Consider the following 71,422-nt stretch of genomic DNA (forward strand, 5'->3'; position numbering starts at 1 on the left):
AGAATTTCCGGATGGCATCAATCCTGTTACGAAAGAGAGAGGCGGACCCAAAGGCCCTGAACCAACTCGCTATGGAGACTGGGAACGCAAAGGACGCTGTATAGATTTTTAAAGGGCTGTTAAAATGACATCATATTTGGGTGAAGGAAAACTAGTGAGGAGACATTTATGTGCTTCGGAGTGTTGTATTTATTTAATGGCAATTGGGAAGGGATACTTTCTGTGAATAAATATATCTTCTACACAAGGTTAGCAGTCTGTGGTTGCCTTTTTTATTTTTACCTAGGTCCTTGGTGGTGATGTAAATATGAAGAAAGACAATAAGCAGACTTAATGGCCCTTACTCACCCTTCTTTCTGGAAATGCACAATAAGGGAAAAGTAGCAGATACAATTCTGGGCTGTATTAACAGAAGTGTAGTGTGATGAGAATGGTACCTCTCTATCCTGTTTTGGTCAGACCTGGAATACAGTGTCTTTTTTATATATATAATTTTTTATTAATTTTTTAACATATCATTTCCAACAGTCATTTAACATAACTTCTTATCTTATACTATAAGGTCCTCGGCAGCTGTGAACAGTCACAGCTTCTTTTGTGGTTGACGTGACCACGACTGGTGTAAATTTTCCAAGTTTGGGATGCCTCAAAATATCCCCAGTATTCCCAGTTGTGCCCTCCAGGGGGCAGAGCTGCCTGCCAGCACTGAAGCCTCACAAGCTTTCGAATTCGCAGGCCAGCGATGGGTTCTGTTGGGTGCCATGTCCCAAAATGGTGCTTCCCTCTTCGGCTCTCTGCCTTCACAGTGGACTCCAGTCCAGGAATGGGGATCCTCTGACCCTCCAGATGTTTGCTGGACCCTGACCCTCACCAGCCCCAAAACATCTGGAGGCCTGGGGAAGGTCAGGAGCAGGGATGGAGGACCCTTTGACTTTCCAGATGTTTGCAAGTATGGGTGGAAAACTGATTTAAAATTTACAGATTGTTCCCTATTGAAGGAGAGTTACATGAAGATGATGTACAGATGGTACACGACACCAGTGCAGTTAGGGAAAATGTACAAAACTAGTTCAAATATATGTTGGAAGTGTAAGGAAAAGGAGGGGACATTTTATCATATGTGGTGGGATTGTAATGTAATTAAAACAATTTGGGAAATGATATACAATGAATTGAAGAAAATGTTCCCTTTAACATTTGTTAAAAAACCTGAAGCATTTTTGTTAGGGGTTGTAGGGAAAGATCTGCCAAAAAAGCTGGAAAACACCTTCATGTATGCGACAACGGCCGCGAGAGTTCTAATAGCACAAGGATGGAAGACTGAAGAAACCCCAACTAAAGAATCATGGCAAGAAAAATTGATGGACTATGGAGAACTGGCAAACTGACATATAAGTTACGGGACAAGGATAACTGTGATTTTAAAGATGAATGGGAACCCTTTACAAAGTATTTGAAGACGCAACAAAGCAAACTGGACTCCTTGGCTGGCTTTGAATAAACATTCACAAACTTTTTATTGATAATAATCAGCTAAATAGTTTGAGGATCTATGCAACAGTGTAACATGCAGAAAACAGCATTTTTAGAGAAATCAAAGACTGGAACTGAGGGAAGTCGGGAGTGGGGGCGGGTGGGTTTTGTGTGGGAGGGTGGGGGGGAGGGAGGAAAAATGGGGGGGGGAATAAAGGTGATATGTTTCTGGATAATATGTTTTGTTTTAATTTTGAATAAAAAGAAGTGTGTGTTTTTTTAAATAAAAAAAGCAAGTATGGGTGGGTGCAGGGTCGGATTTAGGTTTGATGAGGCCCTGAGCTACTGAAGGTAATGGGGCCCTTTATACGTCCAGCTGTCCTTTGTCAACAACCAATTGTCGCTGTTTTTTGTGTTGAATATATGCTATATGGTAATTAATGAACCTAATAGGTATCTCGAGCCATTTGCACATAACAAAATATGTATTTTATCTTAGCAATTGCTGAACTGAAATAAAATTAAGAAGGAAGTATATTAACAGTGAAATATAATAAAGAAGTATATTAATAGTGAAATAATTATTAAGCTATTAAGGAGCCTACACAACACAAAACACTGTTGCTGTATATAGGTTTTATTTTATTTGTTTTTTATCTTATATTTTGGAAATGTACATCTAGTTTTTTTTTTCCTTTTAAAATTTGGGGGGGGGCCAAGAGAGTGGGGCCCTAAGCTATAGCTTGTTTAGCTTATACGTAAATCTGGCACTGGGTGGGTGTCTGCACCCAGCAAACATCTGGAGGGCCAGAGGGCCTCCCATCCAGTGTCCAGAAAGTGGTGGATGAGTGTTCAGACCCCTGGGCTCTCACTTGTGGGGTGCCTCAGGGTTCCGTCCTCTCCCCCATGCTTTTTAATATCTATATGAAGCCGCTGGGAGAGATCATCAGGGGGTTTGGGCTGGGTGTTCATCAGTATGCGTATGATACCCAGCTCTGCCTCTCTTTTAAATCAGAACCAGTGAAGGCGGTGAAGGTCCTGTGTGAGTGCCTGGAGGCGGTTGGAGGATGGATGGCGGCTAACCAATTGAGGTTGAATCCTGACAAGACAGAAGTACTGTTTTGGGGGGACGGGGGTGAGCGGGTGTGGAGGACTCCCTGGTCCTGAATGGGGTAACTGTGCCCCTGAAGGACCAGGTGCGCAGCCTGGGAGTCATTCTGGACTCACAGCTGTCCATGGAGGCGCAGGTCAATTCTGTGTCCAGGGCGGCTGTCTACCAGCTCCAGCTGGTACGCAGGATGAGACCCTCCCTGCCCTCAGACTGTCTCGTCAGAGTGGTGCATGCTCTGGTTTTCTCCCGCTTGGACTACTGCAATGTGCTCTATGTGGGGCTACCTTTGAAAGTGACCTGGAAACTGCAATTAATCCAGAATGCGGCAGCTAGACTGGTGACTGGGAGCAGCCGCCACCGGTCCTGAAAGACCTACATTGGCTCCCAGTACATTTCCGAGCACAATTCAAAGTGTCGGTGCTGACCTCTAAGGCCCTAAACGGCCTCAGTCCAGTATATCTGAAGGAGCATCTCCACCCCCATTGTTCAACCCTGACACTGAGGTCCAGCGCCGAGGGCCTTCTGGCGGTTCCCTCCCTGCAAGAAGCCAAGTCACAGGGAACCAGGCAGAGGGCCTTCTCGGTGGTGGCACCCGCCCTGTGGAACGCCCTCCCACCAGATGTCAAAGAGAAAAACAACTACCCGACTTTTAGAAGACATCAGCCCTGTTTAGGGAAGCTTTTATTATTTAATGCTGTATTGTTTTTAACACTTGATTGGAAGCCCCCCAGAGTGGCTGGGGAGACTCAGCCAGATGGGCGGGGTATAAATAATAAATTATTATTATATTATTATTATCCCTGGCCCTGTCCTCTCTCAGCCTCCAGGGGTTTGGGACTCCAACTCCCATCAGCCCCTGCCAGCTCCGTGGGCGGGGCCAAATATTTCCATAAAGAGAACGCGACTTCCGGTCTGCCCGCCGGCGGCCATGTTTCTCCCTGGCGCCGCCCTCCCGCCTCAGGGCGTCGCCAGTAGTTGGGCCCGCTTCCGCTTCCGGCCCGACTTCCTGGAAGGTTGGCATTTAAAGCCCCGCTGCCCGTGCGGGAGGCTGCTGGGCTGCGATTCAGCTGCGCGACGTCGCCTGCGGCCGAAGGAGTCGCCTTTGCGGAGGCAGCCCTCGCCCTTCCCTCGCCCAGCCTCGCCCGCTTCGTCAAAGCGAAGCTCCTCGAGCAGAAATTGCCTTAGAAAATCGGAGTTTTCCTCTCTTGGTGCGTTGCAACAGCCATTTTTTATTTTCCAATAAGCCTTTGCAAGCAGTTATTAGCAAAAAAAACCACCCCTATTTATTTTATTTTTTGCATTTCATTTTATTTTTTGCATTTCATTTCATTTTATTTTTGCATTTCATTTCATTCTGTGCATTGCATTTTCTTTCATTTTTTATTTTTTGCATTTAGCAATCGAAAGCAATTTTTTTGCGCTTGCATTTTTATTTTATTTTTTGCAATAGCCCTTCCAAAGCAGTTTTTTTCTGCTTGCATTTTTATTTTTTGCAATAGCCCACCCTGCAGCCGGTAGCAGGACAGCGCGGGCACATCTTTTCCTGCAAGGGATCTAAAGATCTTCCCATCCCCTACTGGTGCCTGTTCCCCTCTTCCTCTACCTCCCCACCGATTTTTTATTTTGCGATCGAGCGATTCCGTTTTCCCGGCGGCTCCGCCTGCAGCTCCTCGTCTCTCCTTCCATTCATCGGCGAGCAGATTTCCTCCCGGAGCCCAGGATCTCCTCCTCGGCCCCGTTTGCAAGATGTTCAGCTGGCTGGGCAACGACGACCGGCGGAGGAAAGACCCCGAGGTGTTCCAGACGGTGAGCGAGGGGCTGAAGAAGCTCTACAAAACCAAGCTTCTCCCTCTGGAAGAATACTACAAATTCCACGAGTTTCATTCGCCCGCCTTGGAAGATGCCGACTTTGACAACAAGCCCATGGTCCTCCTCGTGGGACAGTATTCCACCGGCAAGACCACCTTCATAAGGTAAAAACTGCTGGGTCTTTTTTTAATATTTTCAAAGATCTTTACTGAAAATCAACAAATATACATAATAACCAAAATTCCCAAGGATTCCCTCACATAAACTAGAATATCTAAATTACAACAGCTGCACAATTATACACTTAATTATAAAACCCACCACCCACCCTCACAGCAATTCGACTTCTTTATATTTCTTTCTACCTTTCCCCCTTGCATTCTGTAATGAATTATTTTTGTTAAATTCTGGTTTTTCCTTCTTTATTTGTTTTGTTTTTGCTTACATTTTTTATTCTAAGCCTATTAACATGTCATTTTTAGAACAATGTTTTGACATGTAATCTTCGAAAGACTTCCACTCCATTCTTAACTTTTGATTTGATTGATATATTATAATTTTGCCAATTCTATATACTCACTTAATTTACAAATCCACTCTTCGTTTCTTGGTATGTCCTGAGATTCCCATTTAGTAGCAATCACTACCCTGGCAGCTGTTGTTGCATATAAAAAGATTGTTTTTTCATATGTGGTATGTCAATTGCTGGGTCTTTTTTATTCTTATTATTTATTCGATTTCTAAACGTTTTATTATTATATTTTATAAAATCACATATACACTCCCAAACATAAAGACACCTCCTGCTGTTTTTAATTTCTCCCTCTTGCCGCACCCTGTCTTCTTCCTCTTATATTATAACAACTATGCAATAATCTCTAAGGCTTTCTGTGGCTCATCGTTCAAATTCTGCTCGCAAATTTATCATGCTATAACATTTCTTTAAATGTTCCCAAAAAAGGCTTCCATTTTTTGCTGTTAGCGTGGCCAATTCTGCATAGATCCGGGGTAGGCAACCTAAGATACAGGGGCCGGATGCGGCCCAATCGCCATCTAAATCCAGCCCACGGACGGTCCGGGAATCAGCGTGTTTTTACATGAGCAGAATGTGTCCTTTTATTTAAAATGCATCTCTGGGTTATTTGTGGGGCCTGCCTGGTGTTTTTACATGAGTAGAATGTGTTCTTTTATTTAAAATGCATCTCTGGGTTATTTGTGGGGCATAGGAAAGGACCTTTCTCGTGTTGTCACCCACTAAACCTCTTGGGGATAGGGGACACAGAGAAGGGTATCGGATGACACATGCAGGGTCCGGGTCGGTTCATATGGGGAGAGGCAGTCCTATAATAATATTAAATTTATTATTTATACCCCACCCATCTGGCTGGGTTTCCCCAGCCACTCTGGGCGGCTTCCAACCAAATATTAAAAACAATACAGCATCAAACATTAAAAACATCCCTAAACAGGGCCGCCTTCAGTTGTCTAAAAGTAAAATAGTTGCTCATTTCCTTAACATCTGATGCGAGGGTGTTCCATAGGGCGGGTGCCACCACCGAGAAGGCCCTCTGCCTGGTTCCCTGTAACCTCACTTCTCACAGGGAGGGAACTGCCAGAAGGCCCTCGGCACTGGACCTCAGTGTCCAGGCAGAACAATGGGGGTGGAGACGCTCCTTCAGGTATACTGGACCGAGGCCGTTTCAGGCTTTAGAGGTCAGCACCAACACTTTGAATCGTGCTTGGAAATGTCCTGGGAGCCAATATAGGTCTTTCAAGACCGGTGTTATGTGGTCTCGGTGGCCACTCCCAGTCACCAGTCTAGCTGCCGCATACACCTTGTATTTAAAACACCTTCATTGCACATATAAAGTGCATGTCGTTGCCCAACGAATCCTGGGAATTCTAGTTACTCACCCCAGAGCTACAATTCCCAGCACCTGTATCAAACTACAATTCCCAGGACTATTTGGGGCAAGCCATGTGCTATGAAGTTGCTTTAAATGTATGTTTTGGTTCTGCCTGTGGAAGGCTGGGTGTCATACCAGGCGCGTGAATTAATTTGTCCTGGCTATCAGAACATTGGCAACCATACCAGAAAATAATTTGCCGTGATTCTTTTCTAGAGGAAACTGTGCTCTTGGCCTTTGTATACAGTCCCATGTAGAAAAATTGCGAGATCACTGGAGCCTGTGAAAACCTTTGTGGTGAAAATTAGCATGAATGGGCACGTATGACATACCAAGACCATAGTTTGCTGACCTTTTAAAAAAGTGGCAAAATATTATGGGAATCCTGAAGAAGAAGAAAATCCAGGAGGGTTGGTCTGTTGCAGGAGAAATTAGAAAGCGACTTGTGGCATCTTGAAGACTCACAGATTTTATTATGGCGTAAGCTTTAATGATAATCCTTAAGCAAGACTGTTTTCCCAGGGAGCAAAGTTTCCGACTGATGGTGTTCAAGGCAAGGGGGTGTCTCATGTTCACACAGCAAGTGGTGTTTACATGAGAGGAGTCTGTGGAATGCTGAGTGGACAGATTCTGAGAAAATTATGGGCTGCTAGTATGCTTAGATCACGTCTTCCGTAATTGGAGGATATTTTGGAGGAGAGAGAGGGTGGGGGAGAGATTTTAGGTGCCTTAGCTGCGTGCATAGCAATTGCCCGGTGGCCCCTGGAGATTCGAAAAACGCTTTTCAGGCTTCTCTCAAGTGGTAACCATAAACTTGCAGGTGCAGAAGAACAAAGATGGTCCACTTTGAAGAAGTGGAGGCCTAAAAACAGGATCTGGGCACTCGTGGCATCCACAGTGGGAAGAGTTACTGAAGAGCCACAAACCCCATGGAAGATCACTAGTAGAGACCTATCTACCTGTGTCACCCTGAGACGCTTCAGGCTTAGTTCTCATTGAGTTGGCAAGGCTGCGTTTCACCACGTGAGACCACAGATGGGGTCTCGTATAACTGAAATAGCCAGACATAGACTTCTACCCTCTTGCTGAAAACTAGGCGTTGGGTCAGGGTTTGACTGTGGAACCTTTCCTGAGACTAGATAAGAAGATAGAGCGAGCTTGTTTTCTCCTGCTCTGGAGGGTAGGACTCGAACCCATGGCTTTGAGTTACAAGAAAGCAGATTGTGTCTAAGTGTCAGGAAGAACTTTCTGACGGTAAGAGCTGTTCAACAGTGGTACGGTCTCCCTCAGGAAGTTGGGGACTCCTTCCTTGGAGGTTTTTAGCTTGGATGCTTTAGCTGAGATTCTGATCCTGAATGGGTTAACTGTGCATGCTCTAGTAATCTCTCGCATGGACTACTGCAATGTGCTCTATGTGGGGCTACCTTTGAAGGTGACCCGGAAACTACAATTAATTCAGAATGCGGCAGCTAGACTGGTGACTGGGAGCAGCCGCCGAGACCACATAACACCGGTCTTGAAAGACCTACACTGGCTCCCAATACGTTTCTGAGCACAATTCAAAGTGTTGGTGCTGACCTTGAAAGCCCTAAACGGCCTCGGTCCAGTATATCTGAAGGAGCGTCTCCACCCCCATCGTTCTGCCCGGACGCTGAGGTCCAGCGCCGAGGGCCTTCTGGTGGTTCCCTCACTGCGAGAAGCCAAGCTGCAGGGAACCAGGCCAGAGGGCCTTCTCGGTGGTGGCACCCACCCTGTGGAATGCTCTCCCATCAGATGTCAAAGAGATAAACAACTACCTGACATTCAGAATACATCTGAAGGCAGCCTTGTTCAGGGAAGTTTTTAATGTGTGACATTTTAGTGTATTTTTGGTCTTTGTTGGAAGCCGCCCAGAGTGGCTGGGGAAACCCAGCCAGATGGGTGGGGTACAAATAATAAATTATTATTATTATTATATATTCCTGCATTGCCGGGGCTGGACTTAGATGACCCTACAATTCTATGGTTCTAGATCTAATCCATAGGAACAAAGGAAGCTGTCTTCTCCCAGTGGAGTCCTTCTTCCTAGTATTGGAGGTGGTTTGCCTCTGAACAGAAATTGCAACAGCTGGAAAACAGCTTATGAGTTTTCCCCATAGGTACCAGGTTAGCTGCGTCAGGCACATAATGTGAATCTAGGCTGGCCTTTGGCTTGATCCTGCGGCCAGGTTCTTCCTACAGTGCGATCATGGAAGGAATCAAATGTATCTGACCTTTTTCTTTGTCCAGTGCATCTTCCAACGGGGAAGATTTTTCCAGGTATTCTAGCCGGTTGTTATTTGTTAAATTTATGAGTCAGGTTTTCTTTTCTTTCTTTTTGCCACAGCAATTCAAAGTGACTTACAATACGTTAAGCAAGAAACCAACCAACCAACCGGCGTTAAAATATATAAATGCAAAAGGCGATTCTCTTTAAAAACAACACACCCAAACTAAATTAAAACTTCCCACCCATGCGGAAAGGCTGTAGATAATTAAAATGATGAATATCTCACGTGACACATGTCTACACCGTCTGAATTTTCCTCATAATAGTATGCGTAATAAACCCCTTAGACTTTTACTGATACTGGTGTCTCTCTTCTGGATTAGTGAAAATACAGCACTGCTATAAAACTGACCTCCTGGGCTGAATTACGTAGCTTCTAAGAGCGATTTTACAGCGGGAGTGGCTGACTTGTAAAACCACCCTGTGATGCTTGGATGAGGGGAGGTATATCAATTTAATAAGTAATACAAAATAATAATAATAATAATAATAATAGTAGTAGTAAAGGTAAAGGGACCCCACACCATTAAGTCCAGTCATGGCCGACTCTGGGGTTGCGGCGCTCATCTCGCTTTATTGGCCGAGGGAGCCGGCGTACAGCTTCCGGGTCATGTGGCCACCATGACTAAGCCGCTTCTGGCGAACCAGAGCAGCGCACAGAAACGCCGTTTACCTTCCCGCCATTGTGGTACCTATTTATCTACTTGCACTTTGACGTGCTTTCGAACTGCTAGGTTGGCAGGAGCAGGGACCGAGCAACGGGAGCTCACCCCGTTGCAGGGATTCGAACCGCCGACCTTCTGATCGGCAAGTCCTAGGCTCTGTGGTTTAACCCACAGCGCCACCCGCATCCCTAAAAAGTCTCAAAGTGGCTAACAATCTCCTTTTCCCTTCCTCTCCCACAACAAACACTCTGTGAGGTGAGTGGGGCTGAGAGACGTCAGCGCCACCCGCGTCCCAATAATAATAGTAGTAGTAGTAGTAGTAAATTGGCTGAAGGACCACCTTTGTCCTTGACCTAGCTTTGGGGGACTTCATTGCAGAGGTGGGTATGGCCCATTCGCGCCCCCCCCCAAGGATGCACACACAAAACCTAACTGCCCTACCCCACCCTCAGTTGACCTGTGCGTGAATTGGGTTCATCACCCGCCTCCCCAAATCTGATGACTGAGAGGTGGCAATTTGTATCCCCATGGGGCACTGACCTGGGCAGGGAGATTTAAGCTGTTTCCTTTTGGCTGCCAAAATCTTTGGGATCCTGAAAAAGATGGAATAATTGCTGGGGAGAGGAGCTGCAACAGCCTGGTGTGGGTACTAGCGGTAAACTCTACGTGGGGCTGCCCTTGAGACTGACCCAGAAACTCCAGCGGGTGCAGAATGCCACGGCAAGACTCCTTACGGGGTCCTCGCCGTGGGATCACATTCACCCGGTTCTCTACCAGTTGCACTGGCTCCCGGTGGAGTACAGGATCAGGTTCAAGGTGCTGGTTTTAACCTTTAAAGCCCTATACGTACCTACGGGACCGCCTCTCCTGTTATGTCCCATGGAGGACCTTACGGTCTTCAAACAAAAACATCTTGGAGATCCCGGGCCACAGGGAGGTTAGGCTGGCCTCAACCAGAGCCAGGGCCTTTTCGGCCGTGGCCCCGATCTGGTGGAACGCTCTGTCCCAAGAGACTAGGGCCCTGCGGGACTTGACATCTTTCCGCAAGACAGAGCTGTTCCACCAGGCCTTTGGTCAAGGCGCAGTCTGACCCCCTCCTTCTGTAATCCTCATAGAACTCTAGCCCAATGGTTGCCATTAATTTGATTCTGAATTGATTTTAGAATGAATTGGTTTTAAAATGCTGTATTACTTTTACTGTCATGAGCCGCTCTGAGCCCGGCTTCGGCTGGGGAGGGTGGGATATAAATAACATTTTATTGCTTTTATTATTATTATAAACTGCTCCTGGCTTAGGGAGTTCTTTTAGCGCACCGTTTGCCTCCATATAAACCACATAAGAGTTGCTGAGTTTAGCATCAAGGAATGGAGTTTTAAAAGAAAATATTGGGGAAGGCATGTAGCCCAGCATTGAAGATTTCCATACAAAAAGACCCACCCCTGGTGGGGCTCAGAGAGACCCTTGCCTAAAAAAGCTTGAGAGCTGCTGCCAATCTGTGTAGACAGTATTAATCTAGGTGGGTCAAATGTTCTGACTCGGTTCCAGGCAGTTTCCTCTGTTCCGTGCGGTCCGCGGGTTGTCGTAATCTTCTGCTGAATGTCCTTACGAATCACGCTCCCTGTTTTTTTTGACCAGTAGCCTTGTTAAAATGTTAATATTCTGGTTCTTCAGGGTCCAGCTCCCTTTCCTGGCTCTGTAGAAGTGAAGTCTCAACGAGTGTGTGCTTCCTGCTTTTCACGCGCGTGTATGTAAATACTGACACGGAAACATTTAAGACGAGGATGGGAAGAGGACAGAATCCTCAAATTGTTGGGTTGGAAGGGACCAAAAGGATAATCTAGTCCAACCCCCTGGAATGCAGGAATCTTTTGCCCCACGCGGAACTCGAACCCACAACCCTGGAATTAAAGAGTCTTATGCACTACCGAATGAGCTGGATGTGCCTTAACTCTGTTTATGTGCGCAAAACAACAACAAACCTCTGGTTATGTGAAACATTCAATAAACACACAAGACGTAACCGGCTATACGTTTGAGAAAATAATATATACTATTCATTGTGTTGAATTGTAGATTTCAACAGAAGTAGCTCATAAAGTTCAACGAAAAAAGTAGAAGACCCAGTTGGATCAGTTCATTCTCTAAATCAGCATAACGTCCATACATGTGAAAATGCAGTTCCACAGAATCCTTTCAGAGTCTAAGACGAGGATTTCTGGAATATTAGCCTTGTTTCGCCGTCCTAGGCTTCATCAGTAGTACAAACTCATATATGATATCACAGGACCTTAGCATAGTAGTAGCTGCTGTCATGTGATATCACATATGAGTTTGTACTACTGATGAAGCCTAAGAACTGCCACAATCTTTCGTGTGGAATGTTGGACTCTATGAACAGACAGGTGGAATAGACATTTTCACGTATATGAACCTTATGCATAAGCTGATTAGAGAATGAACTGATCCACTGGGTCTTCTACTTTTTCATTGAATTGTAGATTTCTTTTTTTTTTTTTTTTAATGATATTTATTAAAATTTCAGAAAAAAGAATTACATAAAAACAAGAAACACAAAAATAAAAAACAAAAGTCAAAATACAAGAAAAATACAAAATACAGAATAAAAGAATAAAAACACTTAAAAAGGAAAAAATAAATAAATAAATCTTTCCATACCTTACATTCATATCCTTGTTTCCCTGACCTCCTCATACCTCCCTTTTTTGTATTCCAATTCAATTAGTTAATTCAGCAATTTCTTTCCCTCTTTGTTTTCTCTTAATCCTTTAACTTAATATAGTATAACTTTAAATTTTCACCTGTTATCAATCCATTTTTACATAGACCTTTATAGCATTACTGCTTAAACCACTTAACTTCATTCTAACATCATTCTAACATTCATTAATTTTACAATATTTCTGTAGATAGTCTTTAAATTTCTTCCAATTTTCTTCCACCAACTCTTCTCCCTGGTCTCGGATTCTGCCAGTCATTTCCGCCAATTCCATGTACTCCATCACCTTCATCTGCCATTCTTCCAGAGTGGGTAGATCTTGTGTCTTCCAATACTTTGCAATAAGTATTCTTGCTGCTGTTGTGGCATACATAAAGTTCTATCCTTCTTTAGCACCAATTGGCCGACCATGCCCAGGAGAAAGGCCTCTGGTTTCTTCAAAAAGGTATATTTAAATACCTTTTTCAATTCATTATAGATCATCTCCCAGAAAGCCTTAATCCTTGGGCACGTCCACCAAAGGTGAAAGAATGTACCTTCAGTTTCTTTACATTTCCAACATTTATTATCGGGCAGATGATCGTTGAATTGTAGATTTCAACAGAAGTAGCTCATCAAGTTCAACACAATGAATAGTATATATATATTTTTTCAAACGTACAGCCGGTTACGTCTTGTGTGTTTATTAACTCTGTTTATGGCATGAGAGCTAGGTCCGCTGACCCCAGACTGGGACTGGGCAAAGGCAGGAGTTTTGATAGGACCCTGGGGAGTGTGGCTCAGTGGTTAGAGCGCCTGGCTTTTCATGCAAAAAGTCCTAGCTTCAGTCCCCAACCTCTCACAGTTTGACTTGGAATGCCCCCTGGCCGAAACCCTGAAGAGCTGCCAGTCAGTGCAGACAATATTAAGCGAGATGGACCAGCGACCTGACTCTTTATGAGTCTGCATCCTATGTTCCTGCTGTGAGATTCTGGGGAGCGGATCCTCCCCGCCATAACCTCCTGCCAGCCACTCATTACTTGAATGGAGAGAAACTCAAGTCTGTGTACAGACAGCGAGAACCCACGGGGAGGTAATAAAATCTCCCGTACCTGGTGATTGTTGACCTTGAAAGGTCCTGGAATTTTTTACCTGCGCTGGTGTTTCGGAAACCTAATCACTTGCATGCAAGAGCCAAGTACAGAATGACCAAGCAGTTCAGCTGACTGCTTTTTCTTTTAAAAAACAAAACAGGAGCAGATCTTTTCCAGCCAGAAAATAGCAGGTTCCAAGATGGCAGATATTTTTAAGGAGGACTTAATATTTTTTGGGGGTGGGGTGGGGGGAACGGGACTGTGTGTAAAACATGGAGGTGGAGTGGAAGAGAGAAACAGTGCAAGTAAAACTATTATTTTCCTGACTCCATCTTAAATTTGGCTATCCCACCCCCCCCCCTTGCAATATTGTTGTTGTTCTTGTCATTTAGTCGTGTCCAACTCTTGGTGACCCCCTGGACCAGAGCACGCCAGGCACTTCTGTCTTCCACGGCCTCCCACAGTTTGGTCAAAATCATGCTGGTAGCTTCGAGAACACTATCCAGCCATCTTGTCCTCTGTCGTCCCCTTCTCCTTGTGCCCTCCATCTTTCCCAACATCAGGGTCTTTTCCAGGGAGTCTTCTCATGAGGTGGCCAAAGTATTGGAGCCTCAGCTTCCGGATCTGTCCTTCCAGTGAGCATTCAGGCCTGATTTCCTTCAGAATGGACAGGTTTGATCTTCTTGCAGTCCATGGGACTCTCAAGAGTCTCCTCCAGCACCATAAATCAAAAGCATCCATTCTTCGGCAATCAGCCTTCTTTATGGTCCAGCTCTCACTTCCATACATCACGACTGGGAAAACCAGAGCTTTCCCAACATCAGGGTCTGCTAAGTCCAGTGATTCTGGGCTGCTCTCTGCCACAGACTCTTCCCGCTCACGAAGCCCTGTTGCCTCAGCTTCCAGCACCTCCTTCTCCCAATCTTCTCCCTCTGACCACGTATCATCGTTCCTCCATCCCTCCCTGGGCTCTGAGTCTTCTTCCCTGGGGGGGGGGGTACTCCAGCTCGTTCCCCACCACCACCATTCCTCTACGTCCGACCAACCCATGACACCCACCGCTGGCATTCGGCCCCCTAAAGTTGGGAATGTGGCCTTCGGTTTATTATAATAATAATTGATTATTTATACCTCGCCCATCTGGCTGGATTTCCCCAGCCACTCTGGGCGGCTTCCAAAATAATATTAAAATACAATAACCTATTAAACATTAAAAGCTTCCCTAAACAGGGCTGCCTTCAGATGTCTTCTAAAAGTCAGACAGTTGTTTATTTCCTTGACATCTGGTGGGAGGGCGTTCCATAGGGCAGGCGCCACCACCGAGAAGGCCCTCTGCCTGGTTCCCTGTAACTTGGCTTCTCACGGTGGGGGAACTGCCAGAAGGCCCTCGGAGCTGGACCTCAGTGTCCTGGGAGAACGATGGGGGTGGAGACGCTCCTTCAAGTATACTGGACCAAGGCCATTTGAAAAAGCTTTCCCCCATCTCTGCACTAGGCCATAGCCGCTATTTACCTTGTTCAATCTAGCCTGTTTCTGTTCAAAACTACCGTATTTTTCGCTCTATAAGACACATCAGACCACAAGACGCACCTAGTTTTTGGAGGAGGAAAACAAGAAAAAAATATATTCTGAATCTCAGAAGCCAGAACAGCAAGAGGGATCGCTGTGCAGCGAAAGCAGCAATCCCTCTCGCTGTTCTGGCTTCTGGGATAGCCGTGCAGCCTGCATTCGCTCCATAAGACGCACACACATTTCCCCTTACTTTTTAGGAGGGAAAAAGTGAGTCTTATAGAGCAAAAAGTGCGTTGTGCGTTGATCCTCTGTCTTTCTTTCAGGTAGATAGTGCGTTGTGCGTTGTGCGTTGATCCTCTGTCTTTCTTTCAGGTAGAGACTGTCTTCTCCTCTTATTCCAAATACAATAGCAAAGAGATAGGCGGTCTTTTTAAATGCTAAGAAGGGCTTTGGGAACCGCAATTCAGAGGGACCAGAGTGACTCCATTTATGCTGTTGATAATGCCTGCTGAATAATGGGCTCATTGTGCATTTTAATTGCATACAGACCTGACGGATTTTTCTTAAACGCAGAAATCGTAATGGATATCAGCAGCTGGATGCATTTGGAGACAATTCTGAATCTCAGTTTAGATCCTCAATTCCCTGCACAGAATTTCAGAGCTGGAAGAGAGACCACAGGGATCAGACTTGGGTCACAGTCGAGAGGCTGAAATGGAATTGCCCGATAGTTGAAGCTAGATCGGGGAAAGCTGGGTGGGAGGTTGTCGAAACGGGGAAGTAAGGAGGCATACTGTGCTGAAGGTCGGTGAAGCAAGATGTTTGTGTCCGTCTCGTTCTGTCGATGTGCAACTCAGCCGCCCAAGGAGGTGTCGTAACTCTGCGGCGAAGCATTCGCTGCGTGCGCAGAGGGTCCCAGCTCCAGTCTCGCCTGCCTGAATCCCTGGAGCGCTGCTGCCAGTCCGTGCAAACAGTGCTGAGCTAAATAATAAAAAAATAATAATTTATTATTTACACCCTGCCCATCTGGCTGGGTTTCCCCAGCCACTCCGGGCGGCTTGCAACAGAAGATTAAAATACAGTGGTACCTCGGGTTACATATGCTTCAAGTTACATACGCTTCAGGTTACAGACTCCGCTAACCCAGAAATATTACCTCGGGTTAAGAACTTTGCTTCAGGATGAGAACAGAAATCGTGCGGCGGCAGCGGGAGGCCCCATTAGGTAAAGTGGTGCTTCAGGTTAAGAACAGTTTCAGGTTAAGAACAGACCTCCAGAACGAATTAAGTTCTTAACCCAAGGTACCACTGTACAATAACCTATTAAACATTAAAAGCTTCCCTAAACAGGGCTGCCTTCAGATGTCTTCTAAAGGTCTCGTGGTTGTTTTTCTCTTTGACATCTGGTGGGAGGGCATTCCACAGGGCAGGCGCCACCACCGAGAAGGCCCTCTGCCTGGTTCCCTGTAACTTGGCTTCTCGCAGGGAGAGAACCACCAGAAAGCCCTTGGAGCTGGACCTCAGTGTCCGGGCTGAACAATGTGGGTGGAGACGCTCCTTCAGGTATACTGGGTCGAGGCCGTTTAGGGCTTTCAAGGTCAACACCAACACTTTGAATTGTGCTCAGAAACGTACTGGGAGCCAGTGTAGGTCTTTCAGGACCAATGTTATGTGGTCCCGGTGGCCGCTCCCAGTCACCAGTCTAGCTGCCACATTCTGGATTAATTGCAGTTTCCGGGTCACCTTCAAAGGTAGCCCCACGTAGAGCGCATTGCAGTAGTCTAAGCAGAAGATAACCAGAGCATGCACCACACTGGCGAGACCGTCTGCGGGCAGGTAGGGTCTCATCCTGTGTACCAGGTGGACCCAGTGGCCTGACTCTGTAAAAGGCATCTTCCTATGTTAACCGAGGGGTTGTGTCTCGTGTGGGGCACAGATGGCAGAAGGGGATAGTCATGAAGTCATAGAGCTAAGTGGCACCCTGAAGGTCATCCATCTCAACCCCCTGCAATGCAGGAATCCTGTCCACAGCTGTCCCTGGGTGGGCTTGATCCACCAGCCCCCTCTGGTTAACAGCCAGGCGCACGGACGCATAGCACCACGGTCCAGCTGGCTGTCGCTGTGATTTGCTATAGTTGGCTGCGGCGAGTTGCTGTGGTTTGAGCCTGTCACCCCTCTTGATAATAAAATAAACACAGCTGTCTCCAGGAGTGCTGGCTGCCAGCGCTGGCCCAGTCACTCCCTTTTCTTTATTTGTTCAAAGCCTTTGTATCCTGCTCTTCAGCCGGAAAGGCTCTGTGAGCAGTTTGCAGACCGGCGAAGGCAGCCCAGCCCCGGCTTGTAATCCAAAAAGGACGCGACACAAAAGGAAAAGGGGATGGCGAGGGAAGAAGAAACAAGCGGACTCAAGGCGCCAAAATTCTTAACCTTGCGAGATTCTCGTAAATAACCGCTGTGGTGCAGAAACAGGCTGCTTGCGGTTGAGAAACAGGCCTTGGCAGGCCCCGAGAAATAGCTTGGCAGTGACTCTACCCTGGAAGCAGCAGCTGGAATTGACCATCCAAGGTGAGGCCTTGGCTGAACTGACTGGGGCTGATGGGAGTTGTAGTTCCAAACACCTGGAGGGTGCCATGCTAGCAAAAAACTGCCCTAGCCCTAGAGCCCTGAAAGCTCTTGCACTGCTCTCCTCCTAGACGCTTTCTTCTAGTTTGGCCAATGTAAACACACTCCTTTCCCTGGGCGTATCGATCCCGTCAGGTTGAAAAAAGTACCGTATTTTTCGCTCTATAAGATGCACTTTTCCCCTCTTAAAAAGTAAGGGGAAATGTGTGTGCGTCTTATGGAGCGAATGCAGGCTGCGCGGCTATCCCAGAAGCCAGAACAGCAAGAGGGATTGCTGCTTTCACTGCACAGCAATCCCTCTTGCTGTTCTGGCTTCTGAGATTCAGAATTTTTTTTTCTTGTTTTCCTCCTCCAAAAACTAGGTGCGTCTTGTGGTCTGGTGCGTCTTATAGAGCGAAAAATACGGTATTTCTATCGGTTCACATAGAAAGCAGTCTTCCCGCTGTCTGTCCCACAACGTCTCTGCCGTCTGGAGGTGCCTGCTTGGGGATCCTTGTATCTGGAATATTTTCACACACCAACAACACATCCTGTAGAATTCTATATTTTATCTGCACACTTGGAATGAATTTGTGGAACCAAAAAGTCGCGTTGAAAAATACGACTCTTGAGCTCTATTTTGGCCCCAAAACAGCAACTTAGGGATTCTGTTTTGGCGATTGTAACCTCGGTTTAAGGAGCTATTTGGCACCTATCTTATATACCTCAGGTTACAGACGCTTCGGGTTACAGACGATTCAGGTTACAGACTCCGCTAACCCAGAAATAGTACCTCGGGTTAAGAACTTTGCTTCAGGATGAGAACAGAAATTGTGCAGCAGCAGGAGGCCCCATTAGCTAAAGTGGTGCTTCAGGTTAAGAACAGTTTCAGGTTAAGAACGGACCTCCGGAACGAATTAAGTTCTTAACCCGAGGTACCACTGTATATAACACTGAACTGATGATCGTTGGCCATACAGCAGCACTTTTAACCACTTCCAAATTGAGGTGGGGACCCTGGAGCCTGGAGTGGAGGTCAAATGTGGCCCTTCTGTTCTCTCTTTCTGGCCCTTGAGATCCTCCCTGGGCCACCACCCCCTTCCTCAGCCACGCCTTCCCTGACTTATTTCTGCTGGATGTGTTTCCTTGAACTCCGAGACTGCCTCTTGCTCGCCTGGTTGGAGAGATGGGTGTGCGACTGTATTTTAGGGTTACCAGACGTCCCCGTTTCCCGGGGACAGTCCCCGGATCTGCGAATAAATCCCCGGACAAATTCCATCCCTGGAATGTCCCCGGATTTCATCTAATGTCCCCGGAAAATGCAGTCTCTTTTATATATATAATTTTTATTAACTTTCCAATAAAAACAAATTTATAACACAATTAAACATTAGGAACTCATCACACGTCTTTTTTCTTTTAGACTTCCATCAACATGTCTGATAATTTTCCGTAGTTATTACATATCTTCACATTTCTTAATTTATATTGCACTATGTATATCTTATCTTACCATGTTATTTAAACAATATTTCTACCAAACCTTCTTACAGAGCTTCTTGGAAACTTAGAAACGTTATATCATTATCACAAATATTTTTAATATATTCTGTAAATTTATTCCAGTCCTCAGTGAATCTTTGGTCCCGTCGGTTGCAAATCCTCCCTGTTAATCTGTCCAGTTCTGCGTAATCCATTAATTTCGTTCTCCATTCTTCAGTTGTGGGCATTTCTTCTTGTTTCCATTTCTGGGCCAGAAGAGTTCTAGCTGCTGTTACTGCATACAAAAATACTTTCTGATCCTTCCTTTTTATCTCACCACCTAGAATTCCTAATAGGAATGCTTCTGGTTTTTTAACAAATGTATATCTCAATATTTTCTTTATCTCATTATATATCATTTCCCAGAAGCACTTCATTTTTTTACATTCCCACCACATATGATAAAATGTCCCTTCTTTCTCCTTACATTTCCAACATTTATTACTCACTTTATACATCTTACTTAATTTGACTGGTGTTATATACCATCGATATATCATTTTCATAACATTTTCTTTAATTGTGGTGCACGAGAAAATGCAGTCTCAGCAGCCCGGAGCAGTTGGCTCTGTCTGGCTTCAGGAGCTGCTCAGAAATCCCCATGTGATGGTAGTGCAGGGGCTCTAAGATGCCGCTTCCGGGCTGCCTCCACCTTCCCTGACCCCAGCAACTAAGCTGCGAAGGGAGGCTTCATGCTGCCTATCGGAGCAGCCTCCCAACTCCTACTTGTGTGCAAGCAGGGATCTCTCAGCTGTGAAGGGAGGCTTCATGCTGCCTATCAGAGCTTGTGTGCAAGCAGGATGGGGCAGGGATCTCTCAGTTAGGCAACGGGAAGCCAGCTGAGGGATCCCCGCCCCCTCCTGCTTGCACGCAAGTAGGAGTGGGATTGGGGCTGCTCTGATGGGAAAGGGGGCATCGCGCTGCCCTAGCTTCGCCGCCGCTCTCGGCCCTCCTTCTCCGCCTTCCATGCCTGACCCACCGCACACTGCTTCCCCACCACCACCGAAGAACCAACAATTCGGGCTCATGGAGAAAGGAGATAGAAGCCTCAGAGGAAGGGGAAATGTGGCGGTTGAGGTCAAGGCAGCAGCTGCCCCTCTGCCACTGCCATCGCTGCAACATCAACGTCCAGAACGTAGTATTTATTCACCGTATTTTCCGCTCTATAAGACGCACCAGACCATAAGACGCACCTAGTTTTTGGAGGAGGAAAATACGGGGAAAAAATATTCTGAATCCCAGAAGCCAGAACAGCAAGAGGGATCGCTGCGCAGTGAAAGCAGCAATCCCTCTTGCTGTTCCTGACTTCTGGGATAGCTGCGCAGCCTGCATTCACTCCATAAGACACACACACATTTCCCCTTACTTTTTAGGAGGGAAAAAGTGAGTCTTATAGAGCAAAAAGTATGGTATTTCATTTAAAGTGTCCCCAGATTCATTGAAAAAAATCTGGTAACCTTACTGTATGTGGCCCTTCGGCTGCATATGTTTTCTCGCTGCCTGGTCTAAAACAGTCTTCACGGGCAGACCCGCGTAGAGTGCGTTGCAGTAGTCTAACTTGGAAGTTGCCTGTTTCGTTCGACCAGGCTGAATTCAAAGCACCTTCTGTCGTCGTCGCTGCCTATAACAGTACGCAGAATATTAACTTGCCGGCATGTGATTCTTCCACCGGTTGTGAGTACATCCTGTTTTCACTGCTGTGTTTTCTAAGCCTTTGCACTTGTATAGATTGTGGCTCACAAGAAAGTCCTTGTCTCTCTCTCTCTCTCTGCCCCCCCACCTCCTTCAGCCATCACCCTAGTACAATGAAATCCTTGTTCTTTTGAGATCTTGGGTACAAATTGCTCAGGTCTCCTTGGGTAGGGGGTGTAAATGATACTGTCCAGGTGTGTTTTTTCCGCCGCACCTGCGCAGGCTGGCTGCAGGTTTTGTCTTTTGTGCATCAAGTGTCCAGCTTTTCCTCATATTTCCTGGTCCGCTTGTCCTGGGGGCTTGGGGTGGGGGTTTCGGCGCTGTGTACGGCAGAATGTCGTTGATGCAAAAATAGTTCATTGCTGGTGGATAGCCCTAGGGCCAGATTTAGGTTTGATGAGGCCTTAAGCTACCGAAGGTAATGGGGCCCTGTATATATCCAGCTGCCTTTTGTCAACGACAAATTGTCACTGTTTTTTGTATTACAGTGGTACCTCAGGTTACATACGCTTCAGGTTACAGACTCCGCTAACCCAGAAATAGTACCTCGGGTTAAGAACTTTGCTTCAGGATGAGAACAGAAATCGTGCTCCGGCGGGGCAGAGGAAGGCCCCATTAGCTAAAGTGGTGCTTCAGGTTAAAGAACAGTTTCAGGTTAAGAACGGACCTCCGGAATGAATTAAGTACTTAACCCGAGGTACCACTGTACATGAAATCAATCAGTAGCCATAAGACTCGTACCCTTAGTCTATGCTGCCTAATCATCAGTCTACAAACACTCTTTAATATTAGATAACAGCAGGGGTAGGCAACCTAAGGTCTACCGTCCCTCAGACCATGTGGGGGGCCGGACTATATTTTGAAAAAAATATATGAACAAATTTCTATGCCCCACAAATAACCCAGAGATGCATTTGAAATCAAAGCACACATTCTACTCACGTAAAAACACCAGGCAGGCCCCACAAATAACCCAGAGATGCTTTTTAAATTGAAGGGCACATTCTACTCATGTAAAAATACGCCGATTCGCAGACCGTCCATGGGCCAGATTTAGAAGTTGATTGGGCCAGATCTGGCCCCCGGGCCTTAGTTTGCCTACCCATGATTAAAACAAACCAGGGTTCGTAAGCCGACAGCTTCAAATGGTGTGTTGTTGGCAGTAATGAAACCATAATAAATGTGATAAAATAAATCACAATTTAATAAACCAAAAGGTAAAGGGACCCCTGACCGTTAGGTCCAGTCTGGGGTTGCGATGCTCCTCTCTTTACTGGCTGAGGGAGCCAACGTTTGTCCACAGTTTTTCCGGGTCATGTGGCCAGCATGACTAAGCCGCTTCTGGCGAATCAGAGCAGCACACGGAAACGCCGTTTACCTTCCCACCGGAGTGGTACCTATTTATCTACTTGCACTTTGACGTGCTTTCGAACTGCTAGGTCGGCAGGAGCAGGGACCGAGCAACGGGAGCTCACCCCGTCGCGGGGATTCGAACCGCTGACCTTCTGATCAGCAAGCCCTAGGCTCTGTGGTTGGCATTTTGTATGGGTTAGGAGCTGCCTGCTAAAGGAGGCATCATCTAGCTTCAGATTTGCAACTAGCGGCCAACCTCTGAGCACGCAGCATCTTAAGTGGAACCAGTGGCATATCTCATGCTTTTATGTCTGTTCCTAGGTACCTCCTCGAGCAAGAATTTCCCGGTATGAGGATTGGTCCAGAGCCCACGACGGACTCCTTCATTGCCGTGATGCAGGGCGACGTGGAAGGCATAATTCCCGGGAATGCGCTGGTGGTAGATCCCAAGAAGCCTTTCAGGAAACTGAATGCCTTCGGCAATGCCTTCTTGAACAGGTCAGTGAGGAGCGCTCTGCTCTCAAGATAGATGATAGTAATAATAATAATAATAATAATAATTAATTTTTTATAGCCCGCCCATCTGGCTGAGTTTCCCCAGCCACTCTGGGCGGCTTCCAATCAAGTGTTAAAAACAATACAGCATCAAGTATTAAAAACTTCCCTAAACAGGGCTGCCTTCAGATGTCTTTTAAAGATAGGATAGCTGCTTATTTCCTTGACATCTGATGGGAGGGCGTTCCACAGGGCGGGTGCCACTACCGAGAAGGCCCTCTGTCTGGTTCCCTGTAACTTGGCTTTTCGCAGGGAGGGAACTGCCAGAAGGCCCTCGGCACTGGACCTCAGTGTCTGGGCAGAACGATGGGGGTGTAGACGCTCCTTCAGGTATACTGGACCGAGGCCATTTAGGGCTTTAAAGGTCAGCACCAAAACTTTGAATTGTGCTCAGAAACGTACTGGGAGCCAATGTAGGTCTTTCAAGACTGGTGTTATGTGGTGTTGGCGGCCGCTCCCAGTCCCCAGTCTAGCTGCCGCATTCTGGATTAGTTGTAGTTTCCGGGTCACCTTCAAAGGTAGCCCCACGTAGAGCGCGTTGCAGTAGTCCAAGCGTGAAATAACTAGAGCATGCACCACTTTGGCGAGACAGTCTGCGGGCAGGGAGGGTCTCATCCTGCGTACCAGATGGAGCTGGTAGACAGCTGCCCTGGACCACAGAATTAACCTGCGCCTCAATGGACAGCTGTGAGTCCAAAATGACTCCCAGGCTGCGCACCTGGTCCTTCAGAGGCACAGTTGCCCCATTCAGGACCAGGGAGTCCTCCACACCCGCCCGCCTCCTGTCCCCCTAAAACAGTACTTCTGTCTTGTCAGGATTCAACCTCAATCCGTTAGCCGCCATCCATCCTCCAACCACCTCCAGGCACTCACACAGGACCTTCACCGCCTTAAAGATAAAACTTTATTCACATTATCCAATGGCCATAGCAACAGTAAAACATTACAGTATACGCAGAAAAGGAAATTTGATATAAGAGCACAATTTAAAGTCCTGAATCAGCCGTCAGTTAGTACGACATGGCAGGGGCCAACCATGTCGTGAAGATCTCAAGCTCCTGGCTTGGCTACCTCAGGTTGTCCCCGAATTAGATAGCTAAACCCCCCCCCCCCCGCCGAGAAGAGAGGGACACTATAGCTCTACCAAACAGACCCCCACCGATAGAGCAAATGGGAGTTTTTTTTAGACAAAGTAGGGCTCCTAGACAAGGTGGAAATGATGGAAACAGGTCTCTTGAGGGAACAGGGTCTAAAGTTGCTGTCCTGGAACATAGCAGGCTGGCACGCAAAGAAGAATTTGTTGTTTAGCCGTGTCCGACTCTTGGTGACCCCCTGGACCAGAGCATGCCAGGCACTCCTGTCTTCCACTGCCTCCCGCAGTTTGGTCAGACTCATGTTGGTAGCTTCGAGAACACTGTTCCACTATCTCTTCCTCTGTCGTCCCCTTCTCCTTGTGCCCTCCATCTTTCCCAGCATCAGGGTCTTTTCCAGGGAGTCTTCTCTTCTCATGAGGTGGCCAAAGTATTGGAGTCTCAGCTTCAGGATCTGTCCTTCCAGTGAGCACTCAGGGCTGATTTCCTTCAGAATGGATAGGTTTGATCTTCTTGCAGTCCATGGGACTCTCAAGAGTCTCCTCCAGCACCAGAATTCAAAAGCATCCATTCTTCGGCCATCAGCCTTCTTTATGGTTCAGCTCTCACTTCCATACATCACGACTGGGAAAACCAGAGCTTTAACTATACGGACCTTAACCAACACCTAATGTCCTACCTTATGTAATTTGACATCATGCTCCACCAAGACACATGGCATTGCGACCCTATAATGCTTAATGGCTATAGTTGCCATTCTTTGCCTGCCACCTTCTCCTCAAGGGGAGGAAGGCCCAGCGGGGGTCTAGCCTGTTTTATCTCCACATTGCTACACCACATTACAACAGCTTCAACCTCTTGCAACTCACTTGCAGTGACCGTCCTACTCAAACTAAGGAGTGCCTCTTTATTGCTGGTCAACGTCTATATACCGCCATGCCAGAAAAAAGCTACCATTGAGGCCACTTGAGCAGATTTAGAGTCCTGTATAGAGTCTCTCGAATCCATCCATCCTCTTCTTCCCCTCCGCTCTCCAGAGCTGCTTTATAATGCAAAACAGTGATAATGCTCTATGGAACTCCCTGCCTGTTGACATCAGGCAGCAGGTGCCTTCCCTGTTTTCTCTTTTTGGCGCCTGCTACAAACGTCCTAGTTTAACGTCTGTTAAACCACAGAGCCTAGGACTTGCCGATCAGAAGGTCGGCGGTTCGAATCCCCGCAATGACGGGGTGAGCTCCCGTTGCTCGGTCCCTGCTCCTGCCAACCTAGCAGTTCGAAATCACACCAGTGCAAGTAGATAAATAGGTACCGCTCCGGCGGGAAGGTAAACGGTGTTTCCGTGTGCTGCTCTGGTTCGCCAGAAGTGGCTTAGTCATGCTGGCCACATGACCTGGAAGCTGTACACAGGCTCCCTCAGCCAATAAAGAGAGATGAGCGCCGCAACCCCAGAGTCGGCCACCATTGGACCTAATGGTCAGGGGTCCCTTTACTTTTACCTTTACAAACTTTCTTGCTTAGGCCAGCCTATTCTGATAGGTAGAATGCCGACATGTGTTGTAATCAAGTTTTTAGTTTATCTTTGATTCTAATGATGCTTCAAACAGTTTTTGTGTGTGTGTGCTGTTTTGAGGCAGGCGCCGAAAGGAACAATGTTTTTTGTGCGTGCCTTTGTCCCTGGCCAAATTTGCCTCCTGACTTTCCTGGCATTTACTTAGCCCCAGCGCTCTCTCAGATGCTAACTAGCAGGTCGGACTCCTGCCGGGGCAAAGGCTTAAAAGCAGGACAAACAAACCCTTGTGGCGAAACCCTAAATTTAACACATGAAAACATTTTTCTCGGCGGCTGCCTTTTAACTGTCGGAAGAGGGTGCAGAGAGTGGTGGAAGACAACTCTTAGCAGGGGGGCCTAGATCTGATTTATTGTTTGGACAGCTAAATAATCAAGAGCATTTCCTTCCAAAACATCAGGGCCAAGTCCAGGAGCCTGGTATTAAAGGGAAAGAGATATTCTGCTGTCTGCCTGTTACATACGGGGCTGGCCATGGTGGAGCATTAAACAAGTAGTTGTTTCCGGGTTTGGATTTCAGGATGGAGTTTTCCGTTTGGATTTCATTATTTTTCTTTGCTGGATTAATTGTTGTTGTTTAGTTGTTTAGTCATGTCCGACTCTTCGTGACCCCCTGGACCAGAGCATGCCAGGCACTCCTGTCTCCCACTGCCTCCCGCAGTTTGGTCAAACTCATGCTGGTCGCTTCGAGAAAACTGTCCCACCATCTCGTCCTCTGTCGTCCCCTTCTCCTTGTGCCCTCCATCTTTCCCAACATCAGGGTCTTTTCCAGGGAGTCTTCTCTTCTCATCAGGTGGCCAAAGTCTTGGAGCCTCAGCTTCAGGATCTGTCCTTCCAGTGAGCACTCAGGGCTGATTTCCTTCAGAATGGAGAGGTTTGATCTTCTTGCAGTCCATGGGACTCTCAAGAGTCTCCTCCAGCACCAGAATTCAAAAGCATCCATTCTTCAGAGATCAGCAATACCCTACCTTTTTTCCCAAGGAGCTCAAGGTGGCATACACTCGGTTAATCCCCAACAACACTGTGAGGTAGGCTAGGCAGAAAGACTGTGACAGGCCCACAGTCACCAAGGGAGCTTCAAGACCAGGTGGAGATTTGAACCCGGGTCTCCTAGGTCCTAGTCTGACAATCTACCCACTGGCCCACATTGACTCCATTGGGCTTGTTTTTACGGAAGATCAGAAGGTCAGCGGTTCGAATCCCCGCGATGGGGTGAGCTTCCGTTGCTCGGTCCCTGCTCCTGCCAACCTAGCAGTTCGAAAGCATGTCAAAGTGCAAGTAGATAAATAGGTACCGCTCCGGCGGGAAGGTAAACGGCGTTTCTGTGCACTGCTGTGGTTTCGCCAGAAGAGGCTTAGTCATGCTGGCCACATGACCCGGAAAAACTGTCTGCAGAAGCGGACAAACGCCGGCTCTCTCGGCCTGTAAAGCGAGAGGAGCACCGCAACCCCAGAGTCGTTCGCGACTGGACTTAACTGTCAGGGGTCCCTTTACCTTTACCCTTTAGTCTTCAGCACATGGAATGCGTTTAAGTGGAGAACTTCGGAGGAAAACCAGTGGGCCAAGGCTTAATTCTCACCCGAAATATTGTCCATGTTCTGTCCCTTGTATTACTTCGTTGTGACATTTTTCTTCTGCCTTTCCACCCCTTAGATTTGTTTGTGCACAGCTGCCAAATCCGGTTCTGGAGAGCATCAGTGTGATTGACACTCCAGGGATCCTTTCCGGGGAGAAGCAGCGAATCAGCCGAGGTAAAGTAAAAGGAGCAGCTTCTGTGGAAGGGACTGCCATTGCTGAGGAGTAAAAACTTAAGCACGTTGCAGAGTTCCCAAACGATAGACCAGAGGCAATTGATAACTTCATCCAGCAGAGCTCTACTGCTACTGAAGGCAAATCAGCATACAGTAGAACCTTGGTTTACGTTGCGAAAGAGGCAAACCTGGAAGTATTTTTCCGGGTTTCGCCGCTCGCGCATACGCAGAACAGGCACCTCCAGTTGCGGAAACCTCTTGATCCGACCAGAGCTCCGGAACGGATCCAGTCCGCAACCAGAGGTACCACTGTAATGGTCACAAATCCAATACATTCAGGATTGGCCCTGTCCATAAGAAATCCAGTTGCAGCAGACTTAACTTAAACTTACAATTACTCATAATAAGTCTAAACCAGGGGTCAGCAAACTTTTTCAGCAGGGAGCCGGTCCACTGTCCCTCAGACCTTGTGGGGGGCTAGACTATATTTTGAAAAAAAATGAACGAATTCCTATGCCCCACAAATAACCCAGAGATTCATTTTAAATAAAAGCACACATTCTACTTAAGTAAAAACACGCCGATTCCCGGACCGTCTGTGGGCCAGATTTAGAAGGCGAAGCCCAATAAAAGTAAAATCTCTCACTGCCTCCATTTCTTCCCCTTCTATTTGCCAGGAGGTGATGGGCCCAGTGGCCGTGATCTTCGTTGTTTTTTTTTTATGTTGAGCTTCAGACCATATTTTGCGCTCTCCTCTTTCACCCTCAATAAAAAGTTCTTTAATTCCTTCTCACTTTCTGTCATCCAGGTTGTGTCATCTGCACATCTGAGGTTGTTGATATTTCTTCCGGCAATCTTAATTCCAGCTTGGGATTCATAAATAAAATCTTGCTCAGGGTTTAAAGTCAACCTTTGTGGCTGTTTGAACCCGTGGCTGAGCCAAGTTTCACTCCAATGCCACGTTGAATAGCGGCTGCTGCCAGTGGTGCGTTCTCGGGTATTTAAAAGAAAAAAAGTTTTCTATAAATAGCTATCGTCCGTGTTGGTTCGGCTATAAATAGGCTTCTCTCTCGGGGTCTATCGATAATTACCTCAGCCGCTGACACCCTTGATATTTCTCACTCTGTTGGCCTGAATTTCTCTTTCCAAATGTCCCTTTTCTGTGCTCGTTAGTGAGCCAGGCCTGTGTGTGAAACGAGGCTTGACGCATTTTGCCAAGTCCTCCTGACCTTTCCAGTCATCCTTGAAGGTGGGAGAGACCGGCCAACTCTGAAAATTCATCAAGGCTCCTCTTTGCGAAGGTCTCCAGTCCCTTCTACGGCCTCTGAACCGCTAACGGACTCCAGAGCAAGAACATTTCTCCTTTTGTTGGACGCGGGGACAGTCTGGAAAAATCGTTTCGCCAACCTAGCTGTCTGTTTGGAGAAGGGCTCACTGGGAGATCACTTGCCTTGCATGCAGAAGGCAGTAAATCACATAAAGTAAATTATTAGGGGGGAAAACACAGGATCTGCACATGAGTTCCAGGCCTAATGAGCACAGCAAATCTTCTTCCATAATATCAATCGTTGTCGGTTAGTCGTTTAGTCGTGTCCACCTCTTCGTGACTCCCTGGACCAGAGCACGCCAGGCACTCCTGTCTTCCACTGCCTCCCGCAGTTTGGTCAAACTCATGCTGGTAGCTTCCAGAACACTGTCCAACCATCTCGTCCTCTGTTGTCCCCTTCTCCTTGTGCCCTCCATCTTTCCCAACATCAGGGTCTTTTCCAGGGAGTCTTCTCTTCTCCTGAGGTGGCCAAAGTCTTGGAGCCTCAGCTTCAGGATCTGTCCTTCCAGTGAGCACTCAGGGCTGATTTCCTTCAGAATGGAGAGGTTTGATCTTCTTGCAGTCCATGGGACTCTCAAGAGTCTCCTCCAGCATCATAATTCAAAAGCATCAATTCTTTGGCGATCAGCCTTCTTTATGGTCCAGCTCTCACTTCCATACATCACTACTGGGAAAACCATAGCTTGAACTATACGGACCTTTGTTGACAAGGTGATGTCTCTGCTTTTTAAGATGCTGTCTAGGTTTGTCATTGCTTTTCTCCCAAGAAGCAGGCGTCTTTTAATTTCGTGGCTGCTGTCACCATCTGCAGTGATCATGGAGCCCAAGAAAGTAAAATCTCTTACTGCCTCCATTTCTTCCCCTTCTATTTGCCAGGAGGTGATGGGACCAGTGGCCATGATCTTCGTTTTTTTTTTATGTTGACCTTCAAGCCATATTTTGCGCTCTCCTCTTTCAGATCAATTACAGTAATCCAATAAAAGCCACATTATCACAATACTGACTTACAATACAATTAAAAGAGCCAGTTATTAAAAGTCCAAATTAAACTATTCTAGGTGAGTTCCTGGGTGCTGGATTTCAGGGTGCCAAATTCTTATTTCTTTCTGCTTCCGTAATCTTGATTAATCCAGTTACAACAGTTCTGATCTTGCTCCTTCGTTCAGCAGCCACTGGTTTCTTGACTTTCGTTCGTAATTGCACATTTAATGAATTTTATTTGAGCAAGAGGAGCTTGCATCCTATAAAATTTCCCTGTGTGAGGTGTTTATTTTCCATATGTTTCTGCCTTCTTCCTGTTGTAATCCAGTCGAACCCAGCATCTCTGCTTCCACTTTTTCGTGCTCTCAAGGGCTGAAATTTCGGCTGCATCACACATGCCATCCTTTGTCATTATGGCAACAGCAAATTCTGCTGTACGGGCGTGGGGGGGTGAGCACTCTGCACATGCTCAGGTGCTCACTCACTAAATGACTGTGTGGAGGAGATCTCGGGTGCAACTAGCAGCAGAAAAGCTCAGTGCTGTCTGGGGGCGGGGGACTGATGGGAGCAGTAGTCGAAAAACACCTGGAGGGCACCAGGTTGACGAAGGCCTGAGTTAGTGAGTCTTAATGTTAGCATTGCTAGGGATGCAGGTGGCGCTGTGGGTTAAACCACAGAGCCTAGGACTTGCCGATCAGAAGGTCGGCGGTTTGAATCCCCGTGACGGGATGAGCTCCCGTTGCTCAGTCCCTGCTCCTGCCCACCTAGCAGTTCAAAAGCACGTCAGAGTGCAAGTAGATAAATAGGTACCGCTCCGGCGGGAAGGTAAATGGCGGTTCCGTGCGCTGCTCTGGTTCGCCAGAAGAGGCTTAGTCATGCTGGCCACATGACCCGGAAGCTGTACGCTGGCTCCCTCTGCCAATAAAGCGAGATGAGCGCCGCAACACCAGAGTCGGTCACGACTGGACCTAATGGTCAGGGGTCCCTTTACCTTTAATGTTAGTATTGTTCCTGCTCAGCAGCCTTTCTCAACCTGTGGGTCCCCAGATGTTGTTGGACTACAACTCCCATCACCCCTAGGTAGCAATGCCAGAGCTCAAGGATGATGGGAGTTGTAGTCCAACAAGATCTAGGGAGCCACAGGTTGAGAACCGTTGCAATACACATTGTCCGTCCCCTTATATAAACCAATTAAGTGGTCAGTTCTTGGAACAATTAAGAATGGGAGTGGTGCTTTTGCTAAGCGCTGACTTAGCCTTGCCAGAAAACCTTTCCAAGGCCTGTTTGATCAGTAGCAGGTTGCCAACATTGAGAGCACTTTCAGCAAGTTTGCCTTTTAAGCGTCGCTGTCCGAAGAAATTAGAAAATCTGAAATTGTTGACGGACCTGGTATGGTTGCAAAACCAACAAATTATTGGGGGTCAAGACTGGAATATTTTGGAGAGAGAGAGAGAGAAACTAATTCCCCTTTCTTAATAAATCGTTCAGAACCCCGAAGCATAATCATTCCAGTTCTTTTCGGAATGGTTTTTATGGGGCCTCTTCCAACTCTACAGTTCTTATTATTCCATATGTATCCAGCTGCAGCGATTGAGCCAAAATGACCCCCTCCTGTGCAGCAACGTAGAGAGATCCGAATCTGGGTCGTACGACGAGCCCTTGAGCGAGACTTGAACCCGGGACATGCCCTGTGCTGCTTTGTCTTAATGCAAATGTTAGTTCTGGAAGCCTGACCTGCAAGCATCTCTTTTCCCTTTGGCTGAGAAAAGCAGGGCAGATGTAAGGCTGTGAAAAGCCGCTTGTGCAATTTTCCCTCGGGATTCGCTGCAGCCAGAGTATTCCCACTGTGTCCTTTTCTGCTATTTGTTAAGTTTTTCCTTTGGAGAAATAAGAAGCAGCTCTCGCCCTGGAGCAGCAGTTCCTGGCTAGGAAGAACATGCATAATTTTTCACCTTTATATACAGTGGTACCTTGGTTCACAAACGCCTTGGAACCCAAACACTGCAAACCCAGAAGTGTTCCGGTTTACGAACTTTTTTCAGAAGCCGAACATGCTCCGTTTTGAGTGTTATGCTTCTGATTTGAGTGCCACACTTTCGTTCTGAGTGTTACGCTGAGGCCCGTCTGTTTTTGCTATTTATTTTGCGTTTTTGTGGCTCTTTTTTTCTTTTTGTGTGGAACCCAGTTCAGCTACTGATTGATTGTGTGACTGCAGTACATTGTTTATTGTTTTCATTTTATGGATCAATGGCCCTGTTAGATAGTAAAATTCATGTTAAATTGGTATTTTCGGGGTCGTTTTTAAAAGTCTGGAACGGATTAATCCATTGCTTTCTATGGGAGAGCGTGCTTCGGTTTTGGAATGGTCTTCTGGAACGGACTAAGTTTGAGAACCAAGGTACCACTGCATTACAAAGGCACGAGAACTTTGAATTACGCCTGGAAATGAACCGGTGACTGATGTGGCTGTTTTAAAACAGGCGTTATAGGAGATCTACATGGAACCCTGGTCAGTTTTGGACCAGGTGAAGTTTCTTAGTCGCCTTCAAGGCCAGTCCATGCAGAGTACATTGCAGTAACCCAATATGGAATTCTACTCAATATGGAATTCTACTCAATATGGAATTCTACTCAATATTGATCCAGAGCAGAACTCTGACATATAGTTAGCAGAGTAAGAACTTAAGCACATTGTTCGGTTTGGTTCTCTATAGAACCATCTCGCTCTATAGGCCGAGGGAGCCTGTGTACAGCTTCCGGCTCATGTGGCCAGCATGACTAAGCCGCTTCTGGCGAACCAGAGCAGCGCACGGAAATGCCGTTTACCTTCCTGCCGGAGCGGTACCTATTTATCTACTTGCACTTTGACGTGCTTTCGAACTGCTAGGTTGGCAGGAGCAGGGACCGAGCAACGGGAGCTCACCCCGTCGCGGGGATTCGAACCGCCGACCTTCTGATCGGCAAGTCCTAGGCTCTGTGGTTTAACCCACAGCGCCACCCGCGTCCTCGCAGGAATATGTAGCTGCCCCTTATTACATGGATGGCCTTAGCGTTTTGAGCTCCACAACCGACGGAGCCATCCCTGGTGTTCTGACGGGACTCCCCTCTCTCCTTCCCCGACCTAGGCTACGACTTCGCCGCCGTCCTGGAGTGGTTTGCCGAGCGGGTGGACCGCATCATCCTCCTCTTCGACGCCCACAAGCTGGACATCTCGGACGAGTTCTCCGAGGTCATCAAAGCCCTGAAGAACCACGAGGACAAGATGAGGGTGGTGCTCAACAAGGCGGACCAGATCGAGACACAGCAGCTGATGAGGGTCTACGGGGCGCTCATGTGGTCGCTGGGGAAGATCGTCAACACGCCCGAGGTCATTAGGGTCTACATCGGCTCCTTCTGGTCTCACCCGCTCCTCATCCCCGATAACCGCAAGCTCTTCGAGGCAGAGGAGCAGGACCTCTTCAGGGATATCCAGAGCCTGCCCCGAAACGCAGCCCTCCGGAAACTGAACGACCTCATTAAGCGGGCAAGGCTGGCCAAGGTGAATGTCTGTCTGTCTGTCTGTCTGTCTCTCTCCCCAGTGGCCTATTCCTTTTTTTAAAAAAAATTCAAAATTATAACGACATATTATCCAAAAACACATCATTCTTGTTCCCCCCCCCCCATTTGTCCTCCCTCCCACCCCCCCACAAAACCCACCCACCCCCCGACTTCCCTCAGTTCCAGTCTTTGGTTTCTCTAAGAATGCTGTTTTCTGCATGTTACAAAGTTGTATAGATCCTCAAACTATTTAGCTGATTATTATCAATAAAAGGTTTGTGAATGTTTATTCAAAACCTGCCAAGGAGTCCAGTTCGCTTTGTTGCGTCTTCAGATCCTTTGTAAAGGGTTCCCATTCATCTTTAAATGTTATCCTTGTCCCGTAGCTTGTATGTCAGTTTTGCCAGTTCTGCCTAGTCCGTCAATTTTTCTTGCCATGATTCTTTAGTTGGGGTTTCTTCAGTCTTCCATCCTTGTGCTACCAGAACTCTCGCGGCTGTTGTCGCATACATGAAGATGTTTTTCAATCCTGAAGGGATTTTCAGAAGCAGGTACACAAGGAAAGTTTTCTCTGCACACTTGGCCAGTCCCAGAGATTAGCCTAGCGTTCCTCAAACTTGGGTCCCCCGGCTGCTGTCGGACTACAACTCCCATCTTCCCTAGCTTCCAGGACCCAGTGGTCAGGGATGATGGGAGTTGTAGTCCAGCGGCAGTTGGAGACCCACATTTGAGAAAGGCCTCCTCTAAGCACCACATCACGCTGGCTCTGGTTATACAGTGGAACCTCAGTTTTCGAACGTAATCCATTCCGGAAGGCCATTCAACTTCCGAAACGTTTGAAAACCGAGGCAGTCTGCAAATTTACAGACAAAATTGATAAAAATTCAGTGGTACCTCAGTGGAAGCCGTTCGACTTCCGAGGCGCGTTCAAAAACGGAAGCGTTTACTTCCAGGTTTTTGGCATTCGAGTTCCGGAACATTTGTCAACGGAGACGTTTGAAAACCGAGGTACTGCTATAATTTTGCATTTACAGGCTGCTTTCTACCCCTTTTTTCTGTTTGTCCTCATCATGAGACTGAGGATAGCTTGACCTAAGGAACTGTGCTGCGCTCAAAGCACCCAAGAAATGTCACAACGGAAAAAGTATTTTGAAACAGAGTGTTGCAAGGCATCTGTTTCGTCCCGCGTCCTGCTCAGAAACATGCAAAATAAAATAAAATTCAACTGTGTCTACCTGAGAACCAGTGTGACGTAGTGCAGCCTTTGCTAACCTGAGGGCTTCCAGATATTTTGGATTGCAGATCCCATCAGTCCCATAAAAAGATGGTTTGGGGAAGATGCTCAACATACCTGAGATTATCAGGGACCCAGGTTTGAGGAAAAACTGGGCTAGAGAGCCAGACTAGGACCTGGGAGACGAGAGACAAATCCTGACTCGGCTGTGAAGCTCATTGCGTTAGCTGCTGTCTCTTAGCCTAATCTACCCATAGCTGTCAAGTGTCCCTTATTTGGCGGGACAGTCCCTTATCCCAGCGCCATGTCCCGCTGCTGTCCCTTATTGATGAGACTTCATTTGGCTGCTGGCTGGGCTTTCTGCCTTTGGCTCAGAAGGGCTCAGAAGTTGAACATACCTGTGCCTGGAAAATCCCTTATTTTGGCTGCTGATCCCTTATTTTCAAATCTGAAAATGACAGCTATGAATCTACCTCGTAGGGTTATTGGGATTAAATGGGAAAGGGGGAATCACCTTGAGCTCTTTGCAGAAATAGAGGAGAATATTTGGGCAGGAGGGATGGAGAATCAGATGAGAATGAGGTGGTGTTGTTGTCTTAAAAAAACACAAAATATTTAGAAGAACAACTTTATTATTACAGTCACAGACCAGTTCTGGGTCACTTCATAAAACACAACAGGGATACACTGAATTGCAGTTGGGTGTAACAGAGACAATTCAGATATAGCGGCAGTTAAAAAAATATATTAAATCTTGCTTGCTGAAATATAACCTAAAATTATCATTTAAAACCTTAATCATTTTGGTAGTACAGCTTGTTCCCTAAGTTTTATGGCAGTCGCAAAGTATTTACACCTCCTTTCTGTGATGTCCTTAGGTCCACGCCTACATCATTAGCTCCCTTAAGAAGGAAATGCCCTCGGTGTTTGGGAAAGACAACAAGAAGAAAGAGCTCGTGAACAATTTGGGCGAGATCTACGGGCGCATCGAACGGGAGCATCAGATTTCGCCGGGAGACTTTCCCAATCTGAAGAAGATGCAGGTGACTGCCAGGAAAAACAAAGCGCATCTGAGAACCGGGACGGAAAACTCCTCAGTTTCACTTGCACAGAGGGAGGTCTGAGGCAAAGATGAACTTTGCTGCCCACCTTGGCTAGAACGTTCCGGTTTGGAAGGAATGCTTTCCTTTCGGCCAGAAGAGAAATCCCATTTTCGGTTCAGATTATCGTTCTGGGGAGGAAGGGGGGAAACACAGCCTGCCTTCTAAATTTCAGAGTCAGATTAATCATAGAATTGTAGAGTTCGAAATTGGGGACCCCTGAGGTCCTCTAGTCCAACCCCCTGCAATGCAGGAATCTCAGCTGAAGCGTCTGTGATAGATGGCCATCCCATCTCTGCTTTAAAATCTCCAAGGAAAGAGAGTCCATCGGAGGAAGTCCCATCCTACTGTCAAACGGCGATTGCTGTCAAAAAGCTCTTCCTAACCTTGAGTTCGAATCGCCTTTCTTGTAATTTTAATCCGCTGTCGTAATCAGAATTATATTTCATACCCCACCCATCTGACTGGGTTTCCCCAGCCTCTCTGGGCAGCTTCCGACATAATAAAAACACAGCAACATGTCAAATGTTAAAAGCTTCCCGATACAGGGCTGCCTTCAGAAGTCTTCTAAAAGTTGTGTAGTTATTCATCTCCTTGACATCTGCTGGGAGAGCGTTCCACAGCGCAGGCGCCACCACTGAGAAGGCCCTGTAACTTGGCTTCTCGCAGGGAGGGAACCGCCAGAAGGCCCTCGGAGCTGGACCTCAGTGTCCGGGCCAAACGATGGGGGTGGAGACGCTCCTTCAGGTTTAATGGGCCAGAGCCATTTAGGGCGTTAAAAGTCAACGCCATCGACAGCCCTCCAGATATTTGAAGATGGCTATCCTATCACCTCCGAGTTTCCTCTTCCAGGCTAAATGTACCCAGCTCCCTCGACCATTCCTCATAAGGCCGTTGTTCTCAAAGGGTGTGGCACGCCACAGTGGTGTGGTCGGATGTGATGACAATTGTGGCAGGAAGATTCAAGAACAATCAAAGAAGCATTAAAACGTTTCAGTGTAGTATAATATCAAAATAATTTTGGGGGATATTCAACCAGGACTGGGATGCGGGTGGCGCTGTGGGTTAAACCACAGAGCCAAGACTTGCCGATCAGAAGGTCGGCGGTTCGAATCCCCGTGACGGGGTGAGCTCCCGTTGCTCGGTCCCTGCTCCTGCCAACCTAGCAGTTCAAAAGCACGTCAAAGTGCAAGTAGATAAATAGGTACCGCTCCGGCAGGAAGGTAAACGGCGTTTCCGTGTGCTGCTCTGGTTCACCAGAAGCGGCTTAGTCATGCTGGCCACATGACCCGGAAGCTGTACGCCGGCTCCCTCGGCCAGTAAAGCGAGATGAGCGCCGCAACCCCAGAGTCGGCCACGACTGGACCTAATGGTCAGGGGTCCCTTTACCTTTACAACCAGAACTAGTACCTAGGCCTCTCTTCAAGAGCTTTGGCCATTCTTCTGTGCTTCTCTGCAACATATTGTCATGAAGAGGGATTTCCAACTCTGACAAATAGGAAAGATCAGAAAAGAGAAAGCCTTCTTGGTGCTGATGAGGGGATCACAGTTAGTTTGTCTCAAGTCAGACCTAATAGAAGTGAGATTACCCTGCAAAAGCCAGTTCACACTTCTCATTAAATCTTCCAGGTATGGATAGGTATATTTTCAAAACCAGGCACTGCTAGGAGTTGTTTCCTCCCCCAACCAAACATATTTATTGCCAATTTAAAAATCAGTGTGGCGAATTTTTATTCCGGAGGGAAAACGTTTGAGAGCTACTTCTCAGGAGGCTGAGAATTGAAATACCTTCTAAAATCAATTCAGAATCAAATTCATGGCAACCATTGGGCTAGAGTTCTGTGAGGATTACCAAAGGAGGAGGTGAGACTGTGCCTTGGCCAAAGGCCTGGTGGAACAGCTCTGTCTTGCAGGCCCTGCGGAAAGATGTCAAGTCCCGCAGGGCCCCAGTCTCTTGGGACAGAGCGTTCCATCAGATCAGAGCCAGTACTGAAAAGGCCCTGGCTCTGGTTGAGGCAAGCCTAACCTCCCTGTGGCCCGGGACCTCCAAGATGTTTTTGTTTGAAGACCGTAAGGTCCTCCATGGGACATACCAGGTGAGGCAGTCCCGTAGGTACGAGGGTCCTAGGCCGTATAGGGCTTTAAAGATTAAAACCAGCACCTTGAACCTGATCCTGTACTCCACCGGGAGCCAGTGCAGCTGGTATAGCACCGGGTGAATGTGATCCCGCCGCGAGGACCCCGTAAGGAGTCTCGCAGCGGCATTCTGCGCCCGCTGGAGTTTCTGGGTCAGTCTCAAGGGCAGCCCCACGTAGAATGAGTTACAATAATCAAGTGTGGAGGTGACCTCGCGTGGATCACAGCAAGGTCAGGGCGAGAGAGGTAAGGAGCCAACTGCTTAGCTTGGCGGAGATGGAAAAATGCCGCCTTTGTTATAGCTGCAATCTGCACCTCCATGGAAAGGGAGGTGGCAAAGATTACACCCAAACTCTTAACGGACGGTGCTGGCACTAATTGCGCCCCCGCAGGAGATGGCCCCCCAATCCCATATCATCCCGACCCAGCCAAAAGTGATTGCGATCCCCTGTCTTAATGCTGAATTGCCCGTCGCTCTGTCTTTCAGGAGCAGCTACAGGGCCAAGACTTCAGTAAGTTCCAGCCCTTGAAGAGCAAACTGCTGGATGCCGTTGAGGATATGCTTGCCAGTGATATCGCGCAGCTGATGGTGCTGGTGCGCCAGGAGGAGTCCCAGCGGCCCGTGCAGATGGTGAAAGGGGGCGCCTTCGAGGGCACCCTGCACGGCCCCTTTGGGCACGGCTACGGCGAGGGCGCCGGCGAAGGGATCGACGACGCCAACTGGGTGGTGGCCAGGGACAAGCCCATGTACGACGAGATCTTCTACACGCTTTCGCCGGTGGACGGGAAGATCACTGGCGCCAACGCCAAGAAGGAGATGGTGAGGTCCAAGCTGCCGAACACTGTCTTGGGCAAGATCTGGAAACTGTCTGACATCGACAAAGACGGGATGCTTGACGACGAGGAGTTTGCTTTGGCCAACCACCTCATCAAAGTCAAGTTGGAAGGCCACGAGTTGCCGAACGAGCTCCCGTCTCACCTCATCCCTCCGTCGAAGAGGAAACTGACAGAGTGAGAGGGTGGCGGGGAGGAATTGTGGGGTTTTGGGTGGGTGGGTAAATCAAATATACCTAATTGAGATGTGGAGCTGGCTTCTGGCTTCCAATAACGTCCAGGCGTGGTGAGGAACCTGGTGCAATATTTTGGAGCAGGCGTGAGGAACCTTTGGCCTTCCAGATGTTGTCGAACTGCAACCCCCTGGTTACGTGAAACATCTTCAATGAACACACAAGACGTAACCGGCTGTACATTTGAAAAAATAATATATACTATTCATTGTATTGAATTGTAGATTTCAACAGAAGTAGCTCATAAAGTTCAACGAGAAATAATAATAATTTATTATTTATACCCCGCCCATCTGGCTGGGTTTCCCCAGCCACTCTGGGCAGCTTCCAACAAAACACTAAAATACAATAACCTATTAAACATTAAAAGCTTCCCTAAACAGGGCTGCCTTCAGATGTCTTCTAAAAGTTTGGTAATTATTTTTTTCTTTGACATCTGGTGGGAGGGCGTTCCACAGGGCAGGTGCCACTACCAAGAAGGCCCTCTGCCTGGTTCTCTGTAACTTAGCTTCTCGCATTGAGGGAACCACCAGAAGGCCCTCGGAGCTGGACCTCAGTGTCTGGGCTGAACGATGGGGGTGGAGACGCTCCTTCAGGTATACTGGACTAAGGCCGTTTAGGGCTTTCAAGGTCAGCACCAACACTTTGAATTGTGCTCGGAAACGTAGTGGGAGAAAAGTAGAAGACCCGGTGGATCGGTTCATTCTCTTAATCAGTTTATGCATAAGGTCCATATATGTGAAAGTGTCTATTCCACCTGTCTGTTCATAAGAGTCCAACAATCCACATGAAAGGTTGTTGCAGTTCCACATAATCCTTTCACGGAGTCTAAGACAAGGATTTCCGGAATATTAGCCTTGTTTTGCCATGCTAGGCTTCATCAGTAGTACAAACTCTAGGTAATGCAAATAAATCTGGAAACGATGCCTTATGAGGAACGGCTAAGGGAGCTGGGCATGTTTAGCCTGGAGAAGAGGAGGTTAAGGGGTGATATGATAGCCATGTTCAAATATATAAAAGGATGTCACATAGAGGAGGGAGAAAGGTTGTTTTCTGCTGCTCCAGAGAAGCTGACACGGAGCAATGGATCCAAACTACAAGAAAGAAGATTCCACCTAAACATTAGGAAGAACTTCCTGACAGTAAGAGCTGTTCGACAGTGGAATTTGCTGCCAAGGAGTGTGGTGGAGTCTCCTTCTTTGGAGGTCTTTAAGCAGAGGCTTGACAACCATATGTCAGGAGTGCTCTGATGGTGTTTCCTGCTTGGCAGGGGGTTGGACTCGATGGCCCTTGTGGTCTATTCCAACTCTATGATTCTATGAAATACAATATCATAATCTCACACATTTTTACAAGTAAAATAATACAAAAACTGTCAACAACTGTACATACCACATACGATATCAGAGGACAGTGGATCTTATAGCATAGAACTTTAGATCTGATATTTGATTACGTTTTTGTATGAGGTGCATTACTGTTTATATGTGGAACATCTGAGAATGGATTCAGTTTGTTTTACTTCTGCGGTGCCATATGGGTCACTTTAAGAAAGAAATTTTTCTATCTGTTGATTGCCAACACCTGTTACTCGAATCAAAATATTGTGCTTGTCCATATAACTCTGTAAATGTTGTTGCTTACAGCAGCTACTACTATGCTATAAGATCCACTGCCCTGTGATATCATATATGGTATGTACGGTTGTTGACGGTTTTTATCGTATTTATTTGCATTACCTAGAGTTCATACTACTGATGAAGCTTCTGCGTTTTTCGTTGAACTTTATGAGCTACTTCTGTTGAAATCTACAATTCAATACAATGAATAGTATATATTATTTTTTCAAATGTACAGCCGGTTACGTCTTGTGTGTTTATTGAACTGCAACCCCCAGCAGGAAGTATGGCCAGCCGCCAGGGATGGTGGGAGTTGCAGTTGGAATCGTAGAATTGTGGAGTTGGAAGAGGAATCGTAGCTAAAGCATTCCTGACAGATGACCGTCCAAACTCTGTTTCAGAGTCTCCAGTTAAGGAGAGCCCAACACCTTCTGAGGGAGTCCATTCCACTATGTAATAACTCTCACTGTCGGAAAGTTCTTCCTGATGTTTAGTCGGAATCTCCTTCCTCGTAATTTGAATCCATCCGTTCGAGTCCTGACCTCTGGAGCAGCAGAAAACAGCTGCTCCAGAGGTCAGGACTCGAACGAATGGATTCAAATTACAAGGAAGGAGATTCCGACTAAACATCAGGAAGAACTTTCCTCTTCCATGGGACAGCCCTTGAGATATTTGAAGATGGTTCTCATATCTCCTCTTTTCCAGGCTAAACATCCCCAGCTCCTTCAACCGTTCCTCATCAGGCATGGCTTCCAGTCCCTTGATTATCCTCTCCACATACTCTAGCTCAGGGGTCGGCAAACTAAGGCCCGTGGGCTGGATCAGGCCCAGTTGCCTTCAGGATCCAGCCCGCGGACTATCCGTGGATCGGCGTGGGGATTGTTTGTTCGGGCTGCGCCATTCCCCCCCCCGCCATTCCATTCCCCCCCACACACACACACCGCTCCTCCTCCTTCTCCCTCCCTCCTCCCGGTTTCTCCCTGCCTTGCCTAGAGAAGGAAGGGGGCTGGCTGAGCACCATTTTAAGCAGCCCCTCTCTGGAGCCAGCTCTTTTGCGCCACTCATCTTCCCTCCGCCACCGCCACTCTGGTGCTCCTGCGGGCCAGAGAGCGGAGTGGACAAACTTGCTCTGCCTACTAAGCAATGGCGGCAGCGGCGGCAGCCCCTGGGAGGTAAGCGCAGCGGCTGGGACTGGAGGTGGGGGGTGAGGAGGAAGAGGACTGTTTGTCCCCCTCGCCTCTTCTTCCAGCTTCCCCCTACCAGTGATGCTTCTCTCTTTCCCCCCCCAATTTTTTTTTATTGGTTTTCCAAAATTTTCAAACAAACAAACATCTTAATTGTACTTAATCCAATCTTAGTAACATTGTTAAGTGACTTCCTCAAATCCCCCTGGCTGAATTTCAGCGTATATCTTTGTAGCAGTTTTCCAAAACCAATTTTCTCATAAAATTAACTTAATCCCTTAACATCTTTCTTTCTTTTCATTTTAACTTGAAACATGTTATTCTCTAACAATACATATTTAAATCCTAAGCCTATCTGAGATTTGCAAATTTTTCCAATGAAGTTATCTTAACATATTTAACTAAATAGTCCTTAAATTTCCTCCAGTCCTCTTGAAACTCCTCTTCTTTCTGGTTGCGGCTTCTTCCAGTCAGGTCAGCTAGCTCCGAAAAGTCCATCATCGTCATCTGCCATTCCTCCACTGTTGGGACTTCTTGTGTCTTAGCTAACAAAATTCTAGCAGCAGTTGTGACATACAAAAACAGTCTAACATCTTTCTTGGGCACTTCCAAACCTGTTATTCCAAGAAGAAAGACCTCTGGGAGTGACGCTTCTCCGGCCGGCCACAAGGTCTGAGGGACAGTGGACCGGCCCGTGGCTAAAAAAATTTGCTGACCCCTGCCCAGCTTGTCAGTATCCTTCTTAAACTCTGGTGCCCAGGACTGGACACTGGACTCGGATGCAGGAACATCTGGAGGGCCAAAAGTTTCCCATGCCTGCCGTAAAACGTTCAGTACTCCGATCTCACCCCAGTATGCAATTAACTCTTCCCTGGTGACGTCCTTGCTTCCTGACGATAATGTCTTAATAAGAACAAAGTGGTGTGAATGATTGAATCCTTAGTAGGCTGTGATTGTCTGATGTTCCTCTTGAGTTTGGCCCTAAGTAAAGCATCAGAATCTCCTGCGGGTCCCAATCCAAGGCCCTTTCGGTGCTTCCAAAGGCGGCTTCTCACGTGCAATTGCCCGCCTCGTGGGCAGATTGAAAACCTGCCAGGTTTTCCCATTTCTTTTTCGGTCTGGTTTTCCCCACAAAAATCCATTAAGAGCAGAATAGCAATGCAATCTCCTTTGCAGGGGGTGGGGATCTCGCCGCAGTAGGGGGGTGAGGAGTTGCCCCCGGAGGTGGGTGACACGTTGGAGAGCCCGCCCCCTTTTTCTATTGGTCCGCTGTGCATTTCCTGTTCCAGAGCCATTTCCTGTCTTTCTCCGAAACTCTTGTCCCCTCCATTAACCGCTTCCTGAACTGAAGATTCTTCCACCTTCAGTTTAGCTATTAATTAGTAGGCTGCATTGACAGTGGCAGGGCTTACTTCTGAATAAGCACTGTAAAGTTACAGTCCTCTAAACCACTCCTTAAATATATATATTTTTGGGGGGATTTTTTTGCAATTGCACTATGGAAAATCAATGCAGCTCAGAAGCAATGAAGATCAAGCTGGTATATTTCCTAGATGGGCTGTGAACCTTACCAGGCTGAATTCTGGAACTGGCTGGGTTGAGTTGTCTGATGAGATCTACTTGTGAAATTGAGAGTTGGGCATTCTCTGGCAAAAACCTTGCAACCTGCATCTCAGTCGTTCACTCAGAAATCAGTTTAGATGCAGTTTGCTTACCCTGTAACACGTGAGACGTAACCGGCTGTGTTCTTAGATAATAAGATATACTCTTCATAGTATCAAATTGTAAATTTCAACAGAAGTATCTCATAAAGTTCAACAAACGAACAAAGCAGAAGACCCAGTGGATCAGATCATTCTATAGTCAGTTCATGCATACGGTCCATCTGTGTAATGGCGTCCATTCCACCTGTCTGTTCATAAAGTCCAAACCATCCGCATGAAAGGTTGTTACAGATCCACAAAATCCTTTCGCAAAGTCTAAGACAAGGATTTCTGGAATATTGGCCTTGTTTCGCCGTCCTGGGCTTCATCAGTAGTTAAAGCTCTAAGTAATGCAAATAAATACAATATCATGATCTCACACATTTTACAGACAGGTGTGAGTTCCTTCTGTTTAAATTTACAATTTGATACTATGAATAAAAGGACCCCTGACCATTAGGTCCAGTCACGGACAACTCCGGGGTTGCGGCGCTCATCTCGCTTTACTGACCGAGGGAGCCGGGTACAGCTTCCGGGTCATGTGGCCAGCATGACTTAGCCGCTTCTGGCGAACCAGAGCAGCGCATGGAAACACTGTTTACCTTCCCGCCGGAGTGGTACCTATTAATCTACTTGCACTTTGACGTGCTTTCAAACTGCTAGGTTGGCAGGAGCAGGGACCGAGCAATGGGAGCTCACCCCGTTGCGGGGATTCGAACCGCCGACCTTCTGATCGGCAAGTCCTAGGCTCTGTGGTTTAATCCACAGCGCCACCCGTGTCCCAATACTTTGAATAGTGTATCTTATTTATCTAAGAACTCAGCCGGTTACATCTCATATGTTTATTGAGGATGCTTTAGGTGACCATAGGTTGGTTTGCTGTTACCCTGTTATACAGGCGGCATTTTAAAAACAAAACTAGAGCTCTTTTAACTATTATTTTTGCGATTTCCCTTCCAACAACCGTAACCAAACAAGGGTGCCCAAAATGCCGCTGAGAACACCCACTTCAAAATGTCTGGAGAAGAGAGTGGGTGGGCATGGCCAGTGAGCAGTCGGGAAATGTGAGCGGGCAAAGGTGCCAACCGGCTCTGCCATGCCCACTGGGTGAATGCAAGATGCACACGCACCTTGAAATGTGGGTGACCAATGGCAATTCTGCTTGTAGCTTTCGGCGGAAGAGCAATTACTGGAAGCCCTGAGAGCCTTCTGTATGGAAGCACCCTTAGATGACAAATACCTCTGGATGAGACTGGTGCTTCAGAGACACACTTGGATCTGAAGTATTTATGTTCAGCAGTCTTCCTGTCTGTTGTCTGTCTCCTTAATCTTTATTGAGTGCACGTGGTGCAAATCTGTACACAGAATAATTCTGCAAAAGGCAAACAGTGGGCCTGTGATAGCCGTAGGAAACTTCCCCTGGTCGCTTGCATTTTCTTGTAAGACCTCGGCCGAAGGTGTTGCATTAAGACTCTTGATGTTTTGGGAATTCTGGGTTCCAAACGTCATTCCGGTGAACGCTGCACCGGATTTGCAAGCACTGCCAGGATCATCGTGCGATGCAAATCTGAGAATGGTCGGCTTTGCACATAAGAACATAGCAGAGTAGGCAAAAGTTTTGATCTCCAGTATCTTCAAAACAAGGCTCGAAAGCCTTGTCTGAAAGACTGGAGAGCTTTTGGACAAGTGTCAACAGTGCAGAGTAGGCTGGTGTTCTTCAACTGTTGGGTTCCCACTTCCCAGATGTCCTGGGACTACAACGTCCATCATCCATGGCCAGGTTAACGGACGGTCATGGACGATGGGAGTTGTAGTCCATCAACATCTGGGGACCCAACGGTTGAAGGAACACTGGAATGATGGCAGATATGGAGTCCAGCAATGGCTGGAGGGCTCCAGGTCCCCTGGTTTTTAATCATACAAGTTTAGTTCCTTGCATGGAAAAGATGGCAGCATCAGACGTGGGGAGATAACTAAAGGATTTGTGGCTGGAGCAAGCTATTGCTGCATTTAGTACTCCTGAAACAAAGGAGGCGGTTTGCACATTTTTCCGAGTGCTTCTTCCACTGTGGTTGGACTTAATTTTGCTCGGTGTTTCTGTTTCACCACAGATATGTTTGTGCACAATAAAAATGGCGAATCTGTAGAATTCCCTGCTATTTCGTCATTTGCACAGTCCGTTGGCGAGAGAGGCTGGGGGCACACGACACAAGGATAGCCCTGCCTGGGAGTCGCTTAACCCAACAGTTACAGCCTCCACCCCAACTCTCGCCTTCCATTTTCGTCTCTAAAATACCATATTTTTTGCTCTATAAGACTCACATTTTCCCTCCTAAAAAGTAAGGGGGAATATGTGTGCGTCTTATGGAGCGAATGCAGGCTGCGCAGCTATCCCAGAAGCCAGAACAGCAAGAGGGATCGCTGCTTTCACTGCGCAGCGATCCCTCTTGCTGTTCTGGCTTCTGAGATTCAGAATATTTTTTTTCTTGTTTTCCTCCTCCAAAAACTAGGTGCGTCTCATGGTCTGGTGCGTCTTATAGAGCGAAAAATACAGTAATTGTCCTGAACCTTATTCAGACTGGAGAGACTGAGCCAAACTGTTTCCTGCTGGTCTTCCTCTTCCCTCGGTCCAAATCACGCCTCTTTCGCTGACCCCGTCATTTTTGCTGATGTCGAGAGTGAGATGAACTGTCCTCGTTGCTTTGCGTTTTGTTGAACTTCTACTGTGACCTGAGAAAAGGGGGGGCGGGCGGTGGGAGACAGAGCCCAGGACAGGTATAACTTATTTTATATCTCTTTTGTTAATATTATATAGAGAAATATATATTCTGTGTGTGTAAAAAAACCCAAACAACATTCTTATCGCAGTGCATTTACCATGTGTTTTTTTAAAAATAAAATCCGTTAACCTTTCTTCTCCCCCCGTTGTACATACATCCTAAAACATCATTAAAAATGAAGACTTGGATCTGTTTCTTTGGGTGTCGCCTTGTTATCGATGGAGCTGGGAGTGTTTCGAAACCCGTCCCCACCACACCTGAACTTTTGTTCCTACAGGCTAAGCAAACCATTCTTTACCCAAAACTAATTTGGGCAGCTGCCAGCAATTGGTCTTGTACCAATATCTGCATTCCAAATCTACGTTGTTGCTTGGGAACCAGTTGATAAAGAAAATGGAAGGGGAAGACACACACACACACACACACACACACGGTTGTTGTTGGCAGCTGTCTGTCTCGAGAGACGATGGGTGAAGTCAAAACTGCTGTGGTAGCAGCACCAAAATGACCTCCGGGTTGCAAGCCTGGGCAGAATGCGGCCGCCAGACTGGTGACTGGGAGTGGCTGCCGAGACTGTACAATACTGTAAAGATCTTCATTGGCTCCCAGTACGTTTCCGAGCACAATTCAAAGTGTTGGTGCTCGCCTTTAAAGCCCTAAACGGCCTCGGTCCAGTATACCTGAAGGAGCGTCTCCACCCCCATCGTTCAGCCTGGACACTGAGGTCCAGCTCCGAGAGCCTTCTGGCGGTTCCCTCACTGCGAGAAGTGAGGTTACAGGGAACCAGGCAGAGGGCCTTCTTGGTGGTGGTGCCCGCCCTGTGGAACACCCTCCCACCAGATGTCAAGGAAATAAACAACTATATAACATTTAGAAGACATCTGAAGGCAGCCCTGTTTAGGGAATTTTTTAATGTTTGATGTTTGCTGAGTTTTTATTACGTTAGAAGCCGCCCAGAGCAGCTGGGGAAACCTAGCCAGATGGTGAAGGTAAAGGGACCCCTGACCATTAGGTCCAGTCGTGACTGACTCTGGGGTTGCGGCACTCATCTCGCTTTATTGGCCGAGGGAGCCGGCGTACAGCTTCCGGGTCAGGTGGCCAGCAGGACTAAGCCGCTTCTGGCAAACCAGAGCAGCGCACGGAAACGCCGTTTACCTTCCCGCCGGAGTGGTACCTATTTATCTACTTGCACTTTGACGTGCTTTCGAACTGCTAGGTGGGCAGGAGCAGGGACTGAGCAACGGGAGTTCACCCAGTCATGGGGATTTGAACCGCCGACCTTCTGATTGGCAAGTCCCAGGCTCTGTGGTTTAACCCACAGCGCCATCCGCCTGGGTATAAATAATAAAATTATTATTATTGGGGTTCTGGGTTGCTGAGGCGACAAGACCTGCCCCCCCTGTCGTGCTGATGTGGTCCAAAGGCACCATCCAACCACCTTAGGGACTCCACTCCAGATTTGTGTAGCAAGAGAGCTCTCTTCCTCTTCGTTTCCAGGGTGTTGTATTCAGAAACACTGATGCCTCTAGGCAGAGCATAGCTTACATGGCTAGGAGCCATCGCTAGCCCTCTCCTCCTCCATGAATGTGTCTAATCCTCCTTTAAAGCCATCTAGGTTGGTGATCACTGTCTCCTGTGTCAATGAGTTCCACAGTTTAACTACGCATTGCGCGAAGAAGGGCTTTGTTTTATCTGAGAGTTCTCAAGTGTGCGTAACCGTCGTCTTCTGGCATGCCTAGGCAGCAACTTTCTTTGCAAGTGTGAGCAGCAGTTTGGCTGCTGGCCCAGGTAGGAATAATATAATACAATAATAATAATTTATTATTTCTACCCCGCCGATCTGGCTGGGTTTCCCCAGCCACTCTGGGCAGCTTCCAACAAAACACTAAAATGCAATAACCTATTAAACATTAAAAGCTTCCCTAAATGGGGCTGCCTTCAGATGTCTTCTAAAAGTCTGGTAGTTATTTTTCTCTTTGACTTCTGGTGGGAGGGCGTTCCACAGGGCAGGCGCCACCACCGAGAAGGCCCTCTGTCTGGTTCCCTGTAACTTGGCTTCTCGCAATGAGGGAACCGCCAGAAGGCCCTCAGAGCTGACCCTCAGTGTCCGGGCAGAACAGTGGGGGTGGAGACGCTCCTTCAGGTATACTGGGCCGAGGCCGTTTAGGGCTTTCAAGGTCAGCACCAACACTTTGAATTGTGCTCGGAAACGTACTGGGAGCCAGTGTAGGTCTTTTAAGACGGGTGTTATGTGGTCTCGGCGGCCGCTCCCAGTCACCAGTCTAGCTGCCGCGTTCTGGATTAGTTGTAGTTTCTGGGTCACCTTCAAAGGCAGCCCCACATAGAGCGCATTGCAGTAGTCCAAGCGAGAGATAACCAGAAAATTTTGCCGCTGTTGCTCCGGTCCAAAGAACTGGAGTATCTGGCATGAAGGGATAATAATAATAATAATAATAATAATAATAATAATAATAATAATAATAATTTATTTATACCCCACCCATCTGGCTGGGTTTCCTCAGAGAAGCAACATGTCAAATTCCTTCCTTTCCCTTTTGCTCTTCTTGGCACCATTGTTGGGAGGGCAGAGTTGGAACTTGGCGTCCTGCTGTTACTGACCCCAAGGAGACCCAGCACGCTGATATTAAAGACTTAGGGAAATGTCAGACACAGAGAAGAAACGCTGATAACATTAGCCTGGAAAGACCTCTTGGCAAACCCCAAATCAATTCACGCAGAGGAGCCAGTTCCTGCAAGCCTGTTTACTTACATTGGTTTTGCAGAAAACAAACCTACAGCGAGGGGGAATTTTGATATTTTGTGAACAAGTCTTTCATATCACGATCGAGACTGATGCCTCCCGGATTCACTGATTTGGGCGGTTCAGATTTGTAGTCCAAAGTTTCTGGTGGGCCACGTTGGAGAAGGCTGGTCTAAATCAGGGATGGAGAATCTGTGCCGGTCCTGGTGTTATTGGACTCCAGTTCCCATCATCCACAGCCAGCCTGGCCAACAGGCAGGGATGATGGGAAATGTAGTTCAACTTTGTATCTGCAGGTTGGTCACAGATTTCCCATCTGAGGCCTCGGTTCTCACTGAAGTGATAAAACTGTTTCAGAGGTATATCAGTTCAGATTGTGGTGGAGGGGCCTCGTATGAGGGAATGCTGTTCTATGTTGATGTTTAGTCGTGTCCGCCTCTTGGTGACCCCCTGGACCAGAGCACGCCAGGCACTCCTGTCTTCCACTGCCTCCCACAGTTTGGTCAAACTCACGCTGGTAGCTTCGAGAACACTGTCCAACCATCTCGTCCTCTGTTGTCCCCTTCTCCTTGTGCCCTCCATCTTTCCCAACATCAGGGTCTTTTCCAGGGAGTCTTCTCTTCTCATGAGGTAGCCAAAGTCTTGGAGCCTCAGCTTCAGGATCTGTCCTTCCAGTGAGCACTCAGGGCTGATTTCCTTCAGAATGGATAGGTTTGATCTTCTTGCAGTCCATGGGACTCTCCAGAGTCTCCTCCAGCACCAGAATTCAAAAGCATCCATTCTTCGACCATCAGCCTTCTTTATGGTCCAGCTCTCACTTCCATACATCACTACTGGGAAAACCATAGCTATAACTATACGGGCCTTTGTTGGCTGTTCTATACAAAATTATTATTTTAATTAATTGCCTCAAAACCACACAGCTTTCCTGGGCAAAACCTTCTGTCCATACTGGCTTGGAAATAGAAGTATGAAAATGAATGGTTTCTAAAGCCAGAAATGGCACAGACTGAGAGAGACACGGACAGATCCAGAATTCCCATAACGTAATAGCATTAGCCGTGATTCCTAGATTGTACGACTACATGGCATTTGAGGTCCTTTCAACTCTGCAAGTCTATGGTTCTATCAATATTCCAGCCTTCATCCAGCAAGTGAGACACAAATGGTTAAATGGGAAAAGCCGATGGAAACAAACAGGTATTTGCAGGAATTGGACTAGATTATCCTTGGGGTCTTTTCCATCTCTACAATTCTATGAATCTATTATTTTAAATAGCATCTGTCTCATACAGGGATTGAACCTACAAACTTTAGTGTTACCAGCACCATGCTCTAACCAGTTGTGTTCACCCAAATAAGATTGGTTGGTTTATTATTCATAGCTTCACCGTTTACATTATTTGGTGCAGGGATTTTATTTTCAGTAGAAACAGGACTCCGCTTTTGCACCGACACGCACCACTTTTAATTGTTCTCCGAGATAATGGAGGGAAAAGGAAAAGTGGGAGATTCTGGGATCAAATCGGAAACCGCGATGGCTTCTGTAACTCCAGCACTGTCCCTGGAAAAAATCGGGACGCTTGGAGAGTATGGTTTTGTTGCCTGAAGTGAAGCACAAGATGGCGACTCCCCGCCTGCTTCCTTGTACAAAAGGCAGGCAGATTGGCGGCTAGATTTTGCTCAAACACACAAACGATAAAACATTGAAAAGCAACACCCAGTACAGCTGCAGGCTGGGGAAGATCTCTGCTCAAGAGGCTGGCTGGAAAAGGAAGGTCTTCAGTTGGTGCCCGAAAGACAACAAAAATGGCGCCTGTGTATTATCCAAGGAGAGGGAATTCCAACAGGTAGGGGCCAACACAGTGAAGGCCCGATTCCTACATTGCGCGGTAGGGACTCAGTGAATAACAAAATGGAAGAGGTGTTTTTTAAAAAATAAATAAATATACTCTTTTTTTCTTTTTTTTTTGTAGAAGGCATGTTTGCCTCTTTCTGATCAGAGCGTAGAACAATAACAGGATACTAATTTGCCACAGCAAACAATGAGAACATTATCGGGGCAAATGTACGGAATGGCCCATGTCAGATAACCGTCCTCTTCCATTTCCCTCTTTCCTCCGCTATCGGTTCCCGCTTGGGAGCGTCTCTCTGCGGATGGCCCTACGCCCACCGAGGACCCATAAATTACTCGCAAACAACTCCCAAAAGGAGCAATGACCCTAAAGTAACACTTCCACCAAGTAATAGGAACTTCCTGATGCACCGATAAGCGTTTCCTGTTTTGAGGTTTTTAAAAATAATTTACTCAGACTATTCTGAGGCAAGGAGAAAAATATGCTCCGTCGAATTCCTTTCTCCCTCAGATTCCCCTTGTCCTGAGGCAGGCGCATTGTGCTTTTGGTGAGTCTCAGGCAAAGTTCAAGTTTAAATACACAGATCAGATTCAGACCAAGATATTAAGTTCACCTCAGTCCTGGTTCTTCGTACATGGAACTAAGTAATTTGTTGAAGAACCATTGCTTTGACACTGGTGATCTTTGCTTCTACCAGTACACTGGTATTCGTTCGCCTCTCTTCCCAAATGATGTGTAAAACATTTTGGAGACACCGTTGGTGGAATCTTTCGAGGAGTTGGAGGTGGCGTTTATAAGTGGTCCAGGTTTCACAAGCATACAGTAAGGTTGGTAGTACAATAGCTTTGTAAGCAAGCATTTTGGTTTCCCTGCGAATGTCCCGGTTCTTAAACACTCTGCACTTCAGTTGGCAGAAAGCCTCACTCGCAGAGCTCAGGTGATGCTGGATTTCGGCATCAATGTTGGCCCTTGTAGAAAGATAACTGCCCAGGTAAAGGTAAAGGTAAAGGTAAAGGTAAAAGAATAAGAGTTAGGATTTGATATCCTGCCTTTCACTCCCCTTAAAGAGTCTAAAGGTAAAGGTAAAGGGACCCCTGACCATTAGGTCCAGTCGTGACCGACTCTGGGGTTGCAGCGCTCATCTCGCTTTATTGGCTGAGGGAGCCGGCTGAGGCCAGCAGGACTAAGCCGCTTCTGGCGAACCAGAGCAGCGCATGGAAACGCCGTTTACCTTCCTGCCGGAGCGGTACCTATTTATCTACTTGCACTTTGACGTGCTTTCGAACTGCTAGGTTGGCAGGAGCAGGGACTGAGCAACGGGAGCTCACCTCGTCACCGGGATTCGAACTGCTGACCTTCTGATTGGCAAGTCCTAGGTTCTGTGGTTTAACCCACAGCGCCACCCGCATCCCTAAAAAGTCTCAAAGTGGCTAACAATCTCCTTTTCCCTTCCTCTCCCACAACAAACACTCTGTGAGGTGAGTGGGGCTGAGAGACGTCAGAGAAGTGTGACTAGCCCAAGGTCATCCAGCAGCTGCATGTGGAGGAACGGGGAAGCAAACCCGGTTCACCAGATTACGAGTCCACCGCTCTTAACCACTACACCACACTGGCTCCCAGTAGAGGACCCCTGGATGGTTAAGTCCAGTCAGAGGCGACTATGGGGTTGTGGCGCTCATCTCGCTCTCAGGCCGAGGGAGCCGGCATTTGTCCACAGACAACTTTCAGAGTCATGTGGCCTGCAGGACTAAACCGCTTCTGACGAACAGGACACCGTGATGGAAACCAGAGTGCACGGTAACATCACTTACCTTCCTGCCACAGTGGTACCTATTTATCTACTTGCACTAGTGTGCTTTCGAACTGCTAGGTTGGCAGGAGCTGGGACCGAGCAACGGAAGCTCACCCTGTCAAAGGGATTTGAACTGCTGACCTTCCGATCGGCAAGCCCAAGAGAACAAGTGGTTTAGACCACAGGGCCACCTGCATCCCCAGACAGTCAGGTTGTATATCCACAGCAGTGACCAGAGGAGGAATGACCTCTGGTAGAAGCATAGAGAATAAACGCCCTGGGGCATCTGCAGCAACACAATGTTTGCCTTCATCTGCCCCAGCTGCAACAAAACATGTCTCTCCCATATCGGTCTCTACAGCCACTGCAGGCTCTGCAACCCTCCAACAGTTTGACTTCACCCCCAAAAGCACATTTCTCCACTGTCTCCGGAGGCAGACGGATGCCAGCAGCAACAGCAGCAAGCCTGCATAAAGGTGTGTGCTTTCTGACAATCTGTGTGAGCAGAACTCGTGACATGTTCAGTCCTAAGCACCAGTCTAAAAGTAAAGGTAAAAGTACCCCTGACCATTAGGTCCAGTCGTGGCCGACTCTGGGGTTGCAGCGCTCATCTCGCTTTATTGGCCGAGGGAGCCGGCTTACAGCTTCTAGGTCATGTGGCCAGCATGACTAAGCTGCTTCTGGTGAACCAGAGCAGCGCACGGAAACACCGTTTACCTTCCCACCAGAGCGGTATCTATTTATCTACTTGCACTTTTTGGTGTGCTTTCAAACTGCTAGCTGGGCAGGAGCAAGGACTGAGCAACAGGAGCTCACCCCGTCGCAGGGATTCGAACCGCCGAGCTTCTGATCGGCAAGCCCTAGGCTCTGTGGTTTAACCCACAGCACCACCCGTGTCCCTTTTAAGCACCAGTCTAGTAGTTCCCAAATGTTTTCAGGCCACTTTCCCTATCTGTTCCATAAGCTCATCCCCTCAGTGGCCCCTATAAAAAGCATTGTTCAGTACAGCGGTTTGCACAACCCGCTGAGAAAGATAATAACATCGTGGAATTCAAAACAGTAACAATTGATTGCATTCTAATTCAAAATCCAATTGAAACTTAGTTTAATTAATTCAACAGAATTGATCAACGTGATCCAGTGAGACCAGCTTTCCAAAGTCTGATAGTCATTTATACCTCCAGTGCCCCATTGCTCTCCACTTTCCTCTTTGGGTCTCCCTAGGTAATCACCAGCATCTTAAAAAGCAGAGACATCACCTTGCCAACAAAGGTCCGTATAGTAAAAGCTCTGGTTTTCCCAGTTGTGATGTATGGAAGTGAGAGCCGGACCATAAAGAAGGCTGATCGCCGAAGAATGGATGCTTTTGAATTACGTTGCTGGAGGAGACTCTTGAGAGTCCCATGGACTGCAAGAAGATCAAACCTCTCCATTCTGAAGGAAATCATCCCTGAGTGCTCACTGGAAGGACAGATCCTGAAGCTGAGGCTCCAAGACTTTGGCCACCGCATGAGAATAGAAGACTCCCCGGAAAAGACCCTGATGTTGGGAAAGATGGAGGGCACAAGGAGAAGGGGACGACAGAGGACGAGATGGTGGGACAGTGTTCTCGAAGCTACCAGCATGAGTTTGACCAAACTGCGGGAGGAAGTGGAAGACAGGAGTGCCTGGTCCAGGGGGTCACAAAGAGTCGAACACGACTAAAAACGACTAAACAACAACAACAACAAGGTAATCCTCCCAGGGGGGCAGATATTCAATTTTTTAAAAGTTAGAATCTTTATTTGGTTAACCATTCTAGTAAATATATATTTATACTTGCTCAGGCTGTGATTGACCACAGATTCCTGACTGAGAATCTGGGAGGGAGGGAGAGAGAGAGAATTGTTTAATTTTAGCTCACGTTTCGTATGTGCCCTCCTCCCGTATTAATTCAAACGCCGAGCAAAAATAGAATTTCCTGTTCAGATGCAACGAGATTCCTGTTTTTGCAAATGGTTGCATTTCACCAAGGAGCCAAAACTTGCTCGAGACCCCATGAAGTTTGACAGCACTTGGGATGGGATCGGATGGGAGTCATACTTTCCATGGCGACCTGCTCAAAAAAAGAAGAGAAGAATTCGTGATGTCATTTCGAATTTCCTAAAAAGAAATGTTTTCAGCTTTGGGGGACTATTTTTAACACCCCAGCAAGAATAGCTCTTGCGTTCTTATCAGATAGCTGTTCGGGTGGAAGAGAAAGCTTATTGGTTGTCGCATGTGGGAGTATCCGGTTTTCATTGTCAGTAATTAATGATGGATAAATTGGGAACACTCCTTAAAAAATGCTGTTTCTGTTCCATCCTTATCCCTCTATTGTGCTGTGATTTCCAAACCTGCCAAAGTAAACTTGCTTTTTCAAAAAGTCTCCCCATAGTTAATACTCTAACTCATCAATTATCTGCCACCACTTCTATATCATCTATCATCTATCTATCTATCTATCTATCTATCTATCTATCTATCTATCATCTATCTATCTATCTTACATATCTATCTTAGTGGGAGTTAAAAATATCCGTTTAGCTGCCTTGGGGAATGATGTTTTCATCATGCTACAATGTTTAGTGACTGATGTCTGTTGTGCTTTTGGTTTTTGTAATGCTTTCAGAGTGGTACCTTGGTTCTCAAACTTAATCTGTTCCGGAAGTCCGTTCCAAAACCAAAGCGTTCCAAAACCAAGGCACGTTTTTCCATAGAAAGTAATGCAAAATGGATTAACCCATCCCAGAAATATGCAAAATAACTAAGCAAGTATTAGCAGTCACCCCAGAACTGGCCCCACTAAACATCTTCAAAAATAATAATGCCCACTCACACCACAAATTGCTCATAACCCACCTACTCTCGGAAGCCAGAAACATCATAGCCAGACACTGGAGAGACCTGTCAGGAGTAAGCATGGACCAATGGTACCAAAAGATGCTTAAAGGTAAAGTAAAGTGACCGACTCTGGGGTTGCGGCGCTCATCTCACTTTATTGGCCGAGGGAGCCGACATACAGCTTCCGGGTCATGTGGCCAGCAGGACTAAGCTGCTTCTGGTGAACCAGAGCAGTGCACGGAAACACCGTTTACCTTCCTGCCAGAGAGGTACCTATTTATCTACTTGCACTTTGACGTGCTTTTGAACTGCTAGGTTGGCAGGAGCAGGGACCGAGCAACGGGAGCTCACCCCGTCACGGGGATTCGAACTGCCGCCCTTCTGATCGGCAAGTCCTAGGCTCTGTTTACTTTTGAGCAAACATGCATACCATATTCTTAAGGAGCGCCTGGTCCTCGCCTATTCGCATGGCTATCAGAAACCAGTGTGAGTTACACAGACTTTCCTCTCTCGCTTTTTCCAGCTGTGCTCTGTGACACCAAACTGGGAGCAAAGGAAGTCCCTCGATTGCTACCCCTTGCCCTCCCCATACCGTCAAAGTGTCAGGGATGTGTAATTTATGGGATGGTAGGAAAGGGAAGTGTGTTCTGCTGACGTGACGACCAATTCCCGAAGGTAACAGATGCCATCCACTTTTCAGCAGGAATTCTCTCTTTTTAGCATCAGACTTAGGGTCTCCAGGCTTCCTTGAGTCAGTCAAAATGATGGAGTCAGAGAGGTGGGCAGCCAGTGATGCAGTCAAAGCGAAAGTCACCCTTGGAGCGATTTCTACGCCTCCCACTTATTTGCTCCAGCCACCATCTCGTTTCACTAGGACGAGCAATAAACTCTCCTAAAATAATGCCATGGAATTCTACTCAGTGTTGATCCAGAGCAGATTCCAACGTATAGTTAGAGGAGTAAAAACTTAGACACGTTGCAGGGTTCCCAAAAAGTAGACCAGAGGCAATGAATATTTCATCCAGCAGATATTTATGGCTACTGAAGGCAAATCAGCATAATGGTCGCAAATCCAATACATTCATAAGAAATCCAGTTGCAGCAGACTTAACTTAAACTTACAGTTGTTGAGTCGTCCGACTCTTCGTGACCCCATGGACCAGAGCACGCCAGGCTCTCCTGTCTTCCACTGCCTCCCGCAGTTTGGTCAAACTCATGCTGGTAGCTTCGAGAACACTGTCCAACCATCTCATCCTCTGCGTCCCATTCTCCTTGTGCCCTTCATCTTTCCTAACATCAGGGTCTTTTCCAGGGAGTCTTCTCTTCTCATGAGGTGGCCAAAGTATTGGAGCCTCAGCTTCAGGATCTATCCTTCCAGTGAGCACTCAGGGCTGATTTCCTTCAGAATGGAGAGGTTTGATCTTCTTGCAGTCCATGGGACTCTCAAGAGTCTCCTCCAGCACCAGAATTCAAAAGCATCCGTTCTTCTGCGATCAGCCTTCTTGATGGTCCAGCTCTCACTTCCATACATCACTACTGGGGAAACCAGAGCTTGAACTATATGGAGACCTTTCTTGGCAAGGTGATGTCTCTGATTTTTTTTACAATAACTTACAATAACTTATAATAAGTCTAAACCTTAATACGAAGCATACTATGTCCAGAACACCACACAGAAGGAAAAGAGATTGAAAGATAAAGTGAAACCTTCTGGCCTTTTATAGTCAGCATGACCTTGACTGAAAGAGATTACAGAACCAGTTTACACCAGCTGTATTCAGCTTCTCTGAAGGAATAACCCAAACAACATGAACCTTCTGCTTGTTTCTTTCGCACAGATAAGCTTCCAGAACCCTCTTGAATTAATTAGACTAGGAAAGATCTCTACACATCAGATCAATACTTTCTGTACTAAGAAATGCAAACTGGCAATTTTAGTGTGCTTTCCCCCCACTAATATAAACACGGTTATGCTTTACCCCTGTGCATGCATTTCTGCGGGGATGCGGTTGGCGCTGTGGGTTAAACCACAGAGCCTAGGACTTGCCAATCAGAAGGTCGGCGGTTCAAATCCCCGCAACGTGGTGAGCTCCCGTTGCTCTGTCCCTGCTCCTGCCAACCTAGCAGTTCGAAAGCACGTCAAAGTGCAAGTAGATAAATAGGTACCACTCCGGTGGGAAGGTAAACGGCGTTTCCATGCGCTGCTCTGGTTTGCCAGAAGCGGCTTAGTCATGCTGGCTACATGACCCGGAAGCTGTACGCCGGCTCCCTCGGCCAATAAAGCGAGATGAGCGCTGCAACCCCAGAGTCGGCCACGACTGGACCTAGTGCTCAGGGGTCCCTTTACCTTTTTACCTTTATGCATTTCTGCACCACAAAATTCAGAACACTGCAAATTTCAGGTTCATATTTTGTTCCAGAAAGTGCGAACTAGGGAGGTTTTCCTTTAAATGCAAACTGCATCAAATCCCCCCCCCCTTTTCGCCATCTCTAGTCACCACACCTACTGTAGCATTCTCCTAGTCGTTTGCCAGGGTTTTTTGGGCTTTCCTTTTATGCAGCACTAGTCAAAGGCAGTAACAAAAGAAGAACTTGTTCCGTCTTGACTCTTTCCCAGCAAAAACTGCCTTTCTGGAATTGCTGACAGAGCTCAGGCATTCAGTGCAAAGCTGAACATGATGGGAACCGGACAATTTCCATTCCTAAAGCTTGTTTCTGCCCTGACGCCCCATCCCAGAGAAAGGTCTCAGGCCCTGAGGGGAAAGCAAATAGGGAACTTAGGTTGGAGGAAAAGTCAAATCTGCAACACACTAGCAACATGGCTTGCATTGTCAATACTTAGTTCTGAGCGATCAATATCCACGGCTCAAAAAATCGACCCTTTCTCTTTCACTCTGCATTTGTGAATGTGTCAAAGAAGTGGAAAGTTTGTAGAGCTGCTCCTTCTATTAAGCTGGCTGAACAGGGGGGAGGAACCTTTATATAGCCTGAGGCCCACATTCCCTTCTGAAAACCTTCAGGGGGCCACATAATAATAATAATAATAATAATAATAATAATAATACCCCGCCCATCTGGCTGGGTCCCCCCAGCCACTCTGGGCGGCTTCCACCAAAACACTAAAATACAGTAGCCTATTAAACATTAAGAGCTTCCCTAAATGGGGCTGCCTTCAGATGTCTTTTAAAAGTTTGGTAGTTATTTTTCTCTTTGACATCTGGTGGGAGGGCGTTCCACAGGGCGGGCACCACCACCGAGAAGGCCCTCTGCCTGGTTCCCTGTAACTTGGCTTCTCGCGGCAAGGGAACCACCAGAAGGCCCTCGGTGCTGGACCTCAGTGTCCAGGCAGAACGATGGGGGTGGAAACGCTCCTTCAGGCTGAGGCCGTTTAGGGCTTGAAAGGTCAGCACCAACACTTTGAATTGTGCTCGGAAACGTACTTGCACCCAGTGTAGGTCTTTCATTCCATTGTTGGGCCGGGCCAGAGGCCAAAATAGTTGGGGCAATCAACAAATGTAAATTTTCACAAAGAACTCATCACCCACCTACTTTCAGCAGCCAGAAGCATCATAGCCAGACGCTGGAGAGACCTGTCAGGAGTAAGCATGGACCAATGGTACCAAATAGTCTGGGAAACAGCCTTACTAGAAAAATTAACCAATAAACTGAAATTGACACGGGGACAAACAGAAGAAGATGCCTTCAACCCGGTATGGCTCCCCTTTATCACATACACAGCCCAACAAGACGACAACAAAAATCCACCAACAGCATACAAATCAATATGGCTAACCTGACCCAAAACACCCACCCACCCAACTCAAACATGAAAACAAAAACCACCACAGCCAACCACAAATGAACAACCACACCCTAGGCCAACCCCAACCTCTCTCACCACCAAAGGAACACAAGTGAACAGCAGAGAACCTGCACAAGCAATGGTGACACCAAACCCTACATATAGTAAGTAAAATAGAAACATCGCCACCTGACGTCACCCCCACCCATCTTCCCCCCCCACCTCTTTCCCCCTTTTCTTCCTAATGTCTCAACAAATGAACCTGATTTGTAAAAATGTTACGTAGGGAAAAAAACACGAGAGACATTGCACACTTTTGTAAATCAACAAAATCTTTAATAAAAAAAATAATGTAAATTTTACCTCTTATAGCATATTCTCCAAGCATCCCCATTTCCTAGGGACAGTCCCGGAATTACAGAAGCCATCCCAGTTTCTTATTTGATCCCATAATGTCCCGGTTTCCCTTTTTTTCCTCCACATCTCGGAGAACCATTTTGTAGCTGGAGTCAGTCCAGGCCCCGCCCTCCCAGGCCAGGTGGGAAAAGGAGGCAAGGTAGGGAGCAGGTCTTCCTGGACTCACAACCAACCTTGTACCCTCTGAATGTTTTTTGTTGCAGATCCCATCAGCCCCAGCTAGCATGGTCATCTGATGCTCAGGCATATGGGAGTCGTTGTCCAAAATATCTGGAGGGCGGCAGGTTGTTGAAGGCCCGGACACTGAGGTCCAGCACTGAGGGCCTTCTGGCAGTTCCCTCCCTGCGAGAAGCCAAATTACAGAGAACCAGGCAGAGGGCCTTCTCGGTGGTGGCACCCGCCCTGTGGAACGCCATCCCACCAGATATCAAAGAGAAGAACAACTACCAGACTTTTAGAAGACATCTGAAGGCAGCCCTGTTTAGGGAAGCTTTTAATGTTTAACAGACCACTGTATTTTAATACTTTGTTGGGGAAACCCAGCCAGATGGGTGGGGTATAAATAATAAATTATGATGATGATGTACCAACATGGCTCCCTACATTTTCTTTTTTAATACAGTGGTACAATCCTAGGATCTGTGGTTTAACCCACAGCGCCACCCGCGTCCCTCTCTAAGGTGCTACTGGAAGGAATTTTTTTATTTTGTTTCTAAGATGCAGAAAGTGTAGGAATGTACAGATGGTGATAGTTACGTTATTACCAGTGGCCACATAGCATGGTGCTGATTCAATCCAGAAGTCAAACCACTGCACTTCTTGAACGGTTCCAAAGTGAAAACAATTGCATTACAGCAAAAGGTTCAGTACTGTCGCTTTATGGGCATAATAGATTTTAATCGCTCTGCATGTGTTAATTGGCTTGCAAGTTGATTTCAGGATGCATGTGTTGCCAGCTGCTAATGTCCGCTCTTAATAATGCAAAATTAACAAAATCAATATTGCAAAATTAGCAATAATGCTGAGTTTCCTTCCGATCTCACTATTTACAGTTTTACACACACACACACACACACACCTGTGATATGGTCAAGCAAGTGTATTGATTAGCAAAGGACTGCAGCGTCAAGAAGAGATTAGTTACACAGACAAAAGCTCAAAGTTATCCCAGAATTTAAAGTAGAGGTTTGCCAAGGAAAATCTAGCACCTTTGGCTTTTTGTTGTTGTTTAGTCGTGTCCGCCTCTTCGTGACCCCCTGGACCAGAGCACGCCAGGCACTCCTGTCTTTCACTGCCTCCCGCAGTTTGGTCAAACTCATGTTCGTAGCTTCGAGAACACTGTCCAACCATCTCGTCCTCTGTCGTCCCCTTCTCCTTGTGCCCTCCATCTTTCCCAACATCAGGGTCTTTTCCAGGGAGTCTTCTCTTCTCATGAGGTGGCCAAAGGATTGGAGCCTCAGCTTCAGGATCCGTCCTTCCCGTGAGCACTCAGGGCTGATTTCCTTCAGGATGGAGAGGTTTGATCTTCTTGCAGTCCATGGGACTCTCAAGAGTCTCCTCCAGCACCAAAATTCAAAAGCATCCATTCTTCGGCAATCAGCCTTCTTTATGGTCCAGCTCTCACTTCCATACATCACTTCCATACAGTGTCCCTATCTGCAGTGACCTTTGGCCTTTAGCCACACATTTCTTCAAGGCTGCAGTCAGTGAGGTGTCAAAGACTCTTGGCTACTGAAAATATGGAGAGTGGATTTCCTCAGTGGCCCCAGCGTAGGGGAGGTGGAAAATGGCATCTTGCAAACATCCTGCAGGCCTTAGACAAATCTGATACCATCTTCCTCCCAGGATGAGAAGCTGAATAATAAGGACAATCAAAGCTTTTGCTTGGAAGAAAACAGGAAGATGGATGTAGCAATTGCAATCCTTTTTGTACCTGTTTTGTCCCTTGGAATGAAAATATGACTTCTTTCTTTCTTTCTTTCTTTCTTTCTTTCTTTCTTTCTTTCTTTCTTTCTTTCTCCTCTCATCCATTTTGCAGACAATAATAATAATAATGGGTATTTTATTGTTTTTGCCCCAGCCATTCCGGGTGGCTTCCAACATATATAAAAAACATAATAAAACATTAAACATTTTTAAAAACTTCCCCATACAGGGCTGCTTTCAGATGTCTTCTAAAGGTTGTGTAGTTACTTATTGCATTGGATCGGGGGTCGCTTAGCTCCACGCCCTCCAACATTTCTCCAATGAAAATAGGGATGTCCTCAGGAAAACTGGGACATTCTGGGATCAAAACAGAAACTGGGACTGTTTATGTAAAGCTGGGACTGTCTCTGGAAAACAGGGACACTTGGAGGGTCTGATGTATGTACCTAGAAAGGTTTTATGGCAGGGGTCAGCAAACTTTTTCAGCAGAGGGCTGGTCCACTGTCCCTCAGACCTTGTGGGGGGCCGGACTATATTCTTGGAAAAAAATAATGAACGAATTCCTATGCCCCACCAATAACCCAGAGATACATTTAAAATAAAAGCACACATTCTACCCATGTAAAACCATGCTGATTCCTGGACCATCCACGGGCCGGATTTGGAAAGCGATTGGGCTGGATCCGGCCCCCGGGCCTTAGGTTGCCTACCCATGTTTTAGGGTGTGCCTCCTGCCTCGTTTCCAATCAGTTTTTTTAAAATGCTGCCACAAAAAAGATCAAGAGCGTCAAACTTAACAGTAAAAAAAATCCATAGATCAAAGAGATTGTTCTAGCAACCAAGCCATGTACTAGGTTTTTAGTTTTAAAAGAAAATGACACCCCGTTTTAAAAAACTGCAATTCTGTAGATTTCAGTAGCACACAATGAGAAATTTGCAATTCCTACAACCATGAAGGTTTCCTTTAAAAAAAGATGCAATCCTTACTACAAAAATACATAAGCAGGTTCCTCAACCTTTATACCGTATTTTTTGCTCTATAAGACTCACTTTTTCCCTCCTAAAAAGTAAGGGGAAATGTGTGTGCGTCTTATGGAGCGAATGCAGGCTGCGCAGCTATCCCAGAAGCCAGAACAGCAAGAGCGATTGCTGCTTTCACTGCGCAGCGATCCCTCTTGCTGTTCTGGCTTCTGAGATTCAGAATGTTTTTTTTCTTGTTTTCCTCCTCCAAAAACTAGGTGTGTCTTGTGGTCTGGTGCGTCTTATAGAGCAAAAAATACGGTAGTTTTCAGGGAAGGGAGACAACAGTGACAGCTTTTCTGAAAGGCTATTTATTTAAATAAATTTAAATATTTAAATAAAACCCCGTTTCCAATCAGAGCATATCCTGTAACATGTTGCACCTTTTTATTCCGCAGATCTTCTAGTTTGTTTGGGGTTTTTTTGTCCCACTTTTGTTGCACTGTAGAGCAAAAGTGACAATTAAGCAGAGGAAGTCCCACAACAAAGAATGATCTGTGGGACGGACACATCGTTTTGTCAGGATGCTACCAGGCTGTGGCTGCTTCCAGGTGGAATTCTGTCTGATTCAGGTTTCCGCAATTACAATTGATTGGCGGTTCTTGAGCAACAAACCCATTTCCCCAAAAGATCGGGCTTTCTGCAAGAAGGGAAGGGATGGAATAATGTGCTGGGAGGTGTCACCCTTCCTTCGACGCAATGTCAATCCCACAGACCAACGGAGATGAACGTCCACTAAACAGCCAAGGCCACAAAGACTCGGTGCAAACGGCCCAGGACCCTCGTACCTACGGGACCGCCTCTCCTGGTATGTCCCATGGAGGACCTTACGGTCTTCAAATAAAAACATCTTGGAGATCCCGGGCCACAGGGAGGTTAGGCTGGCCTCAACCAGAGCCAGGGCCTTTTCGGCTGTGGCCCTGATCTGGTGGAACACTCTGTCCCAAGAGACTAGGGCCCTGTGGGACTTGACATCTTTCCGCAGGGCCTGCAAGACAGAGCTGTTCCACCAGGCCTTTGGCCAGGGCACAGCCTGACCCCCTCCTTTGGTAATCCTCACAGAACTCTAGCCCAATGGTTGCCATTAATTTAATTCTGAATTGATTTTAAAATGAATTGATTTTAGAATGTTGTGTTAGTTTTATTGTTGTTAGCCGCTCTGAGCCCAGCTTTGGTTGGGGACGGAGGGATATGAATAAAATTTTATTATTATTTTATTATTATTATTTTTATTACTAAGCAAATCAGGAAGGAGAGTCAATAAGCAGATTGTCTGGAAATACCCCCAGTGACGTCGCTGAAAACACCCACAAATAAATAAGACCACCCCAGAGGTTGCCCACAATGGGTGTGCTGGTCCCGGGGGGGGGGGGGGGGAAGGTTACAGTTGACGTAGTCAAAGTCCAGTCCTGGGTCACTGGTCTGGAAACAGTTCACAAGGAGCAAGGCGAGGTCCGAAGCAGGAAGCCGGGCAGGGACAGGATCACTGGAAGGTCAGGTCTGGGTCCGGGCAAGAGCAGGTACTCAACGACGTTGCTCCCGCAACCTGGGACCGGGCTGACTGGCCTTTATCTTCTCTGAGGCCAGGGGCGGTCCCGGCCCCCAGGAGACCCGCCTCTCCTGGCCTTAAGGCGAGCACTCCTCCTGGGAGAAACCAGTTCCCTTCGCCTCTCTGCCCTGAGTCTCTGCAGTTCAGGAGAGGCTGAAGGGTTACTGGACCCAGGGGGAGACTCACCTGTAGGCACTGAGTCCTCAACCACCTCCGGAGCCAGAGTGGATTCACCTGGTGCCTGCTCCTGAGGATCCGGCACAGGTGCAGGTGCTTCAGAATCAAGGCCCTGCCCCAGTTCAGCCGGCCCTGGAGGCGGGGACTCCTGTGCAGGCTGGGATTCCTCCGGTTCAGCCTCTGAATCGGATTCCCAGGCCATCACAATGGGTGTTGTTCTCAGAGTTTCCTCTTGACTGCCTAACCCTACAAAAGATTTGGCAGAGCTCGTTCTCTGCCATTCAGTCTAAAAATGGCGCTCCCATTAAGGAGAGGAACAGGAGTACACAGAGAGGAATTACATCTGAAAGAGGAATGGGAGTACGTTTCCTACCTACTCCTTTTCCTCCAGCAAATAGAGTAAAAAAATGTTCGTTGGTGAATGGGACTCTGTTGGCCATCGTATAACAAAGGTCAAATTCCCGCAAATAGATGTAATTTGACCTCTTCTGCTAACCCTCCATGCACTTATAAGAACTATTACCCCTCCTTTTTCTATTTTATTCAACCAGAAACGTTGTTTTTTTCAAAAACCCACCAGAATTGTATGTTTCTTGTTTAAAGCCAAGGACACGGTATTTTGCGAAATCTGAAAAACAGCCAAATTATTCTGGATTGTATCCAAGTACAGTGGTACCTCGGGTCAAGTACTTAATTCGTTCCAGAGGTCCGTACTTAACCTGAAACTGTTCTTAACCTGAAGCACCACTTTAGCTAATGGAGCCTCCTGCTGCTGCCGCACTGTCGGAGCGCGATTTCTGTTCTCATCCTGAAGCAAAGTTCTTAACCTGAAGCACTATTTCTGGGTTAGCGGAGTCTGTAACCTGAAGCGTATGTAACCTGAAGCGTATGTAACCTGAGGTACCACTGTATAGACCTGCTCAGATTACTCTCCACTGAAATTAATTTACATGTCTTCACAATTTATTTAATGGGTTTACTTGGGAGTAGCTGGAGTGACATGCTTGAGTCGTTCTGGTTCTGGATTCTCTTTGGGGCAGAATGAGGATACGCCCAAGCCAGGGGTCTGCAACCCACGGCTCCGGAGTCGCATGTGGCTCTTTTACACCTTTGCCGCGGCTCCGGGGCGGATACTAGCGAGGGGAGGAGGCGCACTGTGCGCCCCAACACTCCCCACTGTGGCGGGCGCTGTACTGGCTGTGACGTCGCATGGGGGCGGTGCGTGCATTAGTCACGCACCGTCCCGACGTCACCTTCCCGCCCGCCCCCTACATTGTAAGGGGCATGTACGCTGGTCACTGCATTGAAAGGGGGAATGTACGCTGGTCTCTGTTTTGAAGGGGAGTGAAGAACACACACACACAAAAAGGTAACTTGTTAATTTAACGTTTATTTCTATGAGGAGGAGTAATTCTGAGGGGTCAAACAAAGAAATTATAAAAAAGTGACAAAAAAGTTATTTTTATAATGATGAGTTTTGCGGCTCCCAGTTTTTTTTTCTTCGGAAACGGGTCCAAGTGGCTCTTTTTGTCTTAAAGTTTGCAGACCCCTGCTCCAGAACAATGCTGTATATTGCATTTTCATCCCCATAGCCTTCCAAAGACCCAACAGTAATATTATAGTAAACTTTGGCTGAGAGAGGGGTTTCCCCCCCCCCCAAGTCGCAGCTGAGTAGAGATTCAAACTTTTTGGATTTCACTGGTCAGCACCCCGGATTTGGGCCTAGGAGATCAGGGTTCAAGTCCCCACTTGGCCGCAAAACTCACTAGGTGACCTTGGGCCAGTCACGGCCTCTTGGCCTAAACCAGTCTCTCAGGGTTGTTGTTGAGATTAAACGAGGAACAGGAGAAGAACCATATACACCACCTTGAGCTCCTTGGAGGAAAAAGTGAGATGTAAATGCAATAAATAAGAAATAACAGATAAACTTTCATCAGTCCCTCCCAGCCAGCATGGCTGGTCTGTTCTTGGAAGATAACACAGCTTGTTGTTGTTTACTCATTTTGAAATATACTCAGAGTCGCAAAGTGATTTCATGCTCTTTATTCAGCTCATAGTGGTGAGGAGGAATGAATGCCGTTCCCCTCAAAGTATCTGCTTTATATACATTATTTACACAATGGGCTGCACATGATTGGCTAATTCTGGAATTCTACTGTAAGCCAATCAGGTTGTGGATTCACTTATATCTGGAGCATGATTGGGTGGTTCCTGCCAACCAATCATACTGCTGCATTGTTCTAGGACCAATCAGACTGTTGCATTCTGAATCCTATTGTTCTAGGACCAATCAGACTGCTGCAATTTGGATCCTATTGTTCTAGGACCAATCAGACTGCTGCAGTTTGGATCCTATTCAACTCAGTACATAACACATTTAGTCGTGTCCGACTCTTCGTGACCCCCTGGACCAGAGCACGCCAGGCACTCCTGTCTTCCACTGCCTCCCGCAGTTTGGTCAGACTCATGTTTGTAGCTTTGAGAACACTGTCCAACCATCTCGTCCTCTGTCGTCCCCTTCTCCTTGTGCCCACCATCTTTCCCAACATCAGGGTCTTTTCCAGGGAGTCTTCTCTTCTCATGAGGTGGCCAAAGTCTTGGAGCCTCAGCTTCAGGATCTGTCCTTCCAGTGAGCACTCAGGGCTGATTTCCTTCAGAATGGAGAGGTTTGATCTTCTTGCAGTCCATGGGACTCTCAAGAGTCTCCTCCAGCACCAGAATTCAAAAGCATCCATTCTTCGGCGATCAGCCTTCTTTATGGTCCAGCTCTCACTTCCATACATTACCACTGGGAAAACCATAGCTTTAACTATACGGACCTTTGTTGGCAAGGTGATGTCTCTGCTTTTAAGGTAGTGTCTCTTTTAAGACGGTGGTCAATATTGTTTTTTAATGTTTGTATTTAAAGACCAAAACCTGTTGCCTGATTAACTGGGGACACTTTTGTTATTGTTTAATACACTGCTTCTTAAACATTGCAATCCTATGCATGCCAGCTCAGAACAAATAAGTCCTATCTGAGTTTAGTCAGACTTACTGCCAGTTAAGCTTGTGTAGGACGGCTGCCTTAACAAATGAATCTTATTAATGCACTAAATCTTGCAGCGGCTCTAGCCTGCATGCCGGCAGAGGCGCAAGCTGCTTTCTTGATCTGTCACTCACATGTCGAACAGGAACAACGTAAGAGAGGATCTGCAATGCTTTTCTCGTGAATTTAGCACCCTCTGGTGGGAACGTGGGCATGTTAGGGAAAGAGAAATGAGACTTTTCAGTGCAAAACACCAGGTGACCAGCACAATTCAAAGGGTTGTGTTATGTACTGAGTTGAATAGGATCCAAAATGCAGCAGTCTGATTGGTCCCAGACAATGGGATTCAGAATGCAGCAGTCTGATTGGTCCCAGAACAATAGGATTCAGAATGCAGCAGTCTGATTGGTCCTAGAACAATGCAGCAGTATGATTGGTCTGCAGGAGCCACCCAATCCAGCTCCAGATGGAAGTGAATCCACAACCCGATTGGCCTACAGGAGAATTCTGGAATTAGCCAATCACGTGCAGCCCATTGTGTAAATAATGTATATAAAGCAGATACTTTGAGGGGACTTTCATTCCTCCTCACCACTATGAGCTGGATAAAGAGCATGAAATCCACTCTCGACTCTGAGTATATTTCAGGTTGGTTCTGACCTACAGAGCCTTATGCAGCGCAGGATCCCAACATGTCAACATCAGGACATCAGAAGACCCTGCTGGAGGCCGTGCATGCTGGTGTCTCGATGGGCCAGTGGGGCATATGCGGCCATGGAGAGCGATTTCTATCTGCGTTATTGTGTTGGGCACAAGGCGAAGTTCGGCCACGAGTTCAAGTTCTGCACTGACAGGAAACTGAGATATGCAAACAACAGCAATTTAAAAAATGATGTCATGATCAGAAAAGAAGCCTGCGTACACAAATGTGTGATAGAAGAGCTAAAGAGGATAATCGATGACAGTGAAATCACGAAAGAAGATGATGCCTTATGGCCGCCTCCTAGAGTTGGCCGGCAGGAGCTTGAAATCGTAATTGGTGATGAACACACATCTTTTATCATATCAAAATTTGGTTCTCTTATTGATGTAAATCAGTCCAAGGATCCAGAAGGTCTAAGAGTGTTTTACTACCTTGTCCAGGACCTCAAGTGTCTCGTCTTCAGTCTCATTGGATTACACTTCAAGATTAAGCCAATTTAAATTGTATGGATTTAAATTTGTACTGTAAGGTTTATTTTGGTGGGATCACTTTCCATTCCTTATCTTTTATTGGTTTTATGTGTGTCAGGTTTTTTTACAGAGTGAATTTAGTAAAGGTAAAGGGACCCCTGACCATTAGGTCCAGTCGCGGACGACTCTGGGGTTGCAGCGCTCATCTCGCTTTATTGGCTGAGGGAGCCGGCGTCCAGCTTCTGGGTCATGTGGCCAGCATGACTAAGCCGCTTCTAGCAAACCAGAGCAGCGCACGCAAATGCCGTTTACCTTCCCGCCAGAGCGGTACCTATTTATCTACTCGCACTGGTGTGCTTTCAAACTGCTAGGTTGGCAGGAGCAGGGACCGAGCAGCAGGAGCTCACTCCGTCATTGCGGGGATTCGAACCGCTGACCTTCTGATCGGCAAGGCCTAGGCTCTGTGGTTTAACCCACAGCGCCACCCACATCCCTTACAGAGTGAATTGAATTTAATAAATGCTAAAAAGCTTGAAGAAGAAGAAGAAGAAGAAGAAGAAGAAGAAGAAGAAGAAGGCCTGCTGGATCAGGCCAAAGGGTGCCCATCTAGCTCAGTATCTTGTTCCCACAGTGGCCAACCATGGGTTTTCTTCTTCCCAAGATGTCCTCCAAAGCAGAAGGTACAGATCTTTCATCAGAGTTCACTGCCAAAGCCTTTCTCAAAGCAGCAGAGGTTTAGGATCAGAGTTTTCCTTCTCCTAGATGGTCTTCCTTCCCATGAGCCCCATCTGCCCCTCACCTCCCTCTATAGCACATGCAGGAATTGCCTTCTTGACTGTTGGACCCACTCTAAGTCTTGTCTGGTCCATCCACCAGAGCCTATCTTCAAATGTAGGAGAAGTCCCTAACTCACTGAGGATTTGAGAGCCATCGGCTACCCACGCCTGGTTTAGCTGGCCAGTTGAAGCTGTTTCCTGGGATTGTGGCCGCTGTTGTATGCAGACAGCTTCTAGGAGCCCCAGGTGAGTGCAGGGTAAGGAAGAAAGGAGGACAAATACTCCAGGACAAGAACATCAGTGAGATCAAGGGAAGTGGGGTCTTGTCATTTGGGCAGCCCAGGACCTCCATAGACACTGCCCAGGCTTGTGTGTGTCCCGGAGAGGTAACTTCTTCTTCTTCTTCTTCTTCTTCTTCTTCTTCTTCTTCTTCTTCTTCTTCTGTGATCACTCGTAGCCAAGGAAGATTGTCTTCCATAAACAAGGTGGAGCTCCATGTGATGGCCTGGGACTGGGGCTCGGACTCAGAGCCAAAGGAGTCTCAGTCTGCACTGGATCCTTTGCCTCAGGCGGCATCTGAACCAGGTCTGGGGCCTGATCCTGAAGAGTCCCAGTCTGCACATGTTCCCCTGCAACAAGCACCAGCTGGGCCGAGTCAGGGGCCTGAGCCTGCCCTGGCTCCAGATGCCGGGATGACCTCGTTGCCTTCAGCTGGGCCATCACTCACAGCTGCTCCACTACCGATTGGGTCAGGGGAGGCTGAGGTGGCCCCTGGGTCTAGTAACCCACTGACGTCTCCCGAGCTGCAGAGACTGAGGTCTGAGAGAAGGAGAGACCTGACTACTCGCAGGAGGAGTGCTTGCCTTCGGGCGAGACAGGAAGGTGAGTTACTGGGGGATCAGGACCGGCTGTTACCCGACAGAGATAAAAGGTTGTTGGACCCCGTCCCAGGTTGCAGGAGCAATGTTGCTGTTTGCCAGAACCTGCCTGTGATCCTGTGCCTGACCTGGCCTGGTTTCCTGCCTTGGCCCTGTCAGACTGACTCCTCACGGAACCCTTGGATTCAGGACCAGACCTGGTTTGTGTTACTCGGGTTACCCCCGGGCCCAGCACACTCCAATTGGAGACGTCACGACACAGTTTGATTTCATCCCCAGAGGTGAAGTCCACTGTTTCTTGAGACAGATGACAACAAGCAGATGCCTATGGGAAACCCGCAAGCAGGACCAGAGCTGAGCACAAGAATCTTTAACCCCCCTGTGGTTTCCAGCAACTGGCATTCAGAAGCATTGTTAACTCCTGTTGTGCACAGGCCAGCTGCTGTTAGCCTGTTGTTGTTGTTTAGTCATTTAGTCGTGCCCGACTCTGCGTGACCCCCTGGACCAGAGCACGCCAGGCACTCCTGTCTTCCACTGCCTCCCGCAGTTTGGTCAAACTCATGTTGGTCTCTTCAAGAACACTGTCCCACCATCTCGTCCTCTGGTGTCCCCTTCTCCTTGTGCCCTCCATCTTTCCCAGCATCAGGGTCTTTTCCAGGGAGTCTTCTCTTCTCATGAGGTGGCCAAAGTCTTGGAGTCTCAGCTTCAGGATCTGTCCTTCCAGTGAGCACTCAGGGCTGATTTCCCTAAGAATGGATAGGTTTGATCTTCTTGCAGTCCATGGGACTCTCAAGAGTCTCCTTCAGCACCAGAATTCAAAAGCATCAGCCTTCTTTATGGTCCAGCTCTCACTTCCATACATCACTCCTGGGAAAACCATAGCTTTAACAATACGGACCTTTGTTGGCAAGGTGATGTCTCTGCTTTTTAAGATGCTGTCTAGGTTTGTCATTGCTTTCCTCCCAAGAATTTGTCTAATATTCTTTTAAAGCCATCTAGGTTGGTGGCCAGTGGGAGTGAGTTCCATAGGTTCAGCCATGCGCACTTTTTGTTCTTATTTTAAATGGGCTACACAGTAGGAAATAATTTTTTCTCGAGGACATATTGCAAGCACAATTATTGTTCTCAAGTTGATATGCTTCATAATTTTCTCCCTTTTTTGCTGTTTAGCATCAGTTTAACTGTTCTCTCCCTCCATATACTTATCTTAGAAATATATGTTTGCAATATACACAATGCAGTTAATATTTGAGTGGTGCAAATTAAATTACTTCTCCTGATTTAAAAGGGTACTGTAAAGGACTCCATTAAATCTGAGCTCACTGCTTCCTGGAAAACTCATTCTAATGAAGGATTATTAGCCGTGATAGGCTGTCAACACCCTGCTTCAGTCTCTCTCCTTATTATATTTACATCCTAGCAATAACTCACTGGCAACAGGCCTTTTCTTCGGCAGCTGGTGATTTAACAGCTGAGTTAAAAAGCTTCCTTGTGAATCAGCAGGGCAGATGCAAGAACGCAGATCTATTTTCAGCTGGGAAATGTTGCTTCGATTCAGCGCCCTGAGGCCAAAACCAAATTAATGAGCGTGATTTTCGAGTTATGCCCGGGTTACAATTTCCCTTGTGATCTAGTGTGGCTCAGCTGCTTTAGTCCGTTCTGCAGACACAAGCTTAGAGCCTTTGTCTTGTGGACGTTTGTGGCATAGATTGTGATGCTGGGAACTGTTAAGTTGTGGGTGAACATATCAGACGATGCAGCGATTCTTCAAACAGCTCTTGTTTATTCACAGGCCAGAACAGAACTGAACTGAAGGGCTCAGTCAGCCTGCTTATATAGAGCTCCAGTACAACGTAACTGTAACAATTTTCTAAAACTATCCAATCACTGAACGTCACTTTCGATCCCTTATTTGCATAACTATCTACAGTATCCCCCTGCTGGCCCAGGGTGAGAACTTCAGTACATAACAGGAACTACAGGAGGGGAGA

General features: G+C 47.1%; 2 protein-coding genes and 1 pseudogene across 3 annotated transcripts in view; all 3 read left to right on the forward strand.

Moving 5' to 3' along the window:
* SDHAF4 (succinate dehydrogenase complex assembly factor 4) overlaps nt 1-247 on the forward strand; it is a 5,408-nt gene extending 5,161 nt beyond the window's left edge. Inside the window, exon 3 of the mRNA XM_080974320.1 lies at nt 3-247. Within this exon, the coding sequence (XP_080830446.1) occupies nt 3-112 (110 nt within the window). The 3' untranslated portion in view covers nt 113-247. The remainder of the gene's footprint in view (nt 1-2) is intronic.
* A 3,710-nt stretch (nt 248-3,957) lies between these two features.
* LOC308459079 (EH domain-containing protein 3) lies at nt 3,958-38,402 on the forward strand. The gene is made up of 6 exons (XM_080974163.1): nt 3,958-4,557; nt 22,105-22,281; nt 26,649-26,746; nt 32,180-32,592; nt 34,704-34,868; nt 37,549-38,402. Exons 1-6 carry the CDS (start codon nt 4,331-4,333, stop codon nt 38,074-38,076), a joined length of 1,608 nt encoding a protein of 535 aa, XP_080830289.1. The 5' UTR covers nt 3,958-4,330; the 3' UTR covers nt 38,077-38,402.
* Nucleotides 38,403-67,339: 28,937 nt separating this feature from the next.
* On the forward strand, nt 67,340-67,896 carry LOC308459152 (protein mago nashi homolog pseudogene; annotated as a pseudogene). The gene has a single exon. The product of its transcript is annotated as a protein mago nashi homolog pseudogene (transcript).
* The last annotated feature ends 3,526 nt before the right edge of the window (nt 67,897-71,422 follow it).

The sequence above is a fragment of the Podarcis pityusensis genome (assembly GCF_964106645.2).
Source record: "Podarcis pityusensis genome assembly, chromosome: 12".
Classification (NCBI taxonomy): domain Eukaryota; kingdom Metazoa; phylum Chordata; class Lepidosauria; order Squamata; family Lacertidae; genus Podarcis; species Podarcis pityusensis.

Coding starts and splice junctions, on each gene's coding strand:
- LOC308459079 (XM_080974163.1), top strand. CDS start 4,331: ATGTTCAGCTGGCTGGGCAACGACGACCGGCGGAGGAAAGACCCCGAG. Junction 4,558..22,104: donor GGCAAGACCACCTTCATAAG/GTAAAAACTGCT, acceptor GTCTGTTCCTAG/GTACCTCCTCGAGCAAGAAT. Junction 26,747..32,179: donor GAAGCAGCGAATCAGCCGAG/GTAAAGTAAAAG, acceptor TCCCCGACCTAG/GCTACGACTTCGCCGCCGTC.